Source organism: Acinonyx jubatus, chromosome E2, assembly GCF_027475565.1.
Source record: "Acinonyx jubatus isolate Ajub_Pintada_27869175 chromosome E2, VMU_Ajub_asm_v1.0, whole genome shotgun sequence".
Taxonomy (NCBI): Eukaryota; Metazoa; Chordata; class Mammalia; order Carnivora; family Felidae; genus Acinonyx; species Acinonyx jubatus.
The window spans coordinates 8,799,141-8,870,772 of NC_069396.1; the positions used below are offsets into that span (position 1 = coordinate 8,799,141).

Below are 71,632 nucleotides of genomic sequence, written 5' to 3' on the forward strand. Positions count from 1 at the left end.
TCTGCTTCCCAAATGGCAGTGTGTTTGCCTCTCCAAATGCCATTTCCAGAGTTCAGGAGCAGAGTTTGTCGCCCTTTACGGTGACCGTATCTTCATGTCGTGATTCCAAGAGATGACCGTCTGCCATTTTCTTCATTAGCCTTTTTACCATGGGGCCCCTGTAGCCGTGTTCCCTATCAAAGACCCTGGTGCAAGACTACAGAGTAGCGTCCTTGCTCTCCACAGAAATGCAGGATTCTGTAAGTAAAACCACAGGTGAGAGCAGTGTGCCTTAGGTGTGAAGGATGGTAATGGATTTCCCTTAAAAAATGTCCGCAAAGAACTCTGTCTCTCAATGGGCTTAAGATAGGATTATGTGCACGAAGAACTGATTTACAAAACTGTTTTCAAGAATATAATCAACTGTGCAAAGCAAGTGTCATCTTTAGTATTACGTGCCCCGTGGCTCTCTCTTTTATTTGTTATAACCTCTGACCTCTTTTATTAAACCATAGATTTTATTTTCTAACCCTCTTCACAACTTTCCTTCTGCTTCCCTGGATTCCTCAGCATCCCTCTTTGGGATTAGTGGCACCATTACCCCATATCCTTCGCTCGGGAGCCCCCATGCCCACCCCCTCTTTTCCCTGTCAGTGCTCAAGTATTTGTTAAATGTGCGCACATCCTGTCCAACCTCCCAGCTCCTGATTGTTCCTCTGGTTACCTCTAGATAATCATTCATTTCTTTTCTCTTCTCTTCCTTTTTTTTATTTTTCCTTCTCCCTCTGGCTCTCTGCTCTTTACTCTTCGGTCTTATTTCCTCTCCCTTCCCGATTCTCTTGCTTCTTTCTCTTTGCTACTTGTCCCTCATGCTGATTTGGGAGACCTACTGAACTCATCATGGCCAGGGGTGGTAAGAGTTAGACTGTCGTGACAATGGATCAAGGACAAGAGAAATCAGATGTTCCAGAGGAAATTGATAACCAATAAACAATCAGCCTCAGACTCTTTGAACCTGCCCCACGCTGTCTTAGGCCCGGTTCCCTAGAGGTAAAGCAGGCGAAGGTGATTCTCCAGAGAGGGGGAGGGAAGCAGGATAAGGGAAGATGCCAGACAGAGATGTGGCTTCAGCTGCAGTGTGGTCTCAGCCTCATCCTATGGGGGGCTCTGGAATTGTCCCCCCAGATCAGTCGGCCGATGACTGTTGCTGCCCTCAAGGGCAGGGCCTAACCTCCAGGCATTTTTAGACGGAGGCTTCTGATGGCCAAGGGCAAATCTCCGTACAAGGCATGGCTGCACGCTCAGTGCAGTTGTGGGTCTTGTGCACCAACCCCGCCAACGGAATCTGAGCGTCGCATCTGCAGCATAACAGCACCCACCCTTTCAAAACCCCCTCAAGAATCATCGGGCTCCTTATCTTCCCCATTAAACTTATGTATTCCCTCAAGGACCATTTAGTTCAAGAGAATTAAGAACTCCCCCTTTCTTTTTAATTTCTACCCGCATTGTCTTTATTTGCATTAATTCCTCGTCTTGTAATCGTCTGCTCCTTCCGGCTCCATTACAAATCTTGGAGGTGTTCCTGGGTTGCCTCCGGAAGCTTCATGCTATTCCGACCATGCTCAAAAGCCGTCTGTAAGATCAGGACTTGCCCTTCGTTATTTCTGTTTCTGTGCGTCCGGAGCATTTATGTGAACGTTGTTAGTACTGTGACCTGTTACTACCCTTGAATCTCCTCCGCCCGACTTGATCATGCCAACCCTCCACCAGCTTCACGGCCATCACTGGGACCAATGCAGCTCAGAGCACCTGCCCCTAGCCCTTCATGGGGCTCTGTGCCAATGCATCTCAGAGCACCTGCCCCTAGCCCTTCATGGGGCCCTTCATGGGGCCCCTGAGACATGCTTACCCATTTACCCCTTCTAGACCATACTTTGGGGAGCCGGGAACCTGGCCTTCCCCCTGGCCTGCCTCGGGGTCCTGTGTGGCCTCTTCCCCAGGTGAGGCTCCACAAAGAGCAGTGGGTGCACCCCTGGGTTGGGGGGTGGCCACCAGGAGAGGTCATGGACGTAGCTGGATGTGCACGCAGGAGTACGGAAAGGTGCACCTGGCTGCATAGTGTCTCCCCAAATTCACGCTCACTTGGAAACAAAGAACCTGACGTTATCTGGAAATAGAGTCTTTGCACATGTTAAGTTGAAATTAGGTCCTGCTAGACTCAGGTGGAGCCGAAACGCATGACTAGCATCCCTATACAAAGAGAGACAGAGATGCACAGGGGACAAGGACATGTGAGGACAGAGGCAGGGATTGGAGGGAGATGTGGCCACAAGCCAAGCAACACTCAGGATGGCCAGCCACCTCCAGAAGCTGGAAGAGGCATGGAAGGATCCCCGCCCCTCACCCAGAGCCTTCACCTTGTCTGCCAACTCCTGGCCTCCAGAGATGTGAGGGAATAGATTCCCGTTGCTTTAAACACCCAGTTTGTAGTACTTGGTGAAGGCAATCCCAGGAAGCCATTACGATGCAGCCACAGGAGGCCCGTTGTGGCAGGACAAGTAGTCTCATGTGGGAAAAGAAGGGTCACCGGCCCAAACAGGGCTCCCCATACTCCGGGGTTTGGTGCAGAACTCCAGGGGTTCTAAAACCGTTCAGCTAAAACCTGGTCCTCTGGATTGTTATCCACGTATATTTGCCAAGGGAGGAGAACAGAGTTTTTTTGTTTTTTTTTTTTTGGTATAAGTGTATTAGTTTGGTTTGTAACGTTTAGACATTTAAGATTCCAGCCTTACATTCGGCCAGATCCCCTGTCCGCCTCACCACCAATACTGGGGTGAGCCTGCCCCGGACCTTTATTCTTCTAGTATTTACACAAAAGTAGGTTCATCACAAAAGTCCTGTCTATGGAGTGCCTTCTGCTGTCCACCCCTTTAGCAACACCTGCAAGGAGCTTAACCCTTTCTGGATGTTCATAAATGTAATTCTTTCCCTCCTTGAAGGCAGCTGTACATTCCTCCTGGTTGGTAGAGGATCTGGATGTGGTCCTTACCCTCCAGTTGCTTGCGACCCAGCAGCGACACCAGTAGAGGTCAATCCCGGAGTGTTCCTCTCTCTGGGCCCTTCACCTGTGACCCAGGGATCCGCCCTCAAAGGGCACCTCCGCTCTGTCCCCAAGCTGAGCACACCTGTTCTACCCCTGCCCCAGACCCCATGCCCCCTCAGCTGCTCAGAAAACAGACCCTCAGGGAATGTGTTCTTGGGAGAGACCCTGAGCAGAATGCAACGGGAGCCTCTAAGGCACACGCCCCTTACCAGAGGAGAGCGCTTTAAACGACACACCCGTTTCCTCCTGCCCCCAGTTTGGTGTTACCATCATCCCACTTCCCAGAAGAGAACAGGAAGGCCCGGGGAGGCCGCAGTGACACAGCCAGAAAAAAATGGACGGGTGACTAGCATCCTGTGTGTGTGTGTGTGTGTGTGTGTGTGTGTGTGTGTAGTCAGATGACGGGGTCAGGTGAATCGATACCCTACCGTTCTCTGTGTGTGACCGGGGAGAAGTCACCTAACCCGCTATGCTGCCGGTGTCTGTGCAAGCGACATTAATGACGGGGCTGCGTCTCGGGAAGTCAGAGGCGAGAACCAAAGGGTAACATACGGTCAGAGGGTCCACCGCGTTCCTTGGAAAGCAGGAAGCACTAGTCTCTTTGGGAGGTGGTGCTGGACGGCGAATCCCGCGTCCCTCCTGCTGCGGGCTTTGTGCCACCCACCTGCCTCCCGGTCCCCGGCACACGATCCGTGGACATTTAACAGGCACTTCAGGGGGCCGCGGCTTCACCCCCCAGATCCCAGGGCTCGGCCAGGAGGCAGATCCCCGGGGGCAGGCGGGAGGGCAGGCAGGGAGGCGGGGGCCGAGGCCGGGGCGGGTTCCTGTTTGGGCAGCTCCCCAGGCTTCCTGACTGCGCAAATCACCCCCCCCCCCCCCCCCCCGCCGAGAGCCAGCGCGGTTGGCTTTCTGAAACTGCCGGTCCCCGGTCCCCACGAAACCCCGAGCCCGCCGCTCAGCGAGGCTGCAAACACCCTTGTGCTTTCAGACACAGGAAGAGGGTGCTTCAAGCGGGCGTCTTACTCCCCAAAGCTCAGTGTTCACGTCAAGGGCCTCTTCTTCCTGAGCACGAGAAACCTGATGCTTAGGTAAGGGGGTGATTGGATGGAAAGCAGGCTGGAGGATTTGTCGGAGGGGAAAATATCTCGGAGAAGGATTTCGTGTCGTTTCTTTTCTTTCTTCTACCCACAAGGCACAAAATTCAGTTTCGAGGAGGCACGTGGCACTGGGTTTTGAACACGCAATTTTTAAGCGTGGCGTTTATTTCCATTCGAGTAATGGAAAAATCATGAGCGCGCAGTTTCAGAAGGTTCGGGGCCACAGGCTCACTTTCCTCTCAAAAGATGCCCATGGAGCCTGCCAGTCGCCGGCAAGAGGGCTGTCGCCCGGTCCCTGAACTTCTCGCGGCTCTCTCAGAACTGGCAGGATACGGGCACCTGGACCTCTCAATCTAGGCCTTATTCGGTCTCCGCGTTTGGTTCAAAGGGATGAAAGACTTGTATTCACTTAGTGCAACAGTTTCCTTATGTTTTCAAGCAGAGGACTCACGGGAACCCCAAATAAATGCAGATTTCCAGGCCCCACTCCCAGAGATTCCAATTCAGCAGCTCCGAGTAGAGACTGGGAACCTGCTTTCTTAACAAACGCCCTCAAGCCCGGCCACCGGGTGATTCTTGAGCATACTGTTCCCGGGACCACACACCGCACTTAAAGCCACCCTGCAAGATGCTTTTTCTAGCCTCCAAATCATTGATGTGACTGTTGTATTTATACATACAAAACCTCATCACAAAAGAGTTTTATTCTGATTTTATAGATGGAGGAATTAAGGCTCAGAGGAGGTAGGTAGCTTCCTCCAGTTCATCTCTGTAATTTTTTTTTTAATGTTTATTTATTTTTGAGACAGAGAGACACAGCATGAACGGGGGAGGGGCAGAGAGAGAGGGAGACACAGAATCGGAAGCAGGCTCCAGGCTCCGAGCCATCAGCCCAGAGCCCGACGCGGGGCTCGAACTCGCGGATCACGAGATCGTGACCTGAGCTGAAGTCGGACGCGTAACCGACTGAGCCACCCAGGCGCCCCTCATCTCTGTAATTCTTTTTTTTTTTTTTTAATTTTTTATTATTTTTTTAATATATGAAATTTATTGTCAAATTGGTTTCCATACAACACCCAGTGCTCATCCCAAAAGGTGCCCTCCTCAATACCCATCACCCACCCTCTCCTCCCTCCCACCCCCCATCAACCCTCAGTTTGTTCTCAGTTTTTAAGAGTCTCTTATGCTTTGGCTCTCTCCCACTCAAACCTCTTTTTTTTTTTTCCTTCCCCTCCCCCATGGGTTCCTGTTAAGTTTCTCAGGATCCACATAAGAGTGAAACCATATGGTATCTGTCTTTCTCTGTATGGCTTATTTCACTTAGCATCACACTCTCTGGTTCCATCCACGTTGCTACAAAAGGCCATATTTCATTTTTTCTCATTGCCACATAGTATTCCATTGTGTATATAAACCACAATTTCTTTATCCATTCATCAGTTGATGGACATTTAGGCTCTTTCCATAATTTGGCTATTGTTGAGAGTGCTGCTATCATCTCTGTAATTCTTAAAGCCACCACTGTTCCACCTCCCTGACAAATACAGGTGCCTCTGTTTCCTCATCTGTCAGCAGATACAACAGGAAGAGCATTGTAGGAGCAGATACTAATCCCAGAAGGCTAAATGAGATAATACTAAGTTTAGCCACGTGAGGTTATTGACACTCAACCGTTTATAACCTACAAATGCGGCAATGTCAAATGGATCTATTTAACAATTGTAAAATGCTGGGTACAGTACCTGACATAAAGCAGTATTCAGTGAATGTTAAGTATTGTTAGACGCTATCGTAGGTAGAATTGTATATCCCCCCCCCCGCCCAAAAAAAAGATACGCTGACAACATAGTCCCTGGTATTGTAAATATGACCTTTTTGGAAATAAGGTCTTTGCAGATGTAATTAAGTTAAAATGAGGTCATACTAGATTATGGAGGGCCCTATACCCAATGGCTGGTGTCCTTGTATGGGGAGAGATTTAGCTACGCAGACACACAGAGGGGATAAGGCCCTGTGGACAGAGGCAGAAATTGGAGTGATGTAGCTACAAGCCAGGGAAAGCCAACGATTTCCAGTAACCACCAAAAGCTGGAAGAGACAGTGAAGGATTCCCTTCAGAATCTACAGAGGGAATGTGGTGCTACCAACACCTTGATTTTGGACTCTGGACATCCAGAACTGTGAAAAAGATAAATTCTTATTGCTTTAGGCCACTAAGTCTGTGCTAATTTGTTAGTGTGGCCCTAAGAAACACATATGGAAGCTTTATCCCTCTTCCTATCTTTGTCAGTACCCAAGACCACCACCACCATCATCATCACCAACACCACCATCAATACCCAAGACCACCATCACCATCCATCACCACCACCACCGTCACCGTTGTCATCACCATTATCACCATTGTCACCACCACCATCACCATCATCACCACCACCATCACCATCATCACCACCACCATCACCATCATCACCACCACCACCACCACCATCACCACCACCACCACCACCAATACCCAAGACCACCATCACCATCCATCACCACCACTACCGTCACCATCGTCATCACCATCATCACCACCATCACCATCATCACCACCACCACCATCATCATCACCACCATCATCACCACCACCACCAATACCCAAGACCACTATCACCATCCATCATCACCACCATCACCATCATCTTGTAGAGTGTGAGGCAGGGCATCAGACTCAGATCAGAGAACAGTGACCTCAAACTGGTGCTAAGGGGTGGTGATGGGGCTGCCCAGTCTCAGTCATATCCTCCACTTGGACTCACCCGATGCAGACTGGTTTGATTTCTATCCAGAGTTTAAAAAGATTTTTTTTTAATGATACACACACATTTGTGCTTTTTGATGCTTTCCCAAGCTCCTTCTGACTTGTGTAATGTAGACTTCTCCCCAGGGAAATGTTCAAGAGACAGAAAGACGGAAAAATGGTAGCCGCAGAACACTGGGTAAACATTAGCTCCTTTCATAACCTTCCTTTCTTGGATGACACATCTGTGGTGGGGCCCCCAAATCCCAAGGAGGCCCACTTCAAACATTTATTTGGATCAGTCTAAAGGGTCGAGGACCTGCTATATAAAAAGTCCCTTAACATACACTGTTTGGATAAAATCTGCTTGCACATAAATTCCAAAATGGGATCTGTGGCCCATTTCATATGCTATTATTTTCAATCAACATAAGGTAGCCAGTGACCTTTGTTTCAATTTTTGGACAGAAGAGACATCTCACCATGGTTTCCCCCTTATTGTCCCCTCTCACCAAAAATGGAAATAGAAAATCATGATGCCGTAGGTTCTATCGGTTCAATGGCCATATTTTCCAAATAAAAAAGCAGAAAAAGAAGCCGTGATTGACAGCGGGACAGGAAATTTAAAGTGTGAATTATTCGCGACAACCTGCTTACGAAAGCATCCTCTAGACTCAGTCCCTAAATTGGGGTCCCATCTTAGGCCCGTGAGTCTTGGCAAGTCACTTCACCTGCCCATGTCTCTGCTGCCTCCTCTTTATGAAGTTGGCACTATTATATCACTTTCATTTTAGAGTTATGAGTAGCTAATATATAACGAACAAAAAAGACTTTGATAAAGTGACAGAGTGACAGTCATGTCAGCTCTCAATAAATATTAATTACTACTTTTTTTTTTTATTTGAGAGAGAGTGTGCTAGTGGGGGAGGGGCAGAGGGAGAGCGAGAGAGGATCTCAGGCAGGCTCCATGCTTCATACAGAGCCCAACATGGGGCTTGATTCTGTGATCCTGGGATGGTGACCGGGGCCCAAATCAAGACCCAGACGCTGTTCAACCAGCTGAGCCGCCCAGACATCCCTACTATTTCTTTTTTCCTCTGCAGAGAGATAAGGCCTTTACTTTGCCCATTCCATATGTCAGAATAACATACATCTCAGTTAGAATTACTACCTGTAATAGTAGGCATTGTTTCCCAATGAACAGGGTTTAAGCAGTGTGCCCAAAGTCACACGGCTACTCGTGAATTGAAGCCTGGCTGGAGCCCAAAGTCTTTATCCTTTCCTGTATACCATGTTGGACTGTTCAGAATATTTTTACTCAAAACACATTTCCTCCGTATGAAGATAACCCATGGTCTTGACCCTTTATAGTGAGCCTTAGAAGGCTCTAGCCTTCTGATCACCCTCATCTGGCAGCATTGGGGGTGCACATGGCACATAAATAATTCTTTGCCTCTCAGGCTCAAACTCCTGAGTTCTCTCTGGGCTCCAGAGGCGACCCGTGTGAGGCTGGACTATAGATTGCAGTGCCTGCCAGCCTGTGGTGGGGCCACGGTCCTGCCCTGGACAAGCAGGCTTCTTTCGTGGAACTAGACTGATGATCCCCAAATCCATGTGCTGTCCGTGGCTCCCCAGACGCCATGGTCTCCCAGGGTGTGGCTCTTAGACCATTTGCATTCGAATCCTCTAGGAGGCTGGCTAAAATGCCGATTCCTGGGCCTCTTTTAGACTTGCTAACTCTCAATGTCCGTTGGTAAAGTAGGTGTCCGCATTATTAGCCAGTGGCCCAGAGACCGGGTTCTCCTGAATCTTTGTGAACCGTAGATGTTCACTGTTTCTCTGCCAAGACAGAGAGCCAAAGGTGGGGGATGTGTGAGCGGGGGGGATCTACCTGAAAATGAAAAAGATAGGTCTTAGTCCATTCAGGCTGCTATAACAAAAATGCCCTGGACTAGGGGAGCTTAAGCAAGAAACTGGTTTCTCACAGTTCTGGAGGCTGGAGAGTCCAAGATCAAAGGGCCAATAGAAGAGGAGTCTGGTCAGAGCGTGCTTCCTGGTTCATGGATGGCCCTCTTGTCACCGTGTCCTTGCATGGTAGAAGGGGCAAGAGGGCAATCTGGAGGGTCCCTTTTTTAAGGACACTAATCCCATTTATGAAGGCTCCACTCTCGTGAACTAATCCCTCTCCAAAGGCTCCGCCTTGAAATGCCGTCACATTGGGGATTAGAATTTCAACTAAATGGAGGGGGGCGGCAACATTCAGTGCCCAGCAGATGAAGTAGCTGGAACCCAGCTGGATCCTACAGACACCTGCGTATGGATAATGACACCCCAAAGATACCTGTGTCCTAATCCCCAGAACCTGTGAATATGCTGTGTTATATAGCAAAGGGGGATTAAGGTAGCTCATTAGGGATTTTAAAATAGAGGGACGATCCTGGACTATTTGGGTGGGAACAGTGTAATCGCAGGGGTGGTTTATAGTGGAAGGGGGAGGAAGAGGAGGTCAGAGTGGGGATGTTGGTGGCTTTAAAGATGGAGGAAGGGGGCACAAGCTAAGGAATGCAGGTGGCCTCAGAGGCTGGAAGAGGTGACGAGAGAGATTCTCTCCAAGAGCCTCAAGGAGGAGCACAGCCCTGCTGACACCGTGATCTCAGTCCAGTGAGACCAGTTTTGGACTTCTGACTTCCAGAACTGTAAGATAAAAAATCTGTGTTACTTAAAGGCATCAGATCTGTGGGGATTTCTTACAGCAGCCGTAGGAATCTAATACATGAGAGAAGTGGAGAGTGGGTTTGTGTGGTTATAGCACAAAGGGTAAAGTCCAGTCCGTTTCTGAGTAGTAATAGGTCGCTTTTTCTCTGCACCGTCTGAGCTTGGATCGATGCTCGGACCTTCGCAGAAGCCAGTGGATTGTTCGGTGCCCAGCAGGGCTCGGGGCCTCAGGAAGTTCCCATGTGGTTAGAAATAGGCGATGGAGGGGCGCCTGGGGGGCTCAGTCAGTTAAGCGTCCAACTTCGGTTCAAGTCATGATCTCACGGTCCATGAGTTCGAGCCCTGCGTCAGGCTCTGTGCTGACAGCTCCCAGCCTGGAGCCTGCTTCGGATCTGTGCCTTCCTCTCTCTCTGTCCCTCCCTGCTCATGCTCTGTTTCTCTCCTTCCCTCCCTTTCTTCCTCCCTTTCTCTCTGTCTCTCTCAAAATAAATAAACATTAAAAAAAATTTTTTTTAAAGGAATAGTGAGTGGAGAGTGGCCCTGGATAACCTGAGAATCGAACTTAGGGCCTCGGCCAAAACAATGACACTACAAAACAAAACAACAAAAGGAATTTCAACGTGGGTGAATTTTTGCAGCCTTTACGATCAATAAGTCCAGAGGGACCCTGTTTTGATTTCAACATAGTTCTGCCTTTTGCATTATGGTGCTGTATTTTGAAACATTTGGGGTTGTGTGAAATGCAGGTGAAGGGAGAGGGACAAAATAATTGCACCCTAAGTTTTAGGGCCTCTGATTAGCTTTTGGCAGAGGGCCAGTCGACTAACATCAGTTGTGGGGAGCTAGTGAGGGAGCACCAAGTCCAAGGGACCAGGACGCTCCCGAGAATTCTGAACATAGAGAAGGGAACCAGGTCAGAGCAGAGGGCAGCAGGCAAAGACACGAGGCAATAGGGAGAAAATAGCCGGGGACCCCTCTCCATGGGACAGCGGGTGGCCCGGAGCAGCTCCGTTAGTTACAGGTGACAAAGACTCTTGACTCTTGGCCTGCTTTGGGGTCTTCCCTGGAGGCCATAACCCTTCCCAGGCCTACCCCAAGTCCCGGGGCCTTCAGGGCAGGGTGGGACGGCCCAGTGACAAATGAAAGCTGTCCCACTTGGGGCCTCCGCACGGGGCGACGCTGTGGTCCGGTTCTTAGCGCATCCGAATCTGGGTGCAGAGGTGAGAGCCCCTCAGGCACGCTTGGGGCCTCCGGGGAGAGGGCAGCTGGGGAGCCAGGCGGCACCCCCCCCCCCCCCCGGCTCTCTTCCTCTTGGGCCCGGACTACAGGGGGCTTAGGTTTCTGCACTTTTCATGTGGCGTCTTTCAGAATTGAAATCCACTTGAAGTGGTTTGGGTTTTTCTCTTCCCCGCCTGGTGTTTGCTGTAGAGAAATACCTTCAAACACAGACGGCGCTGCTCGGTGCCTGTCGCTGAGCGTGTTCAGAGGAACCCAGAGAGGCCACATCAAGCTGAACGTTTTCATCAGAGACGCCCCGGCTGGGCCCCACCCCCCCCCTTGCCCTGCTGCTGCTCCCTGGGCCAAGGTTTTCTCTCCCCCACCCGCCCGCCCTCTCCCCTCCAGCCTCGGCTCACAGGCTTGTTCTCTGGGAGAACAAGGCACCTTTGTTTCTCGGAGCAGACTTATTTGGAGGGTTTGGAGGCCACTGAGGGGCCCCCCATCCTGTATGGCCCCCCGGCTTGCTCTTCTTGAGAGCCCGCAGGGAACGTGGTAGACCCCCACCCTTTATTCTACGGCTTTGAGATCGCAGCTCTTTCCCCGTCGCTGCCCCATCCCACGTGTGCTGCGAGACGCCCTTGAGTTTTCTGGGTCTCCCGCCGAGCTCCTTCCTTCCCCATTGAGGACATGTTTGAAAGAAAAGAATTAGTCCCACGGGCTAACAGAAGCAAGAAAGCTGGAGAGAGAGCGCAAGTCATAACCCACAGTGACATCACAGCTTGCCCCGTGTCACATTTGAGGACAGTTTTAGCCACGGAGACGTCTACTGATAGAGATGTATATTGATGGCCCATCTCTCCATACCAACTGTCAGTCCGTATCCACAGACCTGGGTATGAGAGGGCAAGAAGCGACTGAGGGCTCGTGCGTATTATTTTTTTCATTACCCAGAGCCTGTGGCCGTCTACTCATATGTACATAATTATAGAGGCAGGGTGTGGGGGGGGGGGGGGATGTTGGAGACTGAGTGATTCAGCTCAACCTCTTTATTTTGCAGCCAAAGGAATGCCATCCCAAAAGCTTTACGTGACCTGGCCAAGGTCACCGGGCACTCGCTCTGCTGCACTGAAGGGTTTTATGCGTATTCTGAGATTTCAAGATATTTGCCTACAGGGGCGCCTGGGTGGTTCAGTCGGTTAAGCCTCTGACTTCGGCTCGGGTCACGATTTCGCGGTCTGTGGTTTCGAGCCCCGCGTTGGGCTCTGTGCGGACAGCTCCAAGCCTGGCGCCTGCTTCGGGTTCTGGGTCTCCCTCTCTCTCTCTCTCTCTGCCCCTTCCTTGCTCAAAAATGAATAAATGTTAAAAAATATATATATATATTTTTAAGGTATTCGCGTACATTAGGAGGGTTGGAAATTTTCACAGAAGCCTGTGGAGGTTGTGGGCTTTTCGAGGCCCCTGTGTCCCTTTTGTAAATGGAGTGGCAGGGACCCCGTGGTAAGTCGTACTCACAAGACTTCACCATGAACTTCCAAATCCCAGTGGGCAGAGGCCTCCCAAGCCACAAGGGAGTCACTCAGCCAGTTGGAAAGCTCGGCGGGAAAGGGGCCCGTGCATCAGTCCACGCAAATCAGGGCCAGTTTGGACGTTCTCCTCCCCCATAGTCACCAGCGCATTTATTTCTTGAGAAATGGTTGAGCCAGAAAGCCACTGAATCTGGATTTGAGATTTTTTTATTGGGAACAAGTCAGTCCTGCCTCAGGCAAGGATGGGGCCAGGACCAGATCTCTCCTTACTGGCGTGCCGATGAAATAGAGGACTGAAGAGTTGCTGTAGTCCAGCACCCTTGCTTGCAGATGGGGAAACTGAGGCCCCAAGCCCAGAGGTTGAAGGCCTCAAGGTCTCACAGAGCCAGCACAGAGGCGGGACTGCCGGCTCTTGGCCTGCTCTCCTCTGTGACCTTGTCCACTTCTCCTTCCTGCAAGGGCAACCGTGGTGCCTTGGGCTCTCGAGAAATGTGTCCCACTAAACTGAAGCCAGTAAAGGGAAAAGCCCCTGCACCCTTTGGGTCAGCACGCAAACTCCTCCGTCGGGACGATTCTTGCTGCGATGTCCCCGGTGGGGGCTGGCTGGGAAGGGGACCTGTTTTGGGAGGGCTCCCTCGAGCCCCCTCTCCCAAAGGCTCCATGATCGCCGGTCTCTGTGCCTGTTAGCTCAGTTAGGCCCTTACTCTCGCAGCCCCACTCGTCGGGAAGAGGCAGTTTCGAGACTCTACAGATATGGGATGACAAGAGGATTGCAGGAAAACCCATAAGCCCCTCAGAGCTGTGATCTTTCTCTGAATGGGATGGATGCATTTATTTCTTGAGAGATGGATGGATGGGGTGTACCTCCAGGCCCAAGCTTCCAGGTTTGGGACTTTAGTGGAAGCAAGCAAGCCCTTACTGAGGCCGTGTTGGGGCTCCGGTGGACCCCTGAGAGGTCTGCCTGTGAGACAGAAAGTAGGTCTGGGGAGGCTGGAGTTGATTACTTCCCTCTGCTCTCTCCTCTCTTTTGCCAGCACCCCCCCCCCCTCCACCAACCCCACACACCCCTGCCTGGGGCAATTTGCATGAGAGGAAGTCTGAAAGGTAGGGACAGCCCCGGGCCTTGAAGTCACAGGCCACAGGGAAGGAAGATGAGCCAAAACCGGAGTGATTACCACTCTGCGCTGGTCCTTGAAGTTCACCAGGGTTTCAAAACGGCCATATCTTCACCGTGACCTTATTTCTGCACCAGGAGCCTCAGAACCTCAGGCTGCTATTAATCACAACTAGTTCTTAGATTAAAATAATAATAATAATAATAATAATAATAATAATAATAATGATGATAATAAAACTCTTGGTGTGGGAGCTGTGGTTCAGGTCCCTGCCACACCCCCCCTGACACCCCCATTTGCCAGGGAGAGGGAAACGTGTAAAATCTGTGGCCAAGGTGACCCACCTTCACACCTGGACACTGGAGGCTCAGCCCTGGGGGCAGCCGGCGAGAGGGGGAGGGTGGACCCCCTCCGGATCCTAAGGCAGAAGCGTAAGGTGCGGTTAGCAGCCACTCTTTGGCTAAACAGCCCCTGGGCCTGACCCATTTTCCGTTCTGTGAGTCGGGCTCTGTTTTCAGTTCCCACAAGACACCTTGGGGTGATCAGCAAATCTCCACAAGCCCTACACGGGGGACAGAGCCTGGGGTACAAAGAAATTAAAGTGGCTTTCCCCAGGCCCTTGGGCAAGCGAAGGCTGAAAGAATGGAAACTAGCTAAAATCAAACACCTGCCTGGAACAGGCCCCATCGCAGGGTTTTTGTCTCAACCGCTACCCTCTAAAGAGGTCCTGAGCAGTATGCCCATTTCTCAGGGAGAGAAACGGAGGCTCGAAAGGGGGAAGTGACGTGCCCATGGTTATGCTGCTAGGAAGTGACAGAGGAAGAGCCCTGATGCAGAGGAATGGGGCCATCCAGCTTGTGAGTGAGTTTGTTCTGTGACCGGCAGGGTACTGGAGACTTAGTTCTCCCGGCCTTCCGTCCTGGTTTGAGGGTGATGTGCGGGCTCCCTGCTGTGATGGCGCTTCTGTAGCTGGGCTTCCTTCAGCTGAGAGTTTGGGCTGATCATTTCTCCAGGTTATTTTCAGTTAGACCAGCCGTGCTCATCTTGAATCCTGAATTTTTTTTCTTAATTTTTTTTTTAACGTTTATTTATTTTTGAGACGGAGAGAGAGACAGAGCATGAACAGGGGAGGAGCAGAGAGAGAGGGAGACACAGAATCGGAAGCAGGCTCCAGGCTCTGAGCCATCAGCCCAGAGCCCGACGCGGGGCTCGAACTCACAGACCGCGAGATCGCGAAATCGTGACCTGAGCTGAAGTCGGACGCTTAACCGACTGAGCGACCCAGGTGCCCCTTGAATCCTGAATTTTTAAGCCACCCCACGCTGTAGTCTCTGTATCCAGCTCACTTCTCTCTCAGAGTCAAGGGGCTGACAGGTCAAGTTTAGAGCCCCCGAGGAAAGAGAGAGGTGGTTGGGGGGGCGGGGTGGGGTGGGGCAGGTGTCAGTCATTGCCGTGACCCAGTGTTGGCAAGTGAGCACCAGGTGAAAACATTAAGGGACTTAGGACTGAGGCCAGGGAACATGTGCCTGAGGCTTACAGTCAGGATTAAATGACTATCTTTATACCATGACGTTTTGCCCACTATCTTACACCTAACGAGTTTCGGTGACGCAGAGGGAACACATCCTAATTTAATCAACCAATGGAGGTAACAGTCCATTTCTGGAATATCCACGTGGGCCTACGGGCTTTGACTTGTATTCTCCCCAATGGCAGATGACGAAAGTCATCTTGATTTTAAAATCGGTTGGTTGTTTTTTTTTTTTTTTTTCTTAGAGCTTCTCAATGGAAGGTCAAGGATCAGTAACAGGCAAGTCCTTATTCCCATGGTTTCTCTTCCTCTGAGTTTCCCCCATGACTCAGCACATCTTCTTTGAGCATCTCCTAAGAGTTTGGTACTGAATTAAAATGTGGGAAGTGTGGGGTGCGGGGAACTGGGACCAGGAAGTCTGAAGCAGGCAGTGGTCAACTTTAAGATGTGGACGTTCAGATCCGTGGGAAACAAGGTGGGAGAAAGCACATTGCCTAGGAGTTCAGACATCTGCATCAGGAAGATGCTTTTGTGGCTTGGCGCATTCAGGGAAGTCTTCTTGGAGGAAGGTTTGGTTTCCTCTGAGAGGATGACTGTGTCTTAAGAGCAAAACAACGCTCATGTTGTCTGATCCCCTGGGGGCAACATTTGCCATTGGGCGCCCCATGGCTTTGGGGTTCCAATCACGGCTCTGCCGCGTTCTCAGTGGGAAGCTTCGAGCAAGTTATTTAACCTCACCCATAAAATGGATGCAGCTTAAAAGGCTGAGTGACCGAGGCAATGGTGATTTTCAAGGGCAAGCAGTCTTCTTGTTCCCTTACCACTGGCCACATCCCCTAGGGGTTTCCTCTGGTCTCTTCTCTCTTTGGACTGGGAGGCAGAAGACCTCGGTTCAAGTCCCAGCTCTGGCATTTATGACACTGTAGTCTCGCGTCTCAAGCTTCCCCTTCCTTTCTGTCAAATGGGCCTGAGGGATTCCAGGCTTGCTGAGATCTCTTCCTCTACAAAGAGTTTTCCGTTCAGAGTCCTGCTGATGGGGAATGACCTCAGACGTTCTCACCTCCCAGCCCTGTCTCCCCACCTCTCCATCCCGCATCCGCTCCCGAGCCTCTCGCCATCTGTCTGTCACGACACAGACCAGATGTGTTTCCCCTTGATCTCGTCCATCCACAGACGTGAAGCACATGTCTGGTGTGCCTGCTGGTGGGCCTGGGGCCCTCCAGGAGGAAACAAACATCCAGGTGCCAGAACCAGCCTTTCAGGAGACCAGAGGAATTAAGAGGTCTGGGACCACCTAGAAACGGTGGTCGGAAACCAACACGAAATAACTTGAAACCTGCTGTGTAGCCTAGGAGCGGGGCTCTTGCGAAGTGTGAGTTGCCAGAGAGAAGACAGTCGCGAGAGTAGCATCGGACAAGCAGCCAACTCCCAAGAATCTCCAGGCGCCTCATCATGGAATCTTAGAGTTGAAGAGACACCCTCCCTCCCTCCCGTATATCCCTGAGAGAACATGTTGAAAAACCTGTGGTTCGGAAAGTAGCATAGACACTTTGACCCGTAGCGGCAGGAGGAAGAGAGAAAACAAAATAAAAGTAAGAAAGCAGTCTCTGTATCCTGCAAAAAAAAAAAAAAAAAAAAAAAAATCTATCTATCTATCTATCTTATTATCTATCTATCTATCTATCTATCTATCTATCTATGGGGGGGGGGGAGATACATATAGTTAGAGAGAGAGGCATGAGGAAACAAAGTTAAATTTCAGAATGGTCCTGCCTGGGCTGCTTCAGGGTGGAAGACTCTGTCCTCAACTCTAAATATTCTTGGATTTCTTAGGGAGAATGTAAAAAGAGATAATGTCTTAAGAGTAGCCAGAGGCGGAAGTCAAATGATATGGCTCCATGAACCGTTTTAGTCTTTCTAACCCTATATAACTAGTCCCCAGCCATCTCTTGACTTCACTCACAAAATAACCCCCATTTTGCGGGCGAAAAGACTAAGGTGGAAAAGTAGCAATGCCTTGGCCAAGGAGCTCGAGTGTGATTGCTTAGCACCTAACTTACAAGCTCAGTGAGAGGCTGTGTCTACAGGGTTCACTGCTTGTCCTCCCGGGCAGGGCCAGTTCCTGGCACACAGGAAGAAGTTGGTAATGCGCGTTGAATGACTTGGCACTGACATTTGGCCACGCTGTGTTAGTACAGAAAATACCAGTCACGTCTCTATTTCTGTACCCAATTCCAGTGTGTGTGTGTGGGTTTTCCCACACCACCGAGCAGTTCTCTGACACCAGCTGGGTGTTCTACAATTCAACTCAGGACGCGATCTACCCAGAGACAGCGTCAGGTTCCACAGGTTGAGGGCTCAGTCCTGCAAGGCTGTCCCCCCCCACCTCAACTTCAGATGCCAGTCTCAAATCCAGGGGCCACCCTGGCTTTTGACTAAGTAGCTAGAGATCAGAGGTTACCACGACCCCCTGCCTGGGTTCCATTAGTTTGCTAGAGGGGATCACAAAATTCTGAGAAACATTCTACCTACCAGCTTACAAGTTTGTTATAAAAGGATATAATTCAGGAACAGCCAGTGGAAGAGATGCATAGGGCAAGGTGTGGGACATGGGGTGGAGCTTCCACGGTCTCTGAGAGCCCACTCTTCCCGAATCTCCGCCTGTCAGCCAATCAGGAAGCGCTCGAACCCTGTCTACCAATCAGGAAGCACTGTGAATATTGTCTCCACCAATCAGGAAGCTCTCTGAAAGCTGTCCACCAATCAGGAAGCACTCCACACCTGGTCCTTTGGGATTTTCACCGAGGCTTCATTGTGGTCACAATGGATTAAGGCATTGGCCATTGATTCAACCTCCAGCCTCCTCCTCTCACAGGCAGTTGAGGGAGGGACTGAAAACTCCAACCTTCTCATCGCATGGTTCTCCTGGCAACCAGCCTCGTCCTTAGGTGGTTCCAAAGGTCACCTCGTTAACGTAACAAATGACACCTATATCACCTTCCTCCCCGGAAATTCCTAAGGTTTGAGGAGCCCTGTGCCAGAAGAGGGCCCGGAGACCAAATATTTATTTTTTATTACGACTCCCAACATCACACATCTTACGGGTGAAATGGCTGCCTTGGAACTTCCGCTCCTTTTCTTTGCATGAGCAGCAGGAGACATGTGAATCTGACTTTTTTACTCCTTAGGCTGCTTGAAACATACATTACGAGAGAGCAAGACACCGTGTCTAAGTTCTTCAGACACTGCTGCGATTATTTTTTCCCTTCTCTTCGATACCGTGTGCCCACTGGCTTGTAGAGGAAGTATGCCAGCCTCTGATATTTGGGAGTCTGTCACCCACTCAGATGGTCTCCGGGCTGAGCCTCGTTACCATCAGAGGCGCTCTGGAGAGCGCGGTCACCGGATCGTTTTCCGGGGCACCCAGGAGAATGGCCTGATTCAGGGCAGAGTCTACTCCAGAAGGAGTATGACGGTAAGGGTCCAGGAATCCAGCCCAGCCCCCTGGCCACACCTCCTACCTATTCCTCATTTGTTTGCTCTGCTCTAACAGCAGCGAACACACTTCCGCTCTCGCGTCTCCAGGCCTGGGCACATGCTCTACCTTCTGCCTGGAGGTAGAAGGTACCTCCTCCCGCTGGGTGGAACGAACAGAGGAGATGTCTGCCCAGGCCCTTGTCTTACCAGATTTGTCTGAAGGCTGTCTCCCCCTAGGTCCAGAGCATTCAGCCACAAAAATGTCCCGGAATATTTCTGTCCCAAGTCTGATGCCCTTGGTCTACATCTTCTATTGCTTTAGGCACAGAGCCCAGAGGACTATTTTGAACAGAGCCAAAGGCTGTATTCGAGAGAACACGAGTTGTAGAATGTTGGAGAGCCAGGTTCAAATTCCAGTTCTGATACGTATTGGTTGTATGGCCTTAGCTACGGAGCTCAGCTCTCCAAACCTCAGAGGCTTCCTCTGCGAAAAGCACCCATCCTGCATTGTTGCCATGACAATGACATCGTAACGCGGAACGCTGACGCTGTAGTGGAACGTGGTGCGTAGAAGGAACCCCACAAACGTTAGTCCCCTTGCATTGCTATGCTGACTGCAGGATGGGGGTGAGGGGAACTGATTTCTCTCTAGAGAAACATCTGCCGCCCTCGCCCTTCCTGGGAGGAAGAAACACGGAGTCTCGCATATGTATAGAACGTTTCCTGCAGCCAATCCGGAATGGCTCCTGGCAGGTCCGTGTGAGCAACCGAAGGAGAAGCAGAGTCCTTGGTTCCCCCTTTCCACTGTGAGGAGAGAAGCTGCTTTGTCCGGCCTCTCAGCCCTAGACAGGGCTAATGGGGGTGTCCAAGAAATTGTCCTTCAGGCCAGGCCCTGCCCTTATCACTTTCCCAGTCTGCTGTGGGACCTGCCCATCTTGTGAACCTGTCAGTCTGCCAAGCCCCCGAGGGATGGCAAGAAGCCAGTTCCCCTGCGCCTGTGGAGCCGTGGGGGGCTGGCCAACCCTCTGCAATGCCCCCTGACCCTTTTCTAATTGCCCCCTCCATGGGGGCATGAGAAACCCCTGCGGATCATGAGTGAGGAGGCTCGCAGTGATTCATCCATCCACTCACAGGGTCCCTCACCGCGTATTTGCTGAGCACCTACTATGTGGAAGGTCCTGGGCTAAGCCTTGAGACAGATAAGGGTGGGACCCACGGTACCGCCTACCCTGCCCCAGCTTCCACACCCGATCAGGGTCTGCCAGCTCCCTCCCTCCCACTGCCCCTCACCACACTCCGCTGGCTCAACACGCACTTTGTCTTCGGGCCCCTTAGAATAGCCTCTCTACCCTTTTCCCTTACCCTGGTACGCCAGACTGCTGCCTGAATCACCTTTCCAGAATGCCCATCTGGTCTTGTCAGTCTTGGGTGCGGCGGGTTATTTCCCACCTGGACCTTGTCCTCGGTTACACCTAAGGTTTTCTTCAAAAGAGTTCACTTCCCCCCGCCCCCCACTTGGCCTTACTCCAAGCAGTATCATCCATGAAGTCACAGATTGGATGCCAGTTGACTATTAGACGAGCGTGGGTTTTTTTTAACATAAGTAATAAAATGAACATTTGCAGACATCTAAGGCTATCAGGCAATGATGCTACCTTCCCCGGGCAACGTCGCCGGAGGAGGACCATCAGCCCCTCCTATGTGCCCAGCAGTACTGGGGATAGAGTTCAAAAGTGGCAAAATCCTTGCCGTCTTAAGAGTTTCTTTTCTGGTGGAAAAACAGATAATAAAAATTAGACAAAAGAGTCAAGTGCATGCAGGCTTTTAACTAACTTCCTCTTAACTATTAAGAGGAAACCCAAATAAGAGAAAAAGGGGCAGGAAAACCCCAATTGTACGAAATAACCCTTCCCGCTTTTCCAGCCCACCTACCCCTACCCCCTTATTCCAGAATTTCTGCAGAGGATTCCCACAATTCCCTGTGCTCATAGCACCCATAAGGCACCGGTGCCCTCAAAGCGCCTGGCCCACGGTTCCCACAATGCACTGGTGCCCACCTGCGTGTGGCCCGCAGCTCCCACATTGCTTCACGCCATTTTCCCACCATGCCCTGGGGCCTGTAGTTCCCACAATGCTCCGGGCCATTTACCCACAATGCACACGTCGCTTCCCACGTGCCTGCCTTTACCTGTTAATTTTTTTTCTGCCAGGACCACCCTTGTCACATAAGCCCCTGGCTAAACCACCTTTATCGTTCCAAGTCCACCAGGACATCATCTTCCCTGACCCCTGGTCCCCTGTCCCCATTAGAGTTAAACCTGGGTAGCTTGGGCCATTTCTGCAGTCGTCCTTCTCAGCCAATTTTGTGCTTTATTCGTCTCGTGCCTGCCCCTCCGCCTGGGCCCTTTAAGGCTGGGGCCACGCCACCTGCATTTTTGCCTCCCCACCCACAACTAGAGGCCTGGCCACGGAGGACTGGACCACATCGCCCCGCCTAGCCCAGCAGCCTGCCTGGGCCCCTGTGGTCCTACTCAGGCTCTCGGCCAAACCTCAGTGTTTATGGGCGGTGCCTTGTTGGGGGGCGGGCAGGATGCCCGGCCCCTCCCTGTTATCACCTCCTCGGCATCTTTCGGACAGTGTTGCCTCTTTTGAGAAGTTTGAAATGAATAATTCTACAGAAACAAGTCATTTAGAAAGTACATGCCCTCCCCCGGTTCTTCTCCGCCTAGAGATGAAAACATGCATAGAGTGAGGAGATTCTCTTCCAGGGCAGGGCAGGTAGCATGACCTTCGCTGGGACAGTCTGCAGGGAGGCCGTTTCCTCAGTCTGGCTGCGTTAACCTGCCTCCTCTTGGTAGCTCGTGCTTTCTGCACACTGTCCCCTCTGCTCCTTCCCCCTGTCCCTGCCCCAGTCCAGTCTCACCTCCCCTCGCCTGGGCCCCGAGGTGCCCCATGCCAGGTGGGGAGGCCCACGGGAGCTGGGAGCCAACCCACCGGATCACAGCAATAGGGTCCTCCCATGCTGCCAGCCAGAGGCCAGAGGCCAGGGCAGTGGCACCGGTACCCCCCACCCTGGTCCCAAGGCCCCAGGACAGGCACCACCTTCTCTAGGGAAGGAGGTTTTCCCATGCAACAAAGAGCCACCGAGGGAAACCTCTTTCTTCCATTGTTTCCTTCCGTATCTACTACATGCTCTGCCCTGTTCGTAGCCCTGGGGAGATGTGTGGATGGTTCGACAGACTCAGCTGTCTTGGAGCCCACCTCCCAGTAAGGGGAGGGTGCAGGGGAGTAGACACCAATCAAACAAACACATACGTCGTACAGTTACGTATTGTGACCCGGACTATGAAGAAAGGGGTGACCTTGCGGGGCCCCGGTGAAGTTCTGAGGTGATAAAACCTGAATGACAGGACTCCATGCTGCTAGGTGGGGAGACAGGTAGGAGAGACAAGTTGCCCGGGAGTAGGGGCAGCATGTGCAAAGGCCCTGTGCTGGGAAGGAGACTGATACATTGAAGGAGCAGAAAGGAAGCCAAAGGGACCAGAGCTACTCAAGGAAGGGAGAGGGCAAATCAAGAGGAGGCAGGAAGCAGTAGGCCTGGTAAAGATTTGGCTTTTTTTCTTTTTAATGTTTATTTTTGAGAGAGAGAGAGAGACAGAGAGACGGAGCCCAAGTGGGGGAGGGCAGATGGAGAGGGAGACACAGAATCGGAAGCAGACTGGAGGCTCTGAGCTGTCACCACGGAGCACGATGTGGGGCTCGACCCATGAACCGCGAGATCATGACCTGAACCGAAGTTGGACGCTTAACTGACTGAGCCACCCAGGTGCCCCAAGACTCGTCTTTTATTCCAAATACGCTGGAAAGCCACTGGTGACTTTGAAGTGTACAAGTGCCCCAAGTAGGCACTCATCCCAGGAGTTAGGGGGTGCCTGTGAGGGTAGAGAATGGAGAGAACTTTGAACCTCCAAAATGGGATCTGAGGGGATTTCCCTCCCTTTGGCGTGGTGTGGTGGATGCTGGGGTCCTCCAGGAATGGGGAGTCAGCTCTGAGGCTGTGTCCCCATCTCCTCTCCACTCCTCTGGCCAAGGGACACCAGGTTGGCAGACTGAATCTGGGCCTTACCCAGGCTGGAAGACCTTGGGTTGGAAAGGGGCTTCTTGAGCGTGTTCTTGCCAGGGCGGGGGCAGCTTCCTGGAGGGACAGGGGGTGTCTATTTAGATCACACAAGCTCTCTGTGTTCCTGCCTGGCCTAACTAACCACTGCAGCCATGCGGGGGCCTGACCCCTAAATTCCTCTGCACCCCGAGGGCCTGGCATCCCCTTGTTCCTTTTCCAGAGCCTGCTGAGGGTCATTGATAGGGTTAGAGAAGGAGCCAGAACCCCGGACAAGGATGAATAGGCGGCCTGAGTGCCCACAAGTGCCCATGAGAGACCTTCATGAGAACAACCAGGCCCGAGGAGAGAAGCCCAGCCACTGTGGGCTGGCCCAATTACAGGAGAAAAAAGGACAGCGTAAAAGCCAAGAAAATGGGATTGGGCCCCAGAAGTGTCTCCCTTGAGCAGCGCAGAGGGCAGCCCCCCTTTGCTAGCCTGTGTCCCTTGGCTGGGAACGGGGATGGGAGGGTGGAGGCTGGGGCAGGCCCTGGTCTCCAAGGAGCAGGTGACTGACCCGTCCTGCCAGGGCCAGCTCCCTGGACACTGCATCTTACCAGTCTCTGGAACGTGGCACATGTTTTATGGGCAGACCGTGTGCACTTGGGGCCCCCAGAGCTCTTAGGTAACACTGAGAGTAGCAATAGCAAATAACCAATAACCGTGCATCCAGAGGGTTACATGCACCCCTTCTTTCTTACCGAAGTAAGGGCATCCCCGAAACTGACGTCTGGGCCTCACGGGCAGTGTCGAAGTAACTTTTTAATTTTTTTAAATTTAATTTTTTTAATGTTTGTTTACTTTTGAAGGAGGGAGAGACAGAGCATGAGCGGGGGGGGGGGGGGGGGGAGGGGCAGAGAGAGAGGGAGACCCAGAATCCGAAGCAGGCTCCGGGCTCCGAGCTGTCAGCACAGAGCCCGACGCGGGGCTCGAACTCAAGGACAGTGAGATCAGGATCTTAGCTGAAGTTGGACGCTTAACCTACTGAGCCACCCAGGTGCCCCCGTAACTTAAGTTTTAAGCACAGAGCGGCTGAGGTCACATCACGTCTCCTCTCATTTTATCCAAGGGTCACCTTTTATCCTCATCTAAGAAGTTCAAACCCCTAGTGCTTTTGAATTATTTTTGGAAATATATTTGGTAAGACCGACCAGTCGTGACCTCGTGCATCTCTGTGTCCTTCAAAAAGAACATCGATATTTTACATATAGTTTTATAGCCTCCGATTTTCACTAATAGCAACATTTTCTCGTATCATTAATGCTCTTTCACATAATTGTTCATGTTTATTGGGCACATCAAGGTGCCAGATTCTGTTCCACACATGCGTTGCATGTATAGATTCAACACAAACAATGCGACAGGGTAGACCTTATGTTCGTTTCACAGATGAGGAGTCCAAGGACAGAGATGCTAAGTAGCTCACGTACGGTCCCACAGGTCCAACGTTGCAGAGCCCGCCTTCGCCCCTCACTGTAACCACCGTCCTCCGCACAGGGCGACTTAAGCTCAGTACTCGAGCGACTAGCTGGATGAGAATTTACTTTAAAACTTCCTACGGTAGATGTTAGGACTGTTTCTGTACACATCTTTATTTCCTTAGGATAATTGCTGGAAGGATGGGGCAAGGCACGGGGACTTGCATTTTTAATTTTTTTTTTATCTTGAAATAGTTTTAGAGTCACAAGAAGCAACAAAAATAGTACAGAAAGGTCTCAGCTCCCTGCAACGATCATATCTTATATAACCACAGTGCACTAGCAAAATCAGGAAATGAACATCGGTACAATACTATTTGCCAACTACAGAACTTATTCAGATTGCAACAGTTTTTACGTGTGCTTTTTTTTTTTTTTATAATGTTCTATGACATTTTATCTCATGTGTAGACTCATGTGAGCGCCGATGGGGAGATATTTTTAAGGCTCACATGCGTGTTGTCAAAGTTTCCTCCAGACGGTTGGCGGGGAATGGTACGTCGAACCCCTGGGTCCGCTGGGCATTGTTGAACAGAGCTGGGAAGCGGCGTCCGGAACTCAGAAAGGGTGGTCAGGTCGCCAGGGAAACCCAGCCGTCCTTGGCCAGAGACCCACGTCCGCGGTTCCGACCTCACGCTGGGGACGTGACTTGTCGGTCTTTGTACCAGCTACTCTGCTGCCTCCCGGTGTGTCCTCGTCCACAGGGCGGGATGGTGGCCTGAATGTTTGGCAGGCAGTGCAGGGGAACAGAAAGAACCGGCTGGGGGTCAAGAGAGCTGAGTTTGAGTCCCAACATGACCTCAGGTCGGCCATCAAGTCACCTGCACTTCCTCGTCCTCACCTGTAAAGTGTGAGTGAAATGGATGCTCCCGGGTTGGGGGGGGGGGGTGACCCGCCTACGTTCATCATCCTCTTGGCCACTGCGGTCACCAGGGGATCCGCGCAGCTGATGATCATGATTCCCAGCTCTGGTCCACTCTCGCGCCCAGTGCCACGCAGAGCCCTTGACAGATGCACCTCTGACAGCAAACTGTTGCAGGGGAGCGGGTCCTCTTCCCGCCCACAGGTGAGGACAGGGAGCCACCACTCATGAGTCGCCGTCTTCATAGGCCCAGAGGCCACGGCTAACGGCCAAGCAGGGCCCCCTTCCCTCCCACACTGCCCGACCCCCCTTAAATCTGTACCGACAGTTGAAGACGATCTTTTCCCCAGACCAAGGACGGCCCATCAGTCAAGAGTTTAGAAGTGTGGCTGCCTGTGACCCCCAGCTAAAATCTCCAACGGGCTCTCAAGATGAGCTCCAAGGCCCCTTCTGGCAATAAAGCAAATTTGATATTGCTGTAAGGTAAATGCTGCCTAAATATAAAAGCGTGGAGATCAGTTCCGAATGGATTTTCTGGATGGATCAGGTTTTTATTCATTCTGAAAAGGAGGCAGGTAGCGAATTTCACTGCTGTCACTTGATGCAGGAGGTTGCTGTCTCCCAAAGCGAGAAGAGAGGGCACCCCAGTCACTTCTCATAACCGTCGTGCCCCGGAATCTTACACCGTAGACCTGTCCCACAGAGGGAGTGCTACAGGTTGGTGTCACAGAGCCAGTCAGGCAATTTGACAGAAAAGGCAAAAAAGCCAACCCTTCTGGGATTGAGGTCAACCCATCATTTGCAGAAGTCAGTCGTATACTTGGACGTGGCCGGGTGTGTTTGAGGGGGTGTGTGTGCAGTTACCTGATTGGATGCCGGAAGCCTGGAAACAATCCAGCCCTCGGTACGTTCAGAAAGAAGGTATTTCCAGGGCGCCCGGGTGGCTCCGTCGGTTAAGCGTCTGACGTCAGCTCAGGTCGTGATCTCACAGTTCGTGGGTTCAAGCCCCGCGTCGGTCTCTGTGCCGACAGCTCAGAGCCCGGAGCCTGCTTCGGATGCTCTGTCTCCCTCTCTCTGCCCCTGCCCCACTCACACTCTATCTCTCTCTCAAACGTAAATAAACATCAAAAACATTTTTTTAAAAAGAAGACATTTTCAGGACACACGAAACCGGACCAGCGAACGTGGCAGACAAGGGGCCAGAGCAGCGTGACGGCTGACCTCCCAAAGGCATTAGCAGTACAATATTCTGGCTTCGCTTACCGGGGGAAAGGCTGCACCACATGAGCCGATTTGGGGATTCCGTTCTTGGAATTTTTCTTAAAACAAAGCAGTTTTTGCCATAGATCAGAGACAAGTTGACGAACTTGGAAAGGTCAGGCGAGATGATAAACGCTCGAGCTGGTATTTGTGTTCTGAAACAAAAGTTGGTCCGTGTAGTCCATCCGGTACAGTTTGCAGGCAAGTGAGCTGAAAGGGAAGGAAAGAGCACGCTTTGGTATAAAGGTGGCGAACTGGGCGGGAGTTTTCTTGAGGATTATTCTGGGGGAGCAGTCCAAGACCGAGATTCTAGACTCATCGGAAAAAGGCAGCATGTCAGTACCAAGCGCATCATTTGACGCATACCCTGACCATGTTTCCTTAAAAAAATATATAACTACCTTTAAGATGTTCATATAGCTATTCCATCGGTAGCAATCACCCATAAATAAGTAATTGAAGATACAATAAAAAGCATCTATGCACAAATATGTTGTTTTGAGTATTATTTATAATGGTAGATTCTGGAAACAAATGTTCAATAAAATGGAGACAATTAAATACAACATAATGTGATCCCTGGTTGAAGTATTATGAAGTCATAGAGTGATGCTCGCCAGGAGAGTAATAACGGAAAAATATTGGTGCTACTGTGTTAAATGACTATATCAGCATCCACTACTCTACGCCCGGAAATACCTCTAAATCCTTCAGTAGGAAATCATTTCCAAATGCCGAATAAGGGCATGGTTGATTATTTTTCTCTTCAACTTTTCTGCACTTTGAATAAGGCGTATGGGTTACTTTTATAATGTAAATATACAAGGATGCGCTTTAGTTTTTAAACAAAAAGGAAAGTTTAGTCAGAGTTATTTTTAAAAGGCTTGCGGAGGCATCTTACAGATGCCCCAGCCATATGGGAGGGGCGCGATGAACTTGCCTGGGGATAGGCGTGTGCCTTGAATTTCGAATGCACAGAGCCAGCCGTCTGGCTGGGCAGAGTTCTGGTGGGGTCTGGGGGAGAGAAGAGAGAAGGAGATGAATCCCCAGGCATCTTTCGGTGATCCCAGGAAAGGGGTCAGAAGCAACTTAACAGGACTCAGAGTGGGAAGCAGCCCAGACCCGGGGTCCTGCACACGGGACAGGCTGGGCGTGGCCAGGCCAGGAATGGGAGGCTCCACCTTTCAAGGACAGAGAGATGCACGGAGAAGCAGCAGCTCGGGGGCCTAGGGTAAGGAGTGGGAAAGTGAAGGAGTAGTATCAGTGTGTGCATGCAACCCCCACCTCCCAGGGAGGTGGCTGGAGGAGGGAGGCCACAGCGACCTCGGCAGCGGGTTATATATAGATCTCGCTGCCAAGATGGTGCAACCAGGGCAGGAGTTGGAGGCAAGAGCGATAAAGATGCTTCAGCGAACACTGCCCAGACCTTTGGGAAAAGTTGCAGAACAAGGAAAACAAGCTTGTCGCCCAGGGGAAAGGCCCCAGAGTTCAGCCAGTCATGAGATGGGAGGCGGGAGGCGGGGGTTCTCTTGTGAGTTTCATCCACACTGATTCTAGGTCAGCTCATTGTGCCAAAACCAGCCCAGGATCCAGTCCGTTGCTCGGGGCTCTGGCATGCCGGGGTCACAGCTCTTTGAAGGTTAATCAGGAGTGGGGCCAAGAAGGGCAGGTCTGTGTTTTCCGGGAGGGCTGAGTAATAACGGTTTAAGAGTGCCCGGCAGGTGCTAAGAGTTTTCCTCGTCGCATCGCTCTCAATCCTAACAATAAACTCACGAAATAGGCTTTACTTGTTGGTCTTTAAAATAGAGTTTATATTTTAGAGCAGTTTTCGGTTCACTGCAATACTGCGTGGCAAGTGTCGAGAGTCCCCATATATCCCTGGTCCCCTGGGTTGTATTTTATGCCCCTTTCACATCTGAGGAAACTGAGGCCTACAAGGCTTACTTCGCTCTCCCACGAATGTGCAGATGATAACTGTTAGAGGCAAGCCTCGACATTAGGCTACCGACACCTTTCGGTGTCTCCTGTGAATGACGAGGCTTTACAACAGGGGTCCACTCGCCATGGGCCCATGTGCCAGATCAAGCCTGCCACCTGTTTCTACATGGCCCACCAACTAAGACCAGTTTTTCCATCTTCAAATGGTTGGGGAAGGAGGAGGGAGAATATTTTGTGACGCTTGAAAAGTATGTGAAATTCACACTTGTGCCTCTAAAGTATTATGGGAACTTGGCCACAGCCATTCTTTTCTGGATTGTCTGTGGCTGTTGTCATGCTATAGATTGAGGACACAGATACTTAATGGCCCACTGTTGTTTTTGTCTTTTTTCTTATTTACTCTTCAGCCCTTTCCACGTAATCACTGCATTACTAAACATTTCTTTCAGTCTTGTGAGATTTATGCTGGCTAGGATGGCCTAGACCAGGAAGTTTCCAAAAGATGCTATTTTGGGGATTCTTGGCTCTCTTTTACACGAGAGCCGCTCCCTTTAAAGGTTTTGTAAAGTTCGTCATCTGGGAATATTTCATTTGAAGAAAAGGTTCCATGGCTAAACAAATAAACACTAAGAAGTTTGAATATCAAGACTTTTCTCCCCCCCAAAAAAGTTTGTGATGATTATATCTAAACCCAGGCACATCGGAAAATACGTATCAGTCACAGTTTATAGTCTATCAAAGAACCTCACACAGAAAACTGCCCCACCAGACCCAGGCAACTGACATCACTCAGCCTAAGAAGCACACAGAATGGGCATGGAAATAATCACGTCCACTTGCTTAATTTAGAGGCCAAAGGGGACCAAGTGACTCATCCAAGGTCACTTGGCTTATTAGAGGCAGACCCAGCACGGGCCCGGAGTTTGGCACTTGGGCATTATTTTGATGTGTGGGATTGGTGCTCGTGGAGATCACTCTTGGGAAATTGAGGCTGATAAGACTTAACTGACCCGGGTTTTATTTAATATTTTTTTCCATCGGTAAATGTTTCTAAATGTGTCTCTGAAAGATACAGACTTTTAAAAAACAGTACCCATGATAACATTATCACACCAAGGAGCAATTAACAATTATTACTTACTGTTATGAAGCACCCAGTTTTCATTTTTTTTAGTTAATGAATTTTTAAAATTTGAATCCAAGTTAGTTAACATAAAGTATAATAATGATTTCAGGAGTAGAATTTAGTGATTATCACTTACATATAAGACCCAGTGCTCATCCCAGTAAGTGCCCTCCTTAATGCCCATCACCCATTTAGCCCATCCCAATACCTCTCCGGCAACCGTCAGTTTGTTCTCTGTATTTAAAAGTCTTTTTCATGAGGGCGCCCGGGTGGCTCAGTCCATTAATCTTTCAACTTTGGTTCAGGTCATGATCTCACGGTTCGTGGGTTCGGCCCCGTGTTGGGCTCTGTGCTGACAGCTCAGAGCCTGGAGCCTGCTTTGGATTCTGGTCTCCCTCTCTCTCTGCCGCCCCCCCACCCCGCTCACACTCTGTCTCTCTCTCTTTCAAAGATAAATATACACTAAAAACAATTTTTTGTGGGGGAGGCTGGGTGGCTCAGTCAGTTAAGTGTCAGACTTCACCTCAGCTCATGATCTCGCAGTTCGTGGGTTTGAGCCCCGCATGGGGCTCTGTTGACAGCTCAGAGCCTGCTTCAAATTCTGTGTCTCCCTCTCTCCCTACCCTTCCGCGGCTCATGCTCTCTCTCTCTCTCTCTGTCTCACTCTCTCTCAAAATCAACATTAAAACAAATTTTTTTTTAAATCTTAAAAACTTTTTTAAAAGTCTTTTATGAAAACATCCAGTTTTCAAATCTCCAATTTTGACGCAAAGTGGAAGGTCAGGTGGGTCAGGGTTTGGAGTTCTCTGGAGCCTTGTGACCTTGAGAAAATCATGGAACCCTTCTCAATCTTTGTCTCATCATCTATGAAAGAGGATGATTCTAATGTAGAAAGTGCTGTTGTGAAGGTCTGATGATCTTGGTGAAGTCCTTAGGAAAGGTAACACACGGTAAGCTCTTAATCGCTGATGCTAATGATGTGATAATCATAGCATTGTTAGAGATAAGCTGAGCTGGGTCACCAATGGCCGAGAGCGTTTGGCAGTGTGCCAGTTTTAGCATTGGGAGCCTTGAGTCCTGGTGATCCACCCAGTCCCTGCAAACCAGGATGGTTGGCCACCCTCCTAAAGCCAGCCAGGCTAACAAGCCATGAGAGGTGAGCTGGTAACCCAAGCTCATGGAACTGACACGTAACGGATTTCTCAAGCACGTTTATTATTTGGTTGATGCAATCAGCAGGACTGCTGGATGGGATCCCAGATTCTCTATAAATAGACGTGAATTGTTCAAGAACCTCAGACCTGGGGCTCATCGTCATGGAATTATGGGCTTTAACTGCTCCCACCACGCAGAGGTAGAGTGCCCTCCAAGTGCCACAGTAAGGACTGATGCCCACCTGAGGAAGAAATGCGGCCCCTCGCTATAACGGAAGCCCTTGCAAAAGGCTAGCGCATTAGAGAGAAACAATACGGAGTTTACAGGGTGCAAGCCCCTCATGCTGGCGATCGAAAGACTGAGGCCCAAAGAGGTTAGGTGACTTTTGGCAAATTGGAGACAGCTGAGCCGTTGAGTGGTTGCTTTGACACTTTTGGCTTTCCGTAGATCGCCTTACGTGTGGCGTGCAAATCGTGGCGCTCTCTCTTCCTTGGACAGCCTCCTCGGCACGTTTACATAGCTGTGAGAAATGTGTGTGCTCTAAGTGCCAGGCCCCGGAGCCTGACCACAAGGGAGGAGGGACCCTGGAGGCCTGAGATTGGCGGTGAGTTTCCCCACCTGGGAGGGAGCTGATGTGAACACCTCTGGTCCGAGAAGTGAAAACTCTGCCTTCTAAAATGGCCTCGGGGCGCCTGGGGGGCCTCCGTCTGTTGAGCATTTGACTTCGGCTCAGGCCATGATCTCGCGGTTCGTGAGTTCGAGCCCCGAGTCAGGTTTTGTGCTGACAGCTCGGAGCCTGGAGCCTGCTTCAGATTCTGTGTCTCCCTCTTTCTCCTCCCCCGTTCGTACTCTGTCTGTCTCTCTCTCAAAAATAAATAAACATTTAAAAAAGTTTTTAAATGGCAGCAGCAGAGGAGTGAGAGTTCATTGCCAGCTGCTAACTGGGAATAGAACAATGGCGCCATGACGGTCACTGGCCAATTCAGTTAATGTACGAAGTCAGATCAGAGAATTGAGGAGAAAATGCCCCCTCTCTGAGGCTTGCTTTTTTTTTTTTTTATTAATTTACCAAATATTTATTAAGCACCTGCTTTATGTCAGGCACTCGTCTGGGTTCAGTAAGTTCTGCAACCATTATGTTACCGACTCATAGAATGTGGAGTCGTGGCCAAGACAGACCACACAAAAAATACAGCAGCTGTAATAAAGCAAGCTGTAATTAGGACCTATGATGGAAGAAGGAAAAAGGATAGAGTAGTAAGGAACCCATTATATCTCCAAAGAGGAGATTTTTTTTTTTTAGCTGAATCCCAAGGCATGAAAAAGAGTCTAAAGAAGAGAAGCAATGGAATTTTAGATAATTAAAAGAAATATTTTAACTGTCTTACCAAATTCAGTGTGTTTTGTTCCTAATGATAAATGACTATACCACCGAATTTTGGGGTAAAATTTTACTGACTTGACCACGTGCTTAATTCACCGGGCTGAGTGTTGTTGTTTTTAAAGGATCTTGGACTCGTGTTAATTTCAGGCAATCTGAGCATCATCTAGAATCCAAGTCAGAAACACTTGGCAGGAACCAAGCATGTTCCCAGAACTAGAGTCCCTATCTTCAGAAAACAGTGTAAGATACCCTACTGAATGAAATCAGATTTTTTTTTTTTTTAAGTGGAAATGAGATGAAAAGGATTGCAGTGGAGCCAAATGATAGTTAAGTTAATCTTCAGGGGAGGGAAAACATGTCAGAAAATGTAAACCAGATCAGGCCAACCCACGTTACAATTCTGCAGAGGGAATTAAATTCCTATGGAAAAACAAGTCTCTGATTATGAAAGGATTTGACTGTGTGGAAGAATCTGGAACATCCACCCTATTAAAAATACTTGTAAAACCAGGGGAATCATGTAAGAAATTAGCTGAGAGAAGGGGGAGAGTCCGGGCTGCCTGAAATAGAGTTATTATTTCAGACACTGTATCATATTCGTAAGACTGCAACGCAGAGAAAATTGCTTTATTACAAAAAGCAAAATTTATGATCAGGTAGTACCGTTTAATTCTAAGTGGCTCCGTTAACCCTTTCTGCACAAGTCTGTGCGTCTTCGCCATGAGAAGTTAAGGAACAAAATAATCCCAAGGTATGTGACATGTGGTGCATTTGTATTCTGATCCAAATAAAAATTAATCCAAGCACAGGGGCGAAACTTCTTTGCAGTTTCCTAGGGACAGAATAAAATAAACAAAAAAATACATGTATTGTTATGTGTCAGGAGATGTTGAGATTAGCAAACACGTGTCCCAAAGTGGGTGGGTAAAGCAGGAACTATTAAGAAAAGTCTTGAAAATCGCTGTTATAAGCATTCTTAGAAGGAAACAGAGTTTTAGCTCATTCCAGAATTGTGTAGACAGCGACTGTTTTCTAAACAGAATTGTTTCAGCAAGTAAGTGTTTGCGTGGGGTGTGCTGAAACAGTACCCCGTCTTCCATTGTGTCAATTGCATAGTTTTGATACAAAACACCAAAGGGAGTTAGTTAAGGCACGTCCAGATAAAACTTTTGTTTTGTTGCGTTTTAACCAACAGAGCCTTCGGAAAGGTGCCTTTGTTCCAGATGCAGCTAGCTAATGAGGGTTGGTTGATGGTGGTTAGGACGGCTAAGCAGTTTGCAAATGGCCACCCATTACTTCCACTGGGGAAGTGGTGCCTCGGGAAACGTTTGCACAGAATGTTTGGGGCTGTGGCGGCAAAAACCCTCTTCCCTCCTCCCTAATGCCAGTTCACCAAGTGCCTGATTTCACAAAGCTCAGCAAAGAGTCAGTTACTGTGTCAGTTACTGAATCAGACCGGTTTCATCTGGGCGAGCCAAGGGAAGAGCACGTTTTCCGTGGTGCACGTGGGCATCAGCAAGGAGAAGGTGGGGGTCCCCTCTCTGTGGATGCGGGGTTCACTACTACTATAAAAATAACCCACGTTTTCTTTCTCCGTTGATGTGCCATTGATCCCACAAGCTTCTTCCTTCTTAAACTATCCTCCTTTTGATTCACTTTCTGAATCTTTTTCCTGGTTCAGTTGAAATATCACCAACTCAGGGAGGTCTTCCCTGACCACTTGTTCCAAAGCAGTCCCCCCTCCCACTTCTCCATTGGGCTCCATCCACCATGATTTATTTTCTTCATAGCACTTATTACTGGCTGATGTTTTCTTGTTTATCGATTGATTTTGTTTGTTTATTTACTCTGCCTTCTGTCTACAGAATGTGAGTTCCGTTAGAACAAGAGCCATCTGGGAAGCTAAAACAAGTACCTGGCAAATTGGCAGTCAAAATTATTGAATGGTTGGTGGATGGATGGATGGATGGATGGGTGGATGTGTGGATGCATAAGCATAAAACATTTCCAGTTTGGGTAACCTTCACTGTTTGGCATTTTTCTTGGGCAAAGTACAGGTGTTGAATTCCTATACCACTAGATATTTTTCCACATGTCAAATGTCTCAATGCACCAAGACATCCACTGAAATCCACTTCAAATTTAACCATTTCTTGTTGGAAATTGGGTTTCCTATCCAATTTCTGGGTTTTCTGCTCCGTTTTCCCTCTCGTTTCTCATTAACAACAAACTAGAGACTGTATTGAAATATTTAAACATAGCCACAAAACAAAACGACCTGGCAAATAAAGCCAAGCATAGAAGAGGACTCAAACTTTGTTTTACAGGCCTCTATGGTGGGTGTCTGTGTGAGGGGTCACCGTGTCGCTGGAATCAATCCCATGAAATCAGGGATAAGGTCAGATGGTGGATTTGGTATAATTTGTGGGGTTAGAGACTTTTAAGCAAAGGGAAAGTCAGACAGGTAAATGCTTCCTTCTGAAAAATCAGGCAACTCTTTAAATTTATATAGGCCCATCCAGTCATTTACAAATTAATATGAAATGATGAGATAGGTGTGCTCATTGCTTCTCAGCAAACTGAGAGAACAGAGGTAGAAGAGGGGTAAGATGATGTTGGCTAGAGACGTGCTGAGGGGCAAATGGAGTCCTGGTGGCTTTTTAAAGGGGATGAGGAGGTTGATCAAAATGGCACCATGAAGACAGACTGCAGGGAAGAGAGGGGTAGTGTGAGGGAGGCGGGGGACCAGAAGAATCTGGCACATCTTGACAACAAGATGGAAAATGTGTGACCAGGAAGAAGAAGAAGAAGAGTAGGAACAGGGCTCTGAGTAGGAACTAATGTGCTTGGGACTTCCGGGTCCCCGCACTCTGAAATCCTGGGAGACCCGCGAAGAAGAAAACCCCTAAGCAGGAAGAACCATCAGAAGTGAGAAAAGAACTGTGTGTGTGTGTGTGTGTGTGTGTGTGTGTGCGCGCGCGTGCGCGTGCATTTGGGTGGGGAATCCTCCAACCAGTCATCCCCAGTGGTAACGTTGCCAAAGCGTATGCTTATTAACCAATTACGGCCGAGATTTACGGAGTGAAATTACATTTTCATATAAGTAGGACCGATACCATTCCCAACCAAGCACTAGCAAATTCTATGGGGCTTTAATGTGACCAAAGACAGAGTCAGCCTAATAGAGCCTGGGTGTGAATGGGTGCTTGGGATTTATACTTTAATGGTTTCCACGGCTCCCTGTCTCGCGGAGGTATTTGTCTTGGTACGTGGACACCCACATCGTGCCGTAACATTACACACGGGATTACGAGGGGTTTTTTTAATTATTATTTCATCTGTAATTATAGGCAAGAGCAGTTTATTATTTAGAAATCCTTGAAAACATTTTAATTGAAACGGTCAGTGGCCTTTAACTGACCCTGTCTTAAAATATACCCTGGCAACCGAAGTGTGTTCAGCTCCTGGATTACTAAGGGGAGTCGCTATTCTAAACCAAATCATAAGCATTATTTAAAATTTTGGATTTGAGGGGTTTTTTTTTTTTCAGATTTATGGCATAGTTGAAATGAGGTCAAGTAGAAGGCACTAAAGAATTTAATTAGAAATGTCCTCACATGCTCCCTATCTCTGTGAACCTCACATAGGTTGTCCCTGGAGGGCTTGGAGTCATTGGAGATGGCATGTACTTTTTTTTTTTTTTTTTAACTCCTAATAAGAAGGAGCTACAATCTGCTGCTACATCTTCAACACGGAATTCTGGGAACCTGGAGAACAGGGAGAAAGGGAAAGATGGAGAAGCCGGGCTGGGTCGGCAAGGAAAAAGCCTAGGGCCTCTCGTCTGGCCTCAGGGGCTGGCCCCAGCTAGAATATTCATTAATTTATTCAACACGTTTTCTGAGCCCCTCTTGTGTCTCTGTGCTGTGCAAGGGGCTGGGCGCCCAGAGATGATTGCGACGTGGTGGATGTTCTCAGAGAGGTCATGCATGAATGCCACAGACAGAAGGACGACCCAGAGGAAACCAAACGGCACTTTGGTTCACTTAATCCTACAGAAGTATGCCCAGGTGTCCGTGGGACCAAAGGACTGGAAGGCTGGACCTTTCCCTGGGGAGTCAACTGGAGGTCTTTTCCCAGGATGTGGGTCTTGAAGGATGTGGACCTGGGTGGGCCTAGAGGAGGGGGAGGGAGGGAAAGGCGTCTCCAGGCAGAGGACATTGCCTGTGCCAACACACAGACATTAGCTGGGATGGTTACCAGAACCCAGGATGTGCAGGCACTCCTCTGACCCAGAGCTATGGCAGGGAGAGATGCCAGGAAGTGATTCAGTTTGGAAGTCAGATGGTCGGTTAGAAGAACTTCTACTACTCGCTGAAGCCCGCTGTGCGACCCCACCAGCCCAGGTCCGGCTAGGACGGACTGTGGAAGTGTTGGGGTGTCAGGCCAGTGGTGTTCCAGGGCAACAGCACTGGCACGGAGGAGAGAATCTTGGGAAAGGGACAGAAGGGACATCTGGATTCTGGGGCAGCCGGACGGGCAGGGGATGGGAGAGGTACCACTAACTGGTACCTTTACGCTAGGTAGTTTTCTCCATTGTTATTTAATACTTTTAACATCGCTGCATGGTCGGGTGTTTATAACGAGTGGCCTTCCTCCCAGCACTGCGGTGGAGAATCATGCCTATCGAAGAATTGTAGCTATCATCAACGAAATCCGTTCCTCCTGTGACCTTACCCTAGCGAGTCACCAAGTGTAGGAAGCAGCTGGATACACATCAAGGCTCACAGGGCAGTGGCCCCACTGGTTCTCAATCTGAGGCTCACATTTGAAAGACATCTGTTTTCTCTCAACACCGTATGCGGTTTCTCTCTTGGGTTTACATCCCCAGGGGCCAAACACCCTCCAGAGTAGGTGAAGTAGAGGTGAATTGACTGCCAGTTGCTTTGAGGAATCCCCCAGGGCAGCCCAAAGTAAAATTTGCAGATGCCACATGTATCAGTCAGCTTTTGCTGCATAACAAACCACCCCCCAAAATGTAGAAAATGTAGTAGCTTAAAGCAGCGATCGTTATCATCACTCACTTATCTGTCTGTAGGCTGAGGGTCGGCTGATCCAGGCTGGGTTTGGCTCCAGGCTACGGATTAGGTTCGTGTCTACTTTATGTGTCTCTCATTTTCCTTGGACTAGTGTTCCCCAGGGAGCGCTTCCCTCACGGTGAAGGGCAGGAGTGTAAAAAGGCACATCTAGCAATGCAAGAGCATTTCTTTTTTTTTTTTTTTAACGTTTATTTATTTTTGAGACAGAGGGAGACAGAGCATGAATGGGGGAGGGGCAGAGAGAGAGGCAGACACAGAATCGGAAACAGGCTCCAGGCTCTGAGCTGTCAGCACAGAGCCCGACGCGGGGCTCGAACTCACAGACCGTGAGATCATGACCTGAGCCGAAGTCGGAAGCTCGACCGACTGAGCCACCCAGGCGCCCCAAGAGCGTTTCAATCCCCTGCCTGTCTGCCTGCTCATATCCCATTGCAAAGCAACTCACATGGCCAAGTTCATGATGAGACTCAGGTGGCTGAACTGCTTCTTAACCATCCTCATCAGGCCTGGTGTAGGCACTGGGTGAGGTCTATATTGGGGGCCGGGGCGGGGGGGCAGGGTAGTGTCAGCTAGCCCTTTGCTGCACGGTCCAAGGCAGGGGCTGTCCCTGCCTGTTTTTTGCTGGGACAAAGGTGCTGACTTGACTGGTTTGTATTTTCAAGCTTGAGAAGCACAGCAGTGGCCCTTTCTTTGAAAGCATCCTAGAGCAGACGAGCAAAATAAGTTGCTTTTCTAGATGACTATAACTCTTATTGCATTTGAAAAATAAATGTGCACTAAAAGTAATTAACACATGTTGGTTCATGAATAATACACTATTTTACAACTATTTGCTGAGCATAATGAGTCAAGCTCCGAAATTGACAATGAACGCTCTATTATGTGATTGCCAACTGTTTTATAAGATATTGAACATATTCATTACTTCTGCCATCATGCACACTGTCGAGCTATTGCTTTTTTAATAAATTAATTTTCCAGGCATCTCTGGGGTCTTTGTTTGAAATCTGGCTGAGGGCAAAAATGAAGTTAATTGTGTGGTCCGGGCTGAACTACCGATGTTTGGTGGCTTGCAAACAAGCGTCACAGCTGGCAGGCCCTGCAGCAAACACTGCGTGTGACTGACACGCAAGTGTGAAGGGAGATGTGGCTGCAGCCAAGGACAGTGTGAGGAGATCCAGTGGTGCCTTGAAGATGAACAGGTGGCTTCCCCATGAGGGTCTTGGGCGGCCGCGAGGTGTCTGATCAGTTTCTTAAACTAGCGGGTGAAAGCAAACATTAGCATTCAATCCCGTTCTGTTCTGCATACTTACTCTTGAATCTGCGCGATTTTTCCAATGTCAGTGTCACCTTTGTTGGGGAGTTTTATTGGCAACCCGTCTCCTCCCGGCAAGGCAGAGCTGGGTCCTCTCCTCTGATCCCATTGCGCCTCTGCTTATGCCCGATCAAAGCGTTCGTCGTATGTGCTTTCATTATTTACGCTGCCCCGGTAGCAAGACTCTGGGAGAAGAGATCCCATTGATCTCCATAAACTGAAGCCCTATTTCAGAGTCCAGAGTACTGTTGCCCCTGACGTTGTGCAAGAGTCTCTAAGTCACCAGTTTATGGATCTGTTTCCAACCCTTGGTCTGAGATCTAGAGCTCACAGAATACATTTCCGTGCTTGTATTTCAGCGTGTTAAACAGGACCCATGTTAGGAGAAGCTTAACAATTGTTTGTTCAGTGAATAAACGACCCAGCCTGTAAATGGGCTTTACCGTTATTGAGGCAAGGACCCTTCTTCATCGCATGAAAAACCTGCGTGGGTAGTTGCTCGTTAAGAATGGCCTGTCTTTACGATAACATTTTTCCAACTATTACTGAAAGTTGGATACACGGGTCGCTTTGGAAGGAAATCTCAGCTGTCCTCAGGGAACAGATTTGTTTCAGAGAGCAGATAACTTCAGACACACATTTACCTGGACTTTTTGATTTTTAATTGTCCCGTAGCCAAACCTCACACCAAGCTTACGGGCCATGGGTGCCAGGCAGGTACAGCATCAGCCCCAAACCTCTGTCCACTATTGAGTGAAGTGTGTTTCTGCGAGCTTTCTCAGTTAACTTCTCTGTGATCCAGACCGGGAAGTCAGACTGGATCAGGAGTCCAATTTCCTTTCTTTAAACAATAGGGGAATTGGCAAGTCAATTAGGGAACACCCAAATTCTGGAATGTTATACAGGTGTTACAAAAAGTGGCATTAGGCGCCGCTGGGTGGCTCCGTCCATTGAGCATCCAGCTTCGGCTCAGGTCATGATCTCATGGTTCGTGGGTTTGAGCCCCGCGTCGGGGTCTGTGCTGACAACTTGGAGCTTGGAGCCGGCTTCAGATTCTGTGTCTCCTCTCTCTGCCCCTCCCGTTTGCGCTCTGTCTCCCTCGGTCTCTCAAGAACAGATAAGTGTCGAAAACATTTTTTTAAAGTGGCATTAATAACGTGGAAATGTTCTTGTAGAAAGTTGGTAAAGTGTGTTAAGTGTTTCAAATAAGTGGAAGGGAAGGAAGGAAATGCGCCTATATTCATATCTCCCCACATTCATCTCTCGCTGGTGCAGCCGTTTTAATAGATCACAGTGTATTTTCTTTGTGTGTTTTTTGTGTGTGTATATTGTCTCCATAGCTATCTTTATACTTCTCTAATACTTGCTTTCCTGTTTTCTTCGTTTTGCCGTGTGAGTGCTCCTATTACCGATGGGTTGGAGTGAACTGATAGGTAGGAAGATAGGCGGGCTGATGCCTGATAACTGGACGCGTAGATAAAAACCACACTTGAATCAAATGGGCAAAGCATCTTCCCTTTGTGCTTGGTGCTGAGATCAGTGCCTTTTGTCCTGTGACGTAGGTCATTTTATTTTCACTTCTTCCAGCTTTTGGGATCTCGACTGCACTCCCATAGGACTTCCTTCAGGTACTTATCTGATACTAGGGTAAAAGAGATTCTGCAGCAAGAAGTCGTGTCCAGTTTTACCCTAGAAACCGGGTCGGAATACGAAAATGGCGGCATCTCCCTCCCTCTCGCCTGGGTCATTAACAGTCTGTGCCGCAAAGCACTGGGCTTTGGAGACGTCAGTCTCCTGCCCCAGAAGAGCCCAGTGGCAGAGTGAGAGGGCTGCTCTCCGGATTTTGGATCCAGGTGGGAACAGTCCCTTTGGCTGTTCCTTTTTTTTCTGCCTGGAAGCTATTTTTCCAGAGGCCAAGCTAATGGGACTACACAGAAGAACTTGACGTTTCTCATTTTAATTTGCTTTTGGGGAGATATTTAAAATAGACATTTGAACCAGCCCAGCCTGACAACCCTCAGCCAGCATTAGACGAGGGGTGATTGTAAATGGGGGGCAAAGAGATATTACAGAATGCAGCCCTACCCTGTCCAATTAGAAAAAGACATTCCTGAGGAGAGGTGGAGTTGATGAGGGTGCTCGACTTCACCCCCAAATAAAAGGGCAGCCGAGGATCTCAGGGGACCCTCCTGCTGTTAAATAAGGGCAATTTGTTCAGAAAAGTTGGGATATCATCTTAGCATGTTCGATTTAGAAAGGATACTCCACGATGGGAAATTGACATCCATTTCAAGCCTGACTGTCAACTATTGTCCCCCTGCTTGATTGATTTTTTTCAGTCTCCAAGAACAAGCATGCGGAGTGGGCATTTTCAGGGCAGCTTCTTTGTAGACACAGCGAGGCATTTTTTTTCTGGCTGAGGGTTGATCACCTGTAGCACCAGGATTTGACCCGTGCTCATTCCATTATACTGCAAGGTTTCTCATGACTGTAGCAATTTTTTGAAGTCAGCGGGTCTGTTTTCACAGATGATAAAACTAAGGCTTGCCCAGTTTGCTCAAGGCCACCCAGCAAGGCAAGGGTGGGGTCAAGGCCAGGCTTCCTGTGCCTGATGTCTAGTCCAGTGCCGAAACAGTCTCTGAGCCATAGCGTTTATGCCTCAGTCATGTCTGTGGGTCACACATCCTGCACATCCTCTCTGTCGCTGCCAGTGGTACCTGCATAAGCAGCCTGCCTTAGCATGCCAAAGGACAGAAGTCCTGGCCAAATTAGGGCGCCAGAAAGAGCTACCCTTGTCATTACCTCCTCCTGCGTCCGATCTTCAGAAAGGCTCTGTGCAATTCCATTCTAGAGAGTTAACTGTTTAAGAACCGGGGATGTTTCTCAAGGCAAGAACGTTTCTACAGATTTGCTCAGCAAGTATATGATTAAATGCTAATATTCTCACTAGGTGATTGATGTTTACCTCTTCAGAACGTTGGATTTGGTGTAGTGTTTTTATTATAATGCCTTCCCATAAGCGACTATCCTGCAAATTGATAAGCGTTCCTTTTAATTAGATGGTAGTGCCGTGTGCTTCACCCAGCATGCAAAAGACCTATAAAAATGGAGTTAAATTAATACACAGGCTGCTGCTAGCTCGGAGCCACAGAAATCAGCTCATTCTATGGAAGAGTGAATTTAGGACCTGACTCACCCTGAGGTTAGGATAAAACCCAGCGCCTTGCACTCTGAAATGGAGAGGTGAGGCACCTGGGTGGCTCAGCTGGTTAAGCGTCCAACTCCTGGTCTCGGCTCAGGTCACGATCTCCCTGTTTGTGCGTTCGAGCCCCGCGTTGGGCTTTGCGCTGATGGTGCAGAGCCTGCTTGGGATTCTGTCCCTCCTTCTCTCTACCCCTCCCCTACTTGTGCTCTCTCTCGCTCTCAAAATAAATTTAAAAAAAATTAAAAGTAATAATGAAATAAAAATAAAATGAATGGAGAGGAGAGGAGTCCCAGAGGGAGACGTTTTCGTTATATGCTTTGTGCAGCACCAAGCTCCAGCCCGCGGCCACTCCTCTGGATGGCTCAACAGCAACCCCAGGGCTCGAGCAACTCACCGTTCCTGGGCTCTGTTGGCCCCGTCCTCACTCCCCTGTCCACAGATGGACCGAGGTACCCTCCATACCGCGCACCATTAGTGCCCCGTCCCTGCCCGGCGCAGAGCATCCGGCCCTGGGCTCAGGCTGTTCGTAACTTTCGGACACTTTCACGGCTCTGGTGCTCTCGGCAGAGCAGGAGCCCCCTCAAAGTGCAGGGCGAATCCCAGCTACAACGGGAGCTCAAACTGCAGATACAGGGACGGGGCCGGTCTTTAGTAGACCATCAAGGAGACGCTCTGCCAAATGCCTGTCTTCTAGATGACTCTTGAGCGTCCATGAGCCCACCCCCCACAATTGTCACTGTCACTGCTGTTTTTATGGCTCCATCAAGCCCTGTTCCCAAAAGGGAAGGACAGTGATTCTGGTCTAAGGAGGAGGGATTTAAAATTAATAAATAGGGGCGCCTGGGCGGCTCAGTCGGTTGAGCGTCCGACTTCGGCTCAGGTCATGATCTCGCGGTCCGTGAGTCCGAGCCCCGCGTCGGGCTCTGTGCTGATGGCTCGAAGCCTGGAGCCTGTTTCCGATTCTGTGTCTCCCTCTCTCTCTGCCCCTCCCCCGTTCATGCTCTATCTCTCTCTGTCTCAAAAATAAATAAACGTTAAAAAAATTTTTTTAAATAAATAAAATTAATAAATAATAAATTAAATGAGTTACTAACCTGCTTCTATGAACCAGGCTTCATCCTCACAAGTCCCTGGGCCTGGGCACTGGGGGAAGGCAAATGATGCCCCAGGGTCACATCACTGGGCAGGTGAGGACGGAAACCAGGGCCATCTCACTAGGCTTTCTCTTCTGCCTTATAGTCTTTCTCCAAGAATATTTTTGTTCTTCGTGATCCCTCTGTCGACACCTAATATCCCGCCTTGGTGTTACTGACTTGCCCCATCTCAGACCCAGCATAGTGTTGCTGGGAGGTGAAAAGGGGATCCACTTAGCACAACCGCTGGGGTCGTCGCCCTCTGGGGAGTCGGTGTAAGTGATCTTCCGGCTCTGATTTCCACAAAAGTGCACCAGGGTCGAAGCCCTGAGAGGGGCCGTCAGCTACACCCACACCCCACCACCACCGTCACATTGGCCTCCCGGAGCAAAGTGCCTTGCGACCCAGCCTGAGTGGACGCTTAGGAGAAAGGTTTGAGGTTTCATCCACGCCGAATGTGAGCAGAAGGCCCTTCCGTTCTACCTTCACACTGCGTGTGTGTCTTGTAAAAGTGTGAATGAGCAGAGATGCCATGACTGAAAAGGGCACCGGCCGGTGAGAAGCGGAGTCTCAGGCGTCGCGAAACCCAGTGTGAAAAAGTGCAATTGCGGTCACGCGCTCGGGCCGGTCTGTGAGGCGATGCTCTCCAAAGCCTTGCGAAAGATCAGTTCATCATACTGTCCTGGAGTTAAAAGTCAGAGCGAGGGCTGGTGAGGCCATTTGTCACTGATCCTGCTCTCATTTAGACGGATAGTTGTCGGATGAATTATTTTTTTAGTTTTTCTTTTTTTTCTAGATGGTGTCCTTTTACATTTTTTTAAATATTTATTTTGAGAGACAGAGACAGAGCACGAGCTGGGCAGAGGCAGAGAGAGAGAGAGGGAGATGTAGAATCCGAAGCAGGCTCCAGGCTCTGGGCTCGAACTCACGGACTGTGAGATCGTGACCTGAGCGGAAGTAGGGTGTTTACCCGACTAAGCCACCCAGGTGCCCCCTAGCTGGTGTACTTTTCATTCTTTTCTTCCAAATAGAATGTCATAAAACTCAAGAAAAAGTCACTGTAAGTCCCCAAATCCTACGTTACCGTCCAGATTCCAAGAGAGGCTGTCCACATCTAGGACTTCGCTCCACTCAGGAGCTATATGGCCACTGGTGATATTTTTACGTCCTAATCCCTTTTTCAAGGTTTTTTTGGACGATTATATTTATGCAGTATAACATAGCATATCTAGCTTTACTTTTCCAACAAGCAATATTTTAAAAGAGACTTTGCATTAGCAGACATCAAGTGGCTGGACAGAATCAATACTTCGGCTTATCGCTTAGTACAAAGTTTTAATAAGCAACGCTAGAAGGAAAAGTGAGGGGAGGGGGTTGGCATAGGACCGGGGTCCGGCATCTGCAAGAGCTGGCTATGAACGTTCAAGGTTAAGAGGAGTGCACGGAGGTGGAGAGGTGAGGAATTGAACAGTGGGAGCTTGTGTTTCAGCCCTGGCAGAATGTCAGGCTCAGGCGGAGAGAGACTCTTATTGGCCACTCACCTGGCCAAAGCCACAGGGACATAGTATTTGAACACACACGGCCACGAGAGTATCATTCCGACCACCGGCCAGTTATTTTAAGACACAAAGCGACCCAAAATAATGGAGCTGCTTTTCTTTCTCGCGTGTACTTGGTGTCAGGCAGTCCCGAAAGTCCCCCAGCCTCTTCCATTCTGTTTGTGTCACTGTGCCAGCCCCGGAGAACCTTCTGGAGGACCCATGACGGGACTCGAATCAGCCCCCAGCTGTGCTCTAATGGTTCAGGAAGCAGCTCGGCACGTCTACAAAATCATTGGCACGTTTCGCCTTTTCTTTTGATAACTTTTCCTTTTTAAAATGTGGCGGGACATACTTGGATTGTCGAAAATGTGGGAAAAGCAGATAACCGTAAAGACAAAAAATCACTTACGTTTCCTCTCGCCAGAGATAACCGTTAGTAACGCCGTTCAGTCCTTTCTCTTAATACAGAATTTATAGGTACAGAAGCGCAAATGCCCATTTGTTTCACAAAAATGGGATCATACCTTATCAACTCTTTCATAACCTGCATTTTTTCCACCTAATATGTTAAAACGTCATTTCAGCCAATCATATTTCTTCCACAACATCATTTTGTGGTAATCAGGGAGGCCTGCCTCCAAGTTAGAGATTTCAATTGATCTCGGTTTTTCAACATTTTTTTTTAAGTTTTAAAAAAAAATTTTCATAGAGGGAGAGCATGAACAGGGGAGGGGTGGACAAGCAGGCTCCAGCCTCCGAGCTGTCAGCACAGAGCCTGACGTAGGGCTCGAACCCCCGAACCACAAGATCATGACCTGAGCCAAAGTCAGATGCTTACCAACTGAGCCATCCAGGCATCCCTCAACATTATTATTATTCGTTATTATTATTATTATTATTATTGCTCTAAGAAAAACATTTTTCCACCTGCGTCCTGGAGAACACTATTGTTTCTGTTAGTATCTTAAAAAGCAATGACCTGTGTTCAAGGGGCTTGGGGTTAAACATCGTTAAATTGCTTATTTTCAAAAGTAAGCCTTTTCAGATCCATTAGTATGTTAGTGCAGTTTTCAGATTCCAAAGCTCTTGACATGTCTGTGTGCATGGCGCGCGCGCGCGCGCGCACACACACGCACACACACACACACACACACACTCACAAACACTGCTACATCTGTCCAGGCTGGGAGAACTTTCTTGTTTTAGGATTAACATTTAGAACTTGAATTTCTGGGTCAGAGGGTCTGGTTTTTATTTTTAAAAATGCTCACTATAATTTTATTTTAAATAGTACTTATTATCACTAATAGTGCCTATTTTTACATTGAGATTTAACATATCGAGATATAGATAGGCATGTAGGACTGTATAAATATAAAGCTGTACGTTGCTGCTGCTTTTCCATGTCTGTTATTTCTATGTTTTGAGAGTGCTGAAGCTTTGAAGTCGTCAGGAATATTTTGGGATGTGTATGCAGGCTTCTATAAGGTTAGGGAATCTTGTTTGGGAAAAAGGGTGATCTGAATGAAAATTTTCCTAAATCACCTAGAAGGATCTGCTCAGCCTGTCTCCCTGAAGTGGGTTTGAAGGCAGCCACTAATAAGAGGGAGAAGCCAAGTGCTTCATCATAAAATCCTTCAAATCTAGGCCACACCAGTAAAATTCCCCCGGACCACGTCTGAGGGCGAGCTCTGTCTCAGAAAACCAGGCTGGGAATTCTGAGCATTTACCAGCGTCGCCAAGAAAGTCTTCAAACTTTCTCAGTAGGTTCTGAAAGAGCAGAACAATTAATACTGTAACACTACCAGAAGCTGGCAATACCGGCTGACCCCAAATTTAGCTGTATTCTTTCACATTCAGCCTTTTCAATTTCGCTGACGCAAAGCTCCTGTCCTCTTCCGTCTTGGTTCCAGAGGGAAAGAGTGTTCCATACCCCAGGATTTTAGTTTTTAATTTTTTTTAGGTTTATTTATTGAGAGAGAGAGAGAGAGAGAGAGAGAGAGAGAGAGAGAACGAGAGGGGGAGAGTATCCCAAGCAGTCTGCATTAACAGTGTGGAGTCTGATGTGGGGCTTGATTCCCATGAGCCTGGGATCATGACTTGAGCCGAAATCGAGAGTCGGATGCTTAACCGACTGAGCCACCCAGGGGCCCCCATGCCCTAGGACTTTGACAGGCAGCCCTGAGTGAGGTCAACACTTCTAAGCCCCAGGGGCAGAGTATCTGGGGAAAATGAACTGGTCAGCAGCAAATGCACCTGGGTCAAAACACACCTGCTCTTCTAGAAGAACACTTGGCAGGGATTCCAACCAGCCTTGTGGGCAGCTCAGAAAAGGCATCTTGCCAGGAGCCTTAAAAATTTCCATACTTGTTTGACCCTGCATGCTCTTTGGGGTCCATGCTAAGAAAATAACCAAACCACCTCCCCCTGAAATGTTATGCAAATATATTTATATTTTATTTACATTAACGAATATGGTCGTGGAGGAAACTTAACTCTCCAATAACAAGAAAATGATCTTGCCACCACAGGATATCGGTTCACTGAATGCAGGATCATAAGTCTTGATAAGAGATTTATCAAGAATTTATTTTGCAATCTATAAACCCGTGTACTGAGCATGATCAGAACTAATTGATGCTAAAACTTAAAAGATACAAAGACAGTGTAAAATGCATTTTAAGAGAGAGTCAAAGAAAATATCTCAGAATATTGGTTGTTTTTGAGCGGTGAGACTATGGGCAGTTTCGGTTTTTCTAATTTTTTGCCACCAAACTTAAACGCCGAGGATTCATTTTCACTTCTAATAAAAACAGCAACGGATTTTGTTGAAAAGAAAATTATTCAGCGATGGTTTTCAGGATGAACTCTACTTAAACACAGCAATAGGACTCCCTGCCTCCCCCCAAACCAATCTCGTAAGTCATATTTAAGGATGTAGAGAACGAATCAAACCATGTTCAGGTAGACTACTGATGAAAACCACATTTGTTCCGTTTAGAGGAGTCCAAACAAGTCTGAATGTAGGAAGCAAAACAGGGAGGGATGACATCGGAGGGGCAAGAGAATCCACAAATGCAGAGTGGTTTGGAGCCTCGTGGGCTCAGCCAGGTGAGATTTCTGGGACGATATCACACCGGAAGGGGTGGCCCCAGGATTCAGATGTCCTCCTCACTAGTGAAAAGGGGACACTGACGTTTAATTCAAAAGATGTGAGGTGGGAAAGGACACCAGAGCGTTTCAGTTCAACGTTTTGCACCAAGTGTTGGCAAGCACTCGGGCAACAATACTTAATAAAAGTGGATTTTCTCATCAGGGGTGTCTAGCGTCAGACAAGCAGTGGTCATAGCTCCAAAGAACAGGACAGACTTCTCATGAGCATCAGATGGAATCAGGAAAGCCAGATGAGACACAGAGCCTCTTTAATCTGAAGGAGGGATGGAGATCCTCTTGTTGCATATATCTGTTTTGAAAATGAAAAGCAGCTTTTACTTTCTCCCATTCAAGATGCAGCAGGGCACGGCCTTGTAAACAGATCGGCTTACAGGTGTGACAGTCTACCTGAGTGGCGTGGCACATTTCACAAGAGCGGACTAGTCCTTTGGCTCGTGGGGGAAATGCAGAAGCCAGAAGGAACCCAAGAGGTTTGAGTGTTCAGTTGTCGTGTTTACACGGTATTCAGATGGGGTCCCCCTAGTGCTCCAGCGGTGATCACAGAGGAAAAGAAGTCAGGGAATTGGCTGGTTGAATAATGTGGTAAAGATGTACCCAAACCAAACGTAGGCTCACCTGGAATTTCCACTCTAATTAAAATTGTGAACGTGGTCCAGTGGGGAAATGAAAGACAAAATGCTCCTGCCTTAAATAAGGAGACCGTCTGCTTGGGAGTGTTTTGTATAAATAGTTACAGATTGTGAAAATGTGAAGTCAAAATGTTAAAAAAAAAAAAATTAAATGGCAACACCCAACACCGATGAGGTTGTAAAAACACACAGAAACATGCATGTTCTGCTGGTTGTAGCCCTTCCGGATGACAACAGGCAATATACAGCAAGAGCCAAATAAGAGCTCTTAGACCCAATAGTTCCCTATCTGCAAATGTATGCTGAGGAGGTAAAATGACAGAAGGGAAAAGCTGTGTGCGTGGAGATGCTAATTAAGCCATTAGTTCTAACAGCAAAAACTAGAAATGACCTAAATGCCCCATCATGCGAATTTCCAAATCATAACCCACCAGCAAGAGGATATATCCGGCATCCATTACAATTATGGAAAACTAAGGAATGAGATAATTTGAGGAAGGAAGAAGGGAAAAGAGGGGACAGGAAACCCAATAGTCTGAAGACTTCCAACGTAGTAAACAAAGAAGAAACTGTCTGTGTTGGAATGGTGGTCTTGGAGCCTTTCTTTCCCTTTTTAAGAACTGCTCAGTGTTAGCACATTATCTCATCATCAGGCGTCATTCAGAGCAGTGTTTTAAGTGATCCTGTGGAAAATACTTTGTGATATCTCTTGGGCATGTTGAAAGGCACAAAGAGTTAACACATGGGAGAAGTATCGTGATTTTAGATGTGTTTTGTGTGTGTGTGTGTGTGTGTGTGTGTGTGTGTGTTTAATGCAAACTTCTAAAAATGGTCCCTCCTGGTGACCAGAACGGGCACAGTTTACAAGCCAAGGCTTTCTGGCCTGGTGCTGACCTTAATGAAAGTAATCAGGCCTCCTTCACTGAAGTTCAAAACAAAACCACCCATAACCCCATTTGAAAACAGCGAAACCACAAGCCACAGCTTCAGCCTTTACCGGGGATGCTTCAATTTCTGATTTCCTATTGATAGAGGGGTCTCTCTTAATCAGCCATGGAAGTGAAAATCGGCTGCCTTTGGGAGAGAGAGTGCCTCCAAAGAAGATGGCTGTTGGGAAACTGGCTCTCTCCTCCTGTTCTGGGTGGATTCCATGGCGCTGGGCAATGGTGGAGAACTCTGGACTTTGAGTCCATTAGAAGCTAATCCTAGGGAACCAAGGCCAGATGCAGACCTATTCACAACCGGGACGAGAGAAAAGGTCCGTGGGGCTGACGCCGGATAAATGGCACGTACAGAAATAATTTGTCAGGTCTATACTAGGCGCTGGGCACCGGGAGGACGGCCAGGTCCCGTGCTTGGGTACCACGCCAAATAATCTTCCTTTGTGAATAGTTCACTCGTTGTATAAATTCAATGCGCATCGACTGCTGGTCGATAGGCTACTCGTTAAACAGTGGGATGTAGCAGAAGGCGCGTGGATTTGAAGGTGATAGACCTGGATTCCAATGCAGATTCTGCTACTCCCCAGCTATGGGACTGTCGGTAGGTTACTTTGTTTCTGTAAACCTCAGTCCCATGATGTGAGCATGAAATGAGCGTGATGTGCCTAGACCAGCAAGGGGCACATATTCGCTACATAGTATCTGCAGTTAGTACTGACAATGGTAGGGTAGGATCACTATTATAGGATTAAAATATATATTACCTGTACATAAATATTACATATATGCTCTTTGTAACACACACACACACACACACACACACACACACACCTGGCCTCTGGTGAGCACCAGCAGCCTCGGACTTAGAATAAGCTAAAGAAGGAGTGAGGCTCTTGCCCACCTGCTTGCTCACCTTTGCACTTGCTCATCTCATGCAAGGTGAAGACGCCTACAGACCCGAGATGTAAATTCTTTTATGGTTACCTTCAACCCTGGGTTTCCACAATGGAGCACAGAGTATATGTTTGTTGAGTGAATGAGTAAATGAAGACTTAGTCTACCTGACTTAGAGAGCCTCTTTTTTTTAAGTTTATTTATTTTGAGAGAGAGAGAGAGTGCAAGTGGGGAAGGGTAAGAGAGAAAGGACAGACAGAGAGAAAGAAAAGGTGCAGAGCTTGAACTCACAAACCGTGAGACCATGACCTGATCCAAAGGGAGATGCTTAACCGACTGAGCCACCCAGGCACCCCGAGAGGTTCTTGATTCAGGGGAATACTCACCGCAGGTTTCCCCAAGCCTCATCTCATCCTCCTGATGCAGGATCCATATGGAAATCAGGCAGCACAGCAACCTTAACAGTGCAAGGAGGCAGGCAGGCAGCACATTCTCCCTCAGTTTGCTTTGATATGTTGGATATCACCTCATCAGAAAGGGGTAACATCTGAGCAGAAACCAGAATGTGGTATGAGAGGAAGCCATGCAGGTCTCTGGAAGAAAAGCATTTTGGCAGAGGGAACAGCAAGTACAAAGTCCTTGAGCGGGGAGTGTGTTTGGCATATTTCAGGAACCCAAGAAGGCTAGATTGGCTTCATGTAGCGGGTGAGGAGAAAGTGCTAGAACATGAGATTGAAAAGCTAGCTGGGAACCAGTTTATGAAAGAATCCCTCGGGTATGGTAAAAAAAATGTGGACTTTACTCAATGAGATGAGAAGTTGTATCAGTTAGTATCTGCTGCGTGACAAGTAATGATGAAACTCTGTGGCTTAAGATAACCAACTTTCATTTTTTTTTTCAGTTCTGTGGATCTGGGAGCTTCTTCTCATCTGGGTTCTTATTGGGGTTGGGGAGCTTCTCATCTCGGTTGGCTTGGCTGGGGTTGACTTGTCTGGGGTAGCCTCACTCACAGGTCCAATGGTTAGCTTGATGTCACTTAGGGTAGCAACCACATGTCATCGTCCAGCAGGCTATCCCAGGCTCATTCACCTGATTGTGGTTCCAGAGTTGCAAAGGCAAGCCCCAGTGCACAGGCACTGTTCAAAATTTCTACAGCAAGTCATGTGGCCCAGGCCAGAGCCGGGGTAGTAGGGGACTGTCCAAGGTGTGGGGACCAGGAGGAGAACTGTGAGCTCCACTTTGCACACAGTCAACCTCAGAAACTCTAGAGGGTTTGGACCAGAAAAGCGACATTATCAGGTTCATGGTTTTAAAGGAGCTGTGATCATAAGGATTTTGTTAGGGAGACGGTAGCCAGAGGAGAGGATGTGCCAAGCTCAGGGCCCTGGAAAGCACTGGCGTTTGCCCGTACCACAGGGACAGGGGCCCAGAGACTCATGACGTGGCCTGACCCAAAACTGCCATCGTCAGGATGAACAATGGCACACACACACGTACCCTACCGCTTGGTATTTCGGCCAAAGCATTCTGTCATGCCATTGTGGACTTGCCTATATCCCTGCTGGAATGGGAAAGGGGGCTAGTTAGAAAGAGACCTCAATCGCCCCCATTCTGATGCACAGATAGATGCTCTAATCACCGAGAACTTGGTAATTGCACGGGGAGCAAGCCATTGAGGACTGAAATAACCCGCGAGTAATAACAAAACCTCTCCAGGTGAAATTAAACAATAGTCATTTTTCTTTCTCTCTTCTTTCTTCAACAGAAAATATGATGCTGGCATGCTAATCGCGGGAGACAACTTGGCCCACAGACAGCCACAAAGCACAAAAACAAAACAAACTCAGAGAAGAAGAAACAAGAACGGTGTTTTCCTGGCGTCTACAAGAAGCGCTTTATTTTTCCTCTAGATTTCTTTTCTAAAAAAACAAAACAAAACAAAAAACAAAACTGAAACAAACATTTAAAGAAACAGTGCGAACTTCAGGTGATAATATTCAAGCATGTTCTTTTATTAAGCATAGGATGGGAGGAGTGACAGGAAGTCTAAGCAGAAATCTCCAGCAGGATAACGCAGAGGTCTTGAACCTCTGTGATCCGGGTTACTTCTAGAAACTGCAAATGAGGAATGAATGGAAACGACTTTTTATCCTCTGCTCCCGCAAATATCCTGTATATTCTTATGGACGCAATGCTTCCTTTCTTGCCTGCCAAGGTGTCTAGGGCATGATTTGCAGAATTTGTTACAAGCTCTAAAGAATTTTGGGTGCAGCTTTGGCGAGGGAGTGGGCGGGCCAGCCCTCTGTGACCCACCAGCTCCGTGTATGGCACCCATTTCTAAGTGTCACCTCCCTCCTGGCTGGCTGGGAACAAGGGTCCCCCGTCATCACCGCGCCCACTCAGGCTTGGTCAGGGTGAGTCAAACAATGATCTCCTGGATCTGGGCAGCAAAGAAGGACAGACACTCGCCTCTTCTGCCCTCAACAGGAGAAGACCAGCTCCTGGCTACAGCGTGGCGATGGTAAGGCCGTGGCTTTGGTGGTGGCCAGGGTGGGGAGAGACGGGGGCACCTGGCTACTCTAAACAGTGTGAGAGAATTGCTTGGGCTTCCGCAGTGAGACAAGGGACCCGCATACCAACGAAGCGTTCGCTTTCAAACAGGCCGCCACCAGGAAAGCAAAGAGACCCGGGCCTCACCCAGCCCCAGAGAAGGGAGATTGTCCCCCTGGCCCTGCCATTCCCAGCTTCTCACCGGCGCTTGGCATTTTTCCCTCTGTCGTGACTACTCTTACTTCCTTTGTCTGGTGGATCTGGGTTGGGGGCGGGGGTCGGGGGGGCTGGGGGGACCTGCAAAGGCCCGGGATCGTAAGTGGGCAGGGGCCCAGCGTCGGCAGCTACGCGCGCACACACACGAAGTGAGCGCGCGCACAGGGCGGGTGTGTGTGCCGAGCACGCTCAAGGCCGCCCGCGCTCAGCGGGACTGGCTGCCGAGAGCTTCCTGGATTAACCGCTCGCTGAGCACCCACAGGGCGCGCGCCGTGTCTTCGCTCTGAGCTTCGGGGGACGGCACGCATCGGCAGCAGTTGTTGAAGTACATCCCTCCCAGGCCCTCGAGCTCTGGGGCGGCAGCACAGTAGACGGTGGTGGCAGCTCCTTGTTGCTGGAAATCAAAGAAAAAGAAGGCCCAAATCATTATGATTCTCATTATTGTCATTGTGAGTATTTTTTAAAGAAAAGAGGTGATGAGCTGACTTCATTCTGTCTGGGCATGAGCAAGCCCCTCCGCGTCGGGTTCGGCTGCACCCGGATCTCAGCATGGGTACATTTCCTCCCAGGCCACTTCAAACTGTAAGTTGCCATGAGTACAATTGATTACTTTCGATTCACCTTCTGAGTAAAAGTTGGTGCTGTGGCTAGGGATGTGTGTGCCGATGGGGCACCATATCATCCCGGCTGACACAATGCTGTCAGGGATGCTGTAAAGAGGGCAAGAAATCACTTTGCTTTGCAAGCCATAATTAAAAATAATAGGCTGGTGTTCGTAGGGAGACACGATAGGCACGGCTCTAATTTAAAACCAATACAGTTTATCTGGCATCTTATGATTATTTATGTGGATCACAGCCCTTGCTGCATCAACTAATTATCAGCTGATAGGGAGGGGGGGTTGCAGAAGAGGACGGAGAAAGGTAATGGGGATAAGGTCACCATTAGGGGAAGACCCTAAAGATATTTGAGAGGGAAATGCATTTCTGTCCAGGTGTCGTAATTTTAGGACAGTGCTAAAAAGTAGACTTGAGTGTTTTGCTCGTTTCTGTTTTTGTTTTTTTTGGTGGGGGGGAGAGAGGTTCAGTGTCGGGTTCTAGGGTCACATTTGAATTGGTCTGAAAAGCAAATGGCCAAACGCAGTCAAGCAACAGGATTTTGTGGGGAGCACTGTGGAGTGGAGAGCAGCGGAGAGCGTCCGACTTGAGTCCTAGTGGTAGCTGGATGCTTGACTGGGCTGGACAAGTCCCATTAGTCCAGAATCCGAACACCTGACATGACTCCCATTTAATTAAACAGGAATGGGTGTCTCATTTCCCCGACCCCCTGGCCATGTCCACTCCCCAGATAGCCAGTTATTTTCTTGGATTCAGCTATTTCTTTTCGAATTGATTTGTGTGGCTCAAGTGTAATGGAAATAAGCGTGTGTCATCCAAATTCCCTCTCACTGAATTATCATTCCTAACAACCCTTAGCTTAGCACCTGGCACATTTATCGAAAGAATTCCGAGCGGCTGATCTGACTCCTCTTCATGCCACGTGGGGAAAAAGGGAAGCGGACTGCCTCTAAAGACAAATTGAAGAACTGAGAGGCTCAGCCTGGTAACTCAAGCCAAATATCACTTTGGCCTCAATTCTTAGCAGAGTTCAGGTGGAGATAGTGTTTTGCTTCATTTTCAGGATATCTACGATTTCCATCTCACTTTGCAGCAGCCAAAACCACCAAAGAGTGGTCGGGTGGTTTGCCATCAGTTCCCAAGTGGTGAGAAAACCCAGTGAGCTCATCCCCAAACTAAGGCTCCCCGCCCCCCGGCGAGTGTGCTTACAATATCAGCATTCACCCATCGTGGGAGAGAAGATCCAAGTAGGCCGCTTGGGAAAGCGAAAAGCGGAAGTCTTCCGAACCCAAGGTAGTACCTTGCCACTGTGACCTTCTAAAATGGTATCGGATTGCGCTCTTGCGTTGTTGCGATGGTATTTTTGCAAAGAAATTCTGCACGTCCATTGATTCAGAATCAGGCTGATGAGGGAGCTTGGGGGCATGCGTCTTCCCTCGGTGGAATCTGAAAGCAATTGCAGTTGACCTCATTTCGTGTAAACCGACACTTGGCTGCCATGCCGAGAACCATACGTTTTAGAAAAGCCCAATCTTTTCCCAAGAGCTGGCTTTGATTCCTTTGCCACGAGGCTCGGGGTGGTGATCCACAGTCCTAATGGCAGTCATAAGTAACTCCGGCTCTAGAGAAGAACACGGGGCAGTAGGGATCCCTGAAAGCAAAGACCACCTCTGCTCTGAAGATGAACGACATCCATGTGGCACATCCACCCTCCTGGGTCTTGCTCGGTTCGGCTGGTGCCCACTTCCCTTGCCTCTCTGGTCGGGACACTTAAGTAGTGACCGTACCTTTCGGTCCCAAGCCCACTCCCCTTCTGGCTTCTCGGGGAATTCTCTTCTCTTTTCGGCTGTGCCAATGGCAGCCTGAGTGACATCTTTATACGATCGGATGTGATGACAGTTTAATAACAAGTTCTCATTTTTGGCTCATCAGCTTTTTGGTCTGCCTATCATCAGAATGAGACAGAGCCACATTAGGGAAATCTCATTAGTAAATAAACCGGTACTGCTGATACAGGATAAACCATTTTTTAAACGGATGAAAAAAAAAAAAAAAACTTGTTTCAAGAGCGCTTTAATCACCATCAGATGGCTTTCATGCCACTTTTTGGGGCATCAGTACATAATTCAGAAAAGATGAAAGAGCCATATAAAGGAAATAATGTTAACAACTGTGCTATAAAATATCTGAAGAGACGTCCGGGTGGTTATCACCACTGCTTACTGATCCAGCGTGATAAAATAATAGCGATACCTTGACACATCAACACCGGCTGGAGCTGTGGGTTCCCCTAAGTGAAGTTTTAAGAACAGCTCACCCAAAGCTCACAGGTTCCAGGCAGTTGTGATCCCTGGGAACTGGGGTGCAGCGGCCCCGTCCTGTAGACACGGCACGAGTTGGGGTGCGGATGACGCAAGACTGAGAATTTCGGGTAAGCCCAGCAGAACCTTTAATCACGCCTGAATGCCATTTCGGATCGAGTCAAACATTTGTGAGCTGCCAGAGAAGTATGCCCTCAATCTTTATAGTGTATGTAAAATCACCTACGATTCTTTTTTGGGGGATTAAGTTAAGAGTATCTTGGTAATAAGGGTGCGTCATTCTCTTTCAGGAACCATTTGTCAGATTGGCAGCCCAATCTTCAACTCCAGGAAGGTGGGCTTTAAAAAGCAGTTGTTTATGTAGAGTTGAGACCCTGAGATCGAAATGAGCCATCCTCACAAAACCCTTTGTGGGGATAAAGATGTTAAGTGGCTGCTTTTCATCAACCTTTATTTGAGAAGCACCGGCCATCATTTTGGAGCCGTCAGCATGGAATACAAATGAATATGGACTCTTTCAAAGGAAAGGTACAGAGGTTTCTGATAGACGATATCTGGTAGAGGGAAAAAACACAACCCCCACATATTCATATTTGTGATGCATTGGTTAGCAACTCTAATATAACTTGCGTTTTAATAAGGACACGTATTACACGACGTTCAGTTTTCAAGTTTCTCTGTTTTAAAATGCATGCTTACTTAAAAGGAAGAATATATTCCTGTCTTGCCGTAGATTTAACTATGAGACGTATAAAAAAGTAGACACACAGTCACGGAACATCTGTATACTCAATGATGTCGAGCAGAGTAGATGTTCGGAGATTGCTTTATTATAGACGTACTGATGCCAGGACATCGCACAGCCAATGTTGAGTGAATCGACTCAACAGAAAGTAGTTGGGTAAAGAAACCCGTCACGAAAGTCAGCCCGAGCTTGGAAACCCAAGGGCGGGGGAGAAGAGCCCTCTTGGAAATGAGCGGTGACTATCGTGCTGAATTCCCGGACAGTGATGGCAGGAAGACAACAGAGGTGCCTCTTGGAACCCTCAGAGCTGTCCCCGTTACTCCGCCAGGGTCTGCTAGGCAAACATGCGCCAGATACGAAACCAGCCACCTGTCCGGTGGCTCCGGAATGCGGCAGAGTGACTTACCACAGCCTCGGTGGAGAAGAGGGAGTGAGTGCACGTGTCTCGGGTGGCATCAGGGGCTGCCTCCACACCCTGTCTTTCCCTGTCTCCCAAGAACACTCCCGAAAGAAGAGTCTGTAACCCCTCTGCTGGAAAAGCTCAGTGCCGTGTTTCGGAGTTCATCTCCGGATACCTTGGTACACATCTGTTCCTCCAAAAACAATAACGGTTTGAATCTCTGATTTGAAAGGCAAGCGAAAGCACACTGGCCCCCAGATGTTATCAGTTCCCTCCTTCCCATCTGAGAACAATCTTTTAAGCCCCAAAATGTGCCGCGTATTTCATTACACGGAGTAAGGCAGCTTGCAGAGGAACGAGGCTCGTGGACCTTCCCCGGGAGCGCAACCACAGCCAAAAAGTCACCCCCTTCCTCCACCGTGATGCTTGTGCAATCGAACTGACAAGTCGTGAAGTAAGTGCTAATCAACGAACACACCGGCTTCTACCTCAATTATGGGAGACGCTAGAACAGAGAATTCCAAAGGACCCTGTCCTCCAAATTGTCATGCTCTTCTAACGAGTGGTTGCAAACAGGGACTATTCAAGGGGTAACAGTGGATAGCATGTACCGAGAGCTTATAATTCGTCAGGCCCCGCCAGGGAGCTTTATAAGCATGATTTTCTAACCCCCACGCAGCTCTCCAAGCCAGAGGCAATTATGATGTAGCCCCATTTACAGAGAAGCCCAGTTAGCATCAGAGATTAAAAGCAACTTGTCCAAAGCCACACAGATAACCACACGGACGGAACCACCCCGGAAGCCTTATCAGGTGGCCGTGCCAAGCCTCCTTCCCAAACAGGTGACACAGATGTCCGCCTATCGCCCGCTCCCTGTTGCCTGTCTCCCCGCTTGGCAGAAGCTTCCTGATGAGGGCCTCCTTGCCCTCCTCGCAGCCAAGCCATGGCTGGCCACGGTGTGATGCCCCAACGTGGCCTGCAATTAAGTGGGTTGTCATGCCTTCACCTGAGAAATGTTAAAAGGAGATTTTTTCTGTTGTTGGTTTAGTCAGTGAACTAAATTGAAATTATATCCATTTGGATTAACAAAACTGAAGGCTCAGCACCACCTCAGAAGATCCAATAGCAAATGACCTTCACCAAAAGGTCACCTGATTCAAAATGCCACCTCCAAGCTCCTCTTGGACCCTAGACTTTGTTTTTTTTTTTTTTTTTTTTTTTCAGTGCAGGAACTGAACCACATGAAGACCACTGAAACCTAAGCAAATCTCCTTCCTATAAGTTCGCATACATGTAAGATGCATGTGGCCTTCTGGAAGACCATACCTGACATGTGACATCAAGTGTTCTGAGGAAACTCTGGTCCCCATGCCCCATTCTCCCCCTGCCCCCCAATTAATTAATTCCTAACGATTGATTCCCACAAAGGCTTCAAACCATACGGGCTTGGATACATGTGGATACTTCCTGTTGGTGTCAAAATAGAATTTTTTTCCAGTACTTTGAGGAGCTTTGCTCACAGGCTGTTCTCAACATTGATTACAAAACACACTCAATTTCTCCAATAGAGAAAAGTGGAGAAGATCAGGAATGTGCAGATACCTGTTTTTAACTGTGGAGGCTTTAAAAGTCTGAGAGAATGTTCCAGAGCATCCATTTTGGTCACATTCAGATTCTTAGCCCTACAGAGGAGAACGTGTCCCGCTCTAAAGCAATGGACTTTCTCCTCTTGCCACAGGGAAACCGCTTCTTTGCTAAAACAAGTTCTCAAGTGTGGAAAACCTCAGAGGTTCCACTCGGTTGACTTGTCTCCCCCACAGCAGGTAAAGCAGTGTCATTCCCCAGGGGACACTGAGGACACAGCCTTGGGGGGCGGGGAGCTTGATGGCAATGGCTCCAGGGGAGGACCAAGCAATAGGGTAGGCCAGTCCATTGCCATGAGTGCAGCTGGTCCCAGCACAGGCTGGAGCCCCAAACTCAAAGGGTCTCCTGAGTGAAATGTTTGAGGGGGAGCAAGTGTGGTACCGCTTTCAAGAAAAAGCCACATGTCCACAGGCCTCCATTCAGAGACAGTCTACAAGGTGACACAGAACCTTTCTTATCTGTTTTCAGGCATCCCAAATAGGTCCCCAAATCCAAGTCAGACTACAAGGACCACAGCATTCCCCTTGACAAAAGACGTGAATTTCTAGCAGAGTCATTATGGAGTTTTAAGAGAATGACTTGGAGACCAGGGTAGAATGAGATGGAAAGTCAGGAGGCAGAGACTGGTCGGTTCAGGACGGAAAGCTGGAAAGGTTTTGCTTTTGTTTTTAAAGACAGAAGAATATATTTGTCCTCACTAGCCTTAAGTTTTGCGGAGCAAAAGGCAGCCAATCCCAACCATCCAAATAGGCCCGACACCATGTTTGTTCTGGGCAGGCCAGGCACGGGAGGATTTTCACTTAGGCTAGCAGCAGGATTTAAGGGCGCAGTGCCCTTGGTAGGGTTTCAGGACCTGTATTTTCGATTCAATGAACTGTCCTGAACTTTCCCTTGAAATAAATGAGACCCTTTTCATACCTCTTCCGTGTTCCAGAATCCCTGCCATAAATGTTGCAAGGGCTCCATGACAGATTTATGTCTGGTCTCAAAAGAGCGGAGGCGCAATATTTAGAATGGTTTTCATCTTTCTGAGACCTGCTGTTTTCCGAGGCCTGTAGACCTGCTTTGGGCAGGCGTCCAGGTTCCTCCGAATGAGGGGAAGGAAGAGGAACAGCACAGGTGCATTCCAGGTGGGCAACTCTAATCCTGCTTATTCCCCCTTCGATTCATGCCCACCAGAACAACCTAAAGAGGACTGGGCCTGAGAGATGGTGTCCTTAAAAATAAGAGAGGATACCACTGATGGTCTCACAGCCATGGAAGAATTCCCTGGGCATTCCCCGCCAGGGCTGCCCGGAAAACCCACACTGCTCAAAGTACAGTTTCTTTTCCGATGGGGAGTTCTCTGGGATGGAAAAATGCACTGGGGTAGCCATGCTTCCACGGGTTAGTTCGAAACAGCGAAGCAGAAGAGCCATAGAACTGTGCCACCCAAGATAGCATCATGCTTCCGTACGGGACAAATCTGACGGCTGGAAACTGAAATTTTCCAGCCAGGTCGCCTCGACTCTAGTGCTGAAAGATGGCTGGGTGTTTTAAGAGGTAAAAGAAAATACTTAGCCTGTGTTCATTTGAAACATTTTACATTTTTACTCTACTTTTTTATCCTCAGTTCTAAGTAGCTCTGTATACTGTATATAAATGTATGTCTCTGTATTTGCCATGTATACTGAAATAAACCTTTGAAATAATTGCCAGGCAGAATTAATGGGTTCCGTTCCAATATAATGATGCAGAGAATATCTTAACAGTACAGGTGAAACAGAAGCCCCCCCCCCCCCCTTCCTTTCCTCTGCATGGAATCACTCCACCGAGTTGGCCTGCCACGTTGGATCTTTTAGAAAGCCAAGAGCTGACTGTTTTTGCGAGCAAGCCAGATTTCAGGGCAAACCCCAAACAAGCTGTTTGTTTAGATTTTAAGGTTGACAGTTCATTTACACCGAGGGCATGTAAATATTCCACAACTGTAGCACCGAAAGGCATGGGGAGGGGGTGGAATAAAACCCACAGGGTCTTGTGATGGGACCACATCATGGCAAGACATTAACTCTTAACTCTGTCTTCCAGAAACCAATGAAAAGAATGGACTTTGCGAGAACTCAGCTCTCACAGGCAGGCACCCATGTCTGGCCCGCTGTTTGCATTAGGTTTGCGCGTTTTTATAGCGAGCTCTCTACAACGGATCATTTCTCAGGCTCAAAGACGCTGGCCTTGTTAATATTTCATTTAGAACATACTGTGGAGAGCATCTCATTTATATTACTTCCATAATTAATGGTGATAGCTTAGGCACTGCCTTTATACAGAGAGATCTCGTCACAGTGGTCGATGGGTAATGAGAAACAATAGATATTTCATTCACCAGCAGCTTGTTGCTAGTTAGTAGGAAATGATCACGTGTGCTGTTGCTTTAATTGCCAGGGTAAATAATTCTGCCTCGGTGTTAGTGAACATTTTAAAGCACTTGATGCAAATAGACTAGAAACAAAACAAAAAAAATTACCTTGATTATGCAACACCTTAGCATAGAAAGTTACAAAGGTATGTCTTTTTTTTTTAAACTGTATTCTATCATGCAAATATTATCTAAATATGCATGTGCTGACGACTCATCTACTGTATTTTAGGAAATACAATTAGGCTGCCTTTCTCTTCTCCTATGTAGACTGTAAATAGCTGTAGATCTTTCTCTTGTTTCCGTATGTAAATATATGTAAATACTAACAAGCTATGCATGCTGATATTCTAGGCAATTTCAGGTACTTTTATAATCTGAAGGCATGTACTTGAACTGGTTTGTTTAAAGGAAAAAAAAAACTCTCTCAAACTCTTTAAAGCTGAATAGAAATTAAAGATTTCTTCCTAGATGGTTGTGGTTTCTTTTGTTTGCTGTCTCATCCCTGAACAGTGCCCCACTCAGTTTCCCTTGCCTGCTCCCAGGGAGGAGACACATGGCCAGGCACCTGGGCCAGGAACAATGTAGAACTGTTTGGCTTCTGTGTCTTCCCACTTTCCTTGAGTTTTCTAAAGAACTTCTAGAATCATAAGCTAGGCGGCTCTGGATTTTTCTAGCCAAAGAATCTGGGGTAAAAAAAAAATTCATATTTACTGCTCCCCTAATAGGTGCCAAGCACAGTTCTAGATCATTCACGTCCCCAAAACCCTATGAAAGGATCCTGTTGTCCCCATTTCAAAGATGCGGAAACTGAGTCACAGCGAGATTAACGTGTCCCTAAAGTGCCTTCCAAACCCTGATGCTTTCCTGTATGCCAAGGGTAAGTAAACTTGTTCTGCAAAGAGTCCGAGAGAATCTCTTAGGCTCTGCGGGCCATATAGTCTCTGTCACAACAAGTCAAATCTACCACTGTTAGGAAAGCAGCCACGGACAGCATGCACACCGGGGAACATGGCTGTGTTCCGATAAAACTTTATTTACAAAAACGAGCAGTGGGCCGAATTTGCCCTACACGCCCCAGTTTGCCAGCCCTGCTCTACTCCTTGCCAAAACTCAGGTGCTCTTCAACAGAACATTAACATTTCCCTTTCGAGTATGTTTACGTGTTTGATGGACTGGGGAAGTCATTTGATCAATTGAAAACTCCATTTCTTCCCTGCAGGTAGCAACACTATTTGTCGAAGTCATGAAATAATGAGGAGGGGAGCAAAAATGAAGTCCCTTGAGCTTATAAATCAAGCTGTCTTTCTCAGACAAATCTCATTGCCAGGTTTCAATTTAGTTATCTTTTGTTTTCGTAAATGGGGATGGAGGGAGAAAGTATGAAAGGCTAGGTTAAAAAAAAAAGAAAGAAAAAAGAGAAAGAAAGAAATGGAGCGCCACTCACTCTTCAACGAGGGGAAGGAGCCTATTACCTCAGGTATCTATGGAAACCAAGCAGCACGCAAACTTTGTAATGGCTAGAAAACAGCGTTGGTGTTTGAAGATGTTTTTCCCAAGTATGATGCTTCAGTGTAAATGCATTAATTGACAGTTTCCTTCGGGACTTTTTTATTGAAGTGTCCAAACTTAATTTGATGGCACAGGGAACTCTCTGGAGCCCTTGAAGAAGGCGGCAAAGGTAGGTCTTTAGAAAACTGAGCCGGCTCTGGCATCCTGCACCGTATCTGACTCTCCTGCGGATCAAGCGAAGAGCCAGCCCTCACTGTCTGTAGTTCTCCCCTTAGGAAGCCCTCTGAATTCACCGTGGGCTGGGAGAGACTCCCTCTAGTCTCTGTTCTAACAAGAATCCACATGGCCTCTTGGGGCTGTAGGGACCGGGGGCGGGAGGGGGAGCAGGAGGAGGAAAGACGGCGTGTCCTGTGGTCCAGTGGCACTACGGGAGGGTACGGAAAGACCAGGAGCTGAAGCCAGAAATGCACCCGAGTCCTGAGGCTCGAGCCTCAGCTGTGAATGGGCACAGTACCAGCCTTCACGTGGTCTTGGGAGGATTTGTGATAACCTCTGGCCATTTCCTGAGTTCATAATAGATAACTAGTTCAAAGGGGCCTGCTGTTCCGTTCAGAGTTTTAAGAAGGAAGCGTCCAGACCAGACTGCCCTTTCCTTTGTTTGAGGGACGTTCAGTAGTAGGGGGCAATGGATACTGCCTTCAAAATTCAAGTGGCGGTCATCTTTCTCACTGTCATTACCCAGCATCCTTGGGTGCTGTGCTGGCCATGGATTCCACTGCTCCTCTGGTTCCCTGGCCGCAGCAACCAGAGACCCAAGTTCACCTCCACATCCCTAGGACACTTCTATTTGAACAACGGCCACAGTTGTTTGTTAAGCACTCTAAAATTCCCGACTCCACTGCCGACCTCTCACCCGGCCCCTGGGCCCTTGACACACAACTCCTTCAAATCTCCAAATCTCCCTGTGCAACGGTGTCTAGAGAAAGGGATGCACGGATGGACCCACAGGTGAGCAAGCAAGTGCAGTTAAAAAAGAAAAACCACAGGAGGCAGCTGGGTGGCTCAGTCGGTTTAAGCGGATGACCTGACTTCCGCTCGGGTCATGATCTCACAGTTGGTGGGTTTGAGCCCCGCATCAGGCTCTGTGCTGACAGCTCAGAGCCCGGAGCCTGCTTCAGATTCTGTGTCTCCCTCTCTCTCTGCCCCTCTCCCACTCCCACTCTCTCTCTCAAACATAAATAAACATTAAAAAAAAAGTGCAGTAAAAATACAGACTCGAGGTGTTGGGTAGATGGATGACTGCTACAGTATTCTTTCAAGTTTTCTACTTAAAAGCTTTTATAGTATAATGTTGGGGGCATATTCACATCCATCCCTGTGGGATATGATACCCATTTCACAGACGGGAAAGCTGAGGCACAGAGGTGGCACTGAGTGGCCTAATGTCTTCTGCCCGGTAAGTGGTGACACCTGTCTTGAAAGCCACTTGGCTCAGGTGTTCCTTCCATCAAAGGCCCATACGCATCTCTGTTACACCTCCTAGTGGCAATTAATCCCATCCCTCTGATTCTACTAGTCTGGTTTCTGCTTCAAACATGAAAACTGGTTTTCCCACTGTATTCCCACCAGGATGGCAGTTCTTGGGGTCCCCAACTCAGACCCCAGGAATCAATGATCTCAAGAGCAAAAGTGACCATGTGTGCAGGGATGTGGACTTGTAGCCATTCATGTGGTGGCTATTTAATTTGGCTTTTGACTCTGAGTTCCTGAAGGTAGAGGGTTATTCTCCCTGGCTGAAAGCATCCCACTCGGTAGAGAAGGGCTGATGCCTTCTGGCATGTTGAGAGTGTCTGCGATTTGGACCCAAAAGTCTGGGATGGGAAGCTGGGCGGAGAGCACAGGAGAGCAGCACAGTGGGACAATCAGGGAGCCAGAAATCAGATGCAGGGGTGAGGATGTTGCGGGCAGGAGGCAGGGGCCGCTGGCATCGGGGCCACACGGGAGCATGAGATGGTCAGATGAGCAACCCTCTGGCCAGGCCTCCTGCTCACAGTTCCGTCTCGCTGCGGTCAACCCCAAATTTTAGAAGCTATGAGGGGGGACCCTGAGTGGCTTAGTCGGTTAAGCATCCAACTTCAGCTCAGGTCATGATCTCACGGTTCGTGAGTTTGAGCCCCACGTCGGGCTCTGTGCTGACAGCTCCGAGCCTGGAGCCTGCTTGGGATTCTGTGTCTCCCTCTCTCTCTGCCCCTCCCCTGCTCAGGCTCTGTCTCTCTCTCTCAAAAATAAATAAACATTAAAAAAAAAAAGAAAAGAAAAGAAGAAGCTACAAGACAATTTCAACCCAGTCCTGATGATTGGGCAGGTGCCCCCTGTCAACCATGCTCTGCTTCATATTAACTTCTTATTTAAATTTTTCTCTGGTTGGAAATTCTCCTCTGGGCTGACCCAGCACCCTCACCTCTTTCCTTTCAAACGCTAGAAGATACGAAGCCTACGTGTCTACCTTTCGGTCTTCCCTCTGGGGACTCACCGGTCACTTGCCCCGGCCCCTCGCCTTTGGCCGATCGCCCAGCCCGGTTATAGTCTTTCCACGGCAGGTACCTTCCAGCCCGTGAACCACCTTCCTTCCAGACACACCCCGAGTTCCTGTGTCCTTGGCTGGGATGAGTGGGAGGCTGGACGGCTGCCTCAGAGAGGGCGAGTCCCAGCCCAAGTGTGACGCAAGCAACAACACAGCAATGGTGATGATGGTAATGACCTATTGGCACTTCCGACCCTCTTCACCAGGTAGGGCTTACCCTGGAGCCAAAGGCTAAGGAGGTGAAGCCGCTCGCAGCCACGCACCTGGGAAGCAGCGGAGCTAAGATCCAAACTGAGCGTGTCTGGGTTCAAGCCCGTGTGCTCGTTCCTGACTAATGTTCCTGCTGACTCCACACCCTGGTCGCTGTACAGCTTCCTGGAATGACGCGCAAATGTGGAAAACTAGGCCCATCAGGCTGTGTTCACGTCCCCTGCCTCAGTGACTGGCCAAGTGCCCATTCGCAGAGCCTCAGGGGCCTTCCTCCTCCTTTCTTCTTTTTCTTTTAATGTTTATTTACTTTTGAGAGAGAGACAGAGAGAAGGGGAGAGGAAGACAGAATCCAAAGCAGCCTCCAGGCTCTGAGCTGTCAGCACAGAGTCCGATGCGGGGCTTGAACTCAAGAGCCAGGAGATCCTGACCCGAGCCGAAGTTGGACACTTAACCTCCTTCTTTCTGATCTCCATTTCTTAGTCCTTCAATCCCCGGCTTCTGGCTCGGTGTCCCCTGCCTCTGGGGATATCATTTCTGCCCACAAATGATTTGGGACATACCCCAGGAGGAGTCTGAGGCCCTTCCCCTACAGTCTTCCTCTTTCACCAATTGCTTCTCAGGCAAAGCAGGTCTTGCAGGCTGGAAAGCCTTGGGTTAACAGTCGGGCGACTGTGGACTGTCTCCCAGCAGCCACCAGGTGGGCCCGTGACAAGCCACCTGCGGCTGGGACTCTCCTGCCCTCAAAGTTCAGAGAAACGTTGAACTCGGGACAACCGGCTCCACCAAAGAGAATCTCACCCTGCTTTCTCCCCTTCTGGCTGCCACACCTGAGGGGAGATGTCCTGATAAGAGAAGGGACACAAACACGCTCGTACCTACCAAACAAGGTGTCAGTAATGATACAAGCCAGTGGTGTGGCCGGCCCTCAAATTGTCAGGGTGGTGGAAAATCTGTCCTCTGCTGGCTGTGCCCTCCGGATTCCCAATCCACCGACTTAACAAGGCAGGCCCCTTAATGGATGAATCCATATGGGATCTGATCCCTTCTGTGGCACGTTCCAGGTGACAAGCCCTAGAATATTTGCTGAATTCTTGCAAGAGCCCTATGGAAGTATCATTATCCCCATTTTACGGACATGTAAACTGAATCTTAGCAAGTGAAATAACTTAACAAATAATTCTTGACTATTGAATTTTGGTTTTGTGCCACCTGCTCACCCCCCCCCCCCCATGCTAAGGGATGCATGTGATTTTAATGCTTCCAGTAAGGGTCATCCCCCCACTCCTCCAGATCCTTTCTGAGGCCACTAACCCAAATTACGGGTAGGGCTCTGAGTCCCAAAGAGGCAAAGCTCAAGGCATAAGTAGCAGAGTCGGGAGCTGAACCTAATCCCTGGGGCTCCGGAACCCCACTCTTAACGACGGTAGTGGGAGAAAGGGGAAGGTGCCAGAGGGACATAGGAGCATTGCACATCTAGTGTTCAAGACTTTACACTATCATTGTAGTAGGCCTTTCTTTTGTTCTTGTTTTTTAGAGAGCGGTATAGCACGAGTGTGGGAGGGGCAGAGAGACAGGGGGACAGAGGATCCAAAGTGGGCTTTGCACTGGGAGCAATGAGCCCGACGCGGGGCTCGAACTCAACAAACCATGAGATCGTGACCTGAGCCGAAGTCAGACGCTCACCCGCCTGGGCCCCCCAGGCACCCCACTGTAGTAGATCTTTCAACAACAACAAGACCTTTCAACATCCTAGGCATTCCACCTTTCACGGGTTCTGTCTCATTTATAACACTCCTGTTGAACACACACGGAATCCGAGGGTCAGGGAAGTTAAGGAACTTGCCCCAAGGTCACACAACGAGTAAGGGGTGTCCCCGGGATCCGCACCTGAGCTGCCCATGCCCCTAACCTCTTTGCCGCTTGGCATCTTGGGCCACAGAAGTCAGGCCCTCGCCATGACCTTTGTCATTTATCCTGCGTTAGGAGAGATGTCTCCAGTTGGCTGCTCACAGACTCTGGACCATGAGGCTAAAACTGGGATGGAGGCCAGGGGTTCAGCTACTCGTGAAAAAATAATGAAAAGTGGCTCCTTGTACTGGTCACCTTGAATCTGTGATCAGAGGAGGGGGCAGTCCTACGAAGGATAGCCTTTTAATGGGAAAAAAAAGGAGAGGGAGTCACTTTCCCCCCTTGTTTTTAATATTTACTATTCTCTAATGCTACTTCTGGTTCCCAGATTTGGGGAAAGGGCCAATTGATTTAAAGTGTAATACAGAGAAGGGCAGATCCATAACTGCTCCAGATTTCAGTACCATTTAATCCCTCCCTAGAGGCTGAGAAGTGTAACTTCCTGCTAATTGGGATGCTAGGGCCTGAGACTCAGGACCACTGTATCTCTAGGGTCCAAGCATCAACCACCTCCCACTATCATGGGGGAGACGTACCCCGTCCTTTGCCTTGGGTGTTCACACTTTCACCGTAATGAACAGGCAATGGGGAGCACAAATACATGAATTGCTAACTGTAGGGTATGTCTAAAGTGTAGAATTGCCTTTCTAAGCCCATAAAAAATCCTGGGTTACTGCCACGGTCATCCCTTCGGCGGCGGGGTGAGGGGCAGGCGGGGAGGAGTCAAGCAAGATAACTACAATTTACTTTCCCGTGGGGAGCTTTGCACATCTGTGAAAAGCAGCGTCGGTGACAGTTTAACACTTGGCTCACTGGAACACGGAGGGGAGAGAAGACTTTGACCCGCAGTATCTGCCCAAACCCGTGGTGTAAATACTCTCAACACGACCATCTGAACATGGAGTCGGGAAGAGGTCCACGCACTCAGCCTGGGCAAGCTCGTGTGACACTGCCGCTGGTGGGGGGGGGCGGGGCACAGAACGCATCACCAATAACAGTTTGAAGGTCATGAGGCAGGACAAAACAGGTCAGGACCCCAAGTATAACTGCACTCTAACCGTTGGGGCAGGCACAGCGGCAAAGTAGAGACCCAAGTTGGTTTGGGGGACCCGGGGGCCAGAGTAACACAGACCTGTGACATTTACATTTTGTTCATGTTGGTCCCCATAATCTCAAAGCCGATTCCACTCAGGTGGCGCCCGCAGCCCGAGGTGACCATAGTTGCCAACATGTATTGAATTGGTTATAGGTCCTAAACATCCTTCTAGAAACTTGGAAACACTGGGCATTTACGACTGCAACAATTCTTCAAGGTGGAGAATGACTTCACCTTAGGGATCAGAAAACTGGAGTTCAAGGAGCTAGAATGTGGTCAAGGTTACACAGAGCTCTTGAAAGGCAGTGCGAGGATCCAAACCCAGATCTGCCTGACTCCAGACCTCGTCATGTCCCTGGCTCCCTGGGAACTGTGCTCTCTCTGACTTCAGCATCCTTGGAAACCACATGGTTCTTGTCTTAGGTTCTTTTTTGCAACATGTGGCCAGCCATATATCATAACAAATACATGTGCCCCCAGCATGTCTCCCATGGGGCAATACCAGATCTGGGAGCCTATGGGGTTGTGGGTAAGAACAGGAGGTATGAGAGGAGGGGAGGTGGGGGGGTGTCAGGGAGAAGAGGAGATGGGGACTGCTCGGCGGACTGGAAATCTCAGGACAGCGAATTATTATTTTTCAGGCATTAACGAAGCTGGGTATAGAGACTCAGAATTCACTCCTTTTGCCCAGCATCACAAGCCTAGTAGGCAGACATAGCCCCCTGGTACCCAGGAGCTTCAAGTACATGGTTAGGGCACACGTTCTGAAGCGGAAGGCCTTTCATCCAGTTTGTCCACCGACAGACGAAGACACGGAGAAGGGGAAGGCGTTCATTCACGCTGCACTTTCGTAACTTCATCAAAGGTGCTAAACCTCGAAACTGCTTTGGTTTTGGTATTTCCTCAGCTGAACGCACAAACAGGTTCCTACCGATGAAATTGCACCAGAAGGGTCTGTGCTGGAACTTGATGATGTTGCTGTCCCAGCCTTAAAAGTGGCTATTTTAAACAAAGGGAGCTTTGCCACCTGAGTTACCCAAATCTTTCCTGCATGGGAGGACTACCGTTTTCCAACAGGGAACAGAAACCAATGACGTCGGAAAGGAGTGAAATTGTCTCTCCCTTCTCAGCCGAGAAGGGAGATTCGTGAGAATTCAGGATGTCAAACGAACCCTAACCGGCCGAATTTGCTCTAGGGTCCCGTGTACCCCCAAGCGGAGAGTTTCCCCCAAACACAGTACTCGTCTAATCTGACGTAACCATTATCCCCGCTCAGTGCGGGCCCCTTTGCCACCGGCCAGTTCTTGGTCTAGAGAAGACAGCCTACCTTTCTAGCTCTTTCCTCTCCCTGTCTTCTATCCCCGTACCCCACTTACATGAACAGACTCAAGTGACAGAGGTATGGCTTCCAAGGGTAGCAGGTGCTGCGGTGTGCTGCCGAGACCCCCATTCTAGACGGGGGGGGGGGGGGGCGGGAGGGGGGCGGAAATCATTTCCCTAGCTGCTGGGCTGATGTCTGCTGGGGGCCGAGTCCTTCCTTGGAAGCGGCTGTCGGCCAAAGGGACGTGCCCTGCCCAAGGACACACCCCTCCGGGAGGCAGCCCACGTCCCTGACTGCTTGGCCTCTTGGCCCCAGATGACATCTCTGAAGGGTCACCCCGTTTCAATCTCTTTACGACTGGCTGATGTGTCCACTGCTCCCCCATCGCAGCTCAGTCCTCTCCCTGTGCCCCTCCACGGCCACATGGCCCCTCACGCACGGATCCCAAGAGCACCGCCCGCCGATCCTGCACGCCAACCCCGGCCGCAGCCCGCTGCCCCGCTAGCTGACCTCCAGCACGCGACAGCTGTCTGACTTTGGGAAATACACTCAGCCACTGTGCGGCCGTCTTCTCAGCCGTAAATCTGAGATTCCGATACGATTTTGATGGCTAAGTCAGAGCGCGCGTGCAACGCACGGACACGGAGCTGGCGTGCGCGACCCGCTCAACATTAAGAGCGGCACGGGGGTCGTAGACGTATCGGCCATCCCAGGGGCTCGTGTTCCTCTCTGCCTGCAAGATCCTTTCTCGGCCTTGGGCTCGGCGGGGAGATGGTGCGGCGAGAAAAGCACAGACTTCGGGGAGCTTCCAGTTGGGACGTTGTATTTAGGCATGTCTGCCAGAAATCCCTCCAGCAACTCGATTAAAAGCATGATAAAGAGGGCACAACTTATTTAACTCCAGGATCAAGACACATCAGCAAGAATTTTGGAAGATGAGAAGCAGACGGACCAAGGGGGACTCCTGACCCGGCAGAGCTCTGGCCACGGAAGGTGGAGGCGCCCAGAGACCAGCCGTGTCCACTGTGGAACTCAGAAACCGGAGGGGGCGGCAGAGGCTGGGACCAGGAGGAAGAGAACGAGGAAGGCTAGACCACACGGCGGAGAAGGTCCGCACAGCGTTCTCATGCGTGAGACACCTTCCGTCATCACCAAGTTCAGATGTCACCCCCTAGAATGGACACCTCTCCTCACCTTCACTGCCCGTCCTGAACCTTGTGATGTGGTCAGGTGCGTGCTCTAGACTCTGACCTTGGTGAGAGGGGTTCCTGGCACCCCCTCCAGAGCCTGCCCCAGTGGGTACTTAGCATTTCTAAAGATATGAGTGCAGAGTGATTGAATACCCTTTGTGAGGCAAAGGAAAACCAAAATCCATCAGTCCCAACTCAGTTGCTGCCTGAACAAAATCGCAGGTCAATTTTCTTTTTTCCTTTCCAAACTGTCGTGGGTGTGACTTTGACAGAGTCGTTCTCTGCAAGGTATGACTCACAGGAAAGCTGCTTTTACACGCTTCCTACGTGCCCCACACTGACCTAAGCTTGCTTGCTTTCTCTTTCTCTTTCTCAACACACACACATACCACACCCGTGTCGTCCTTGCAACAACGCTGGGAAATAGGTTTGTTCTTATTTCCCCAAGTTTACGGAAAGCCAGGACCCACGGAGGGATTAAGGGACTCTCTCGGTTCTTACTGGCGAAACTGGGATTCGATCCCATGCCCTGTGACTCCAGAGGCCATGCTGGCACGGCAGGCAAGGGGCTAAGGATGCTTCTGTGGGGTCCCAGGGAGATTCCTCTTGTCCCTGAGCTTGCGTTCCTGGTACAGATTTCTAGGAGGCTCCGGGCCCATGGGCTCAGCTGTTGCCTGCAGGCACTCAATAGTGAAGGCAAGTGGGCTCAGGGGCTGCCTTCTGGAGCCCTGTCTCTCTGTCCCGAGTCTCGGTCCAGGAGAAGAGACACCACCTCAGAGAAGGCCCTGACATGTTGACATTTTGATGTCTCCTCTTACTCTTGAGAGACCAGTGAAGCCGGAGTCCTGCGCCCCAACCAAGCAGAGGGCCAGCCTCGATGCACCTGCAGAACCTGGGGCTGTGGATAAGTGGACTCTTTGGGGGAAGAACCGACATGAGTCACATCCACAGGGGTCTTTGGGGTAGGTCGTACGGCAGGTGCGAAAGTGAGCTCAGGCCAAGGTATGTTTTAAGGGAGCCATAATCCCGCCTACCTATCGATTTAGCTTCCCCTCAAATTCCACCCTTTTGACAAGGGCTGGACTTAGTG

General features: G+C 49.1%; 1 long non-coding RNA gene across 2 annotated transcripts; it reads right to left on the reverse strand.

The window, feature by feature from the left end:
• Window positions 1–12,288: 12,288 nt before the first annotated feature.
• LOC113604418 (uncharacterized) lies at window positions 12,289–20,122 on the reverse strand. Of its 2 annotated transcripts, none has more exons than XR_008293637.1 (3): window positions 17,130–20,122; window positions 13,599–13,956; window positions 12,289–13,168 (listed from the first exon to the last, which is right to left on the reverse strand). It is a non-coding gene; the product is annotated as an uncharacterized LOC113604418 (long non-coding RNA). The 2 variants fall into 2 exon arrangements; XR_008293636.1 differs by having other exon boundaries at window positions 12,291–13,956; window positions 17,130–17,253; window positions 17,602–20,122.
• Between the last annotated feature and the right edge of the window lie 51,510 nt (window positions 20,123–71,632).